This window comes from Gorilla gorilla, chromosome 3 (assembly GCF_029281585.2).
Source record: "Gorilla gorilla gorilla isolate KB3781 chromosome 3, NHGRI_mGorGor1-v2.1_pri, whole genome shotgun sequence".
NCBI lineage: Eukaryota > Metazoa > Chordata > Mammalia > Primates > Hominidae > Gorilla > Gorilla gorilla.
Window position 1 is genome coordinate 95,716,222 of NC_073227.2, and position 72,089 is coordinate 95,788,310.

Consider the following 72,089-nt stretch of genomic DNA (forward strand, 5'->3'; position numbering starts at 1 on the left):
AAATACCAGCAAACTAAATTCAACAGCATATTAAACAGATCATTCACCATGATCAACTGGGATTTATCCCTGGGATGCAAGAATGGGCCAACATATGCAAATCAATAAATATAACATACCATATTAACAAGAGTGCAGCACAAAAACCATTTGATCATTTCAATAGACGCAGAAAAAGCATTTGAAAAATTCAACAGCATTTCACAGTAAAAACACTCAACAAATTAGGCATACAGGGAACGTACCTCAACACAATTAAGGCCATAGATGAAACACCCACAGCTAACCTCATACTTAATAGTGAAAACCTGACAGCTATTTTTTTTTTTTGAGATGGAGTCTAGCTCTGTCACCCGGGCTAGAGTGCAATGGAGCAATCCTGGCTCACTGCAAGCTCCACCTCCCAGGTTCCGGCGATTCTCCTGCCTCAGCCTCCTGAGTAGCTAGCATTACAGGCACCCGCCACCACACCAGGCTAATTTTTGTATTTTTAGTAGAGACAGGATTTCACCAAGTTGGCCAGGATGGTCTCGACCTCCTGACCTCATGATCCGCCCACCTCGGCCTCCCAAAGTGCTGGGATTACAGGCGTGAGCCACAATGTCTGGCCCTAAAATTAGTAGCATTTATTTACACTGACAATGAACTATTGAAAAAGTAAGAAATCAATCTAATTCTCAATAGCATCAAAAAATACTTCGGAGTAAATTGAATCAAATAAGTGAAAGATCTGTATACTGAAAACTATAAAACACTGATGAAAGAAATAGTAGACAACACAAATAGATGTAAAGGTATCCTGTGTTCCTGGATTGGAAGAATATTGTTGTATTAGTCCTTTCTTGCATTGCTATAAAGAAATACCTGAAAATGGTTAATTTATAAAGAAAAAAGGTTTAATTGTCTCATGGTTCTGCAGGTTGTACAGGAAATATGATGCTGGCATCTGCTTCTTGGGAGACCTCAGGAAACTTCCAATCATAGCAGGAAGTGAAGGGGAGGCAAGCACATCTTACATGGCTAGCGCAGAAGGAGGGTGGGGAGGTGCCACACACTTTTAAATGACCAGATCTCATGAGAGGTCTATCACAAGCACCAAAAGGGGAAATCCACCCCCATGATCCAATCACCTCCCACCAGGCCCAACCTCCACATTGAGGATTACAATAGAACATGAGATTTTGGTGGGGACACAGATCCGAACCATAGACATTGTTAAAATGTCCATACTAGCCAAAACAATCTACAGGTTCAATCCAATCCCTGTAGTATGACAGGTCCCCCACAAGGTTGCTTAAGGGTGTATGTCCACTGCCCAAATCCTGAAGGCTGGGCGATGAGTCAACACCATGGTGTGCAGGCGAGGAGCACGTGTCCCTGAGAATCTAAATGTTCTAGAGAGTATCTGAGAACGTACCAAGAAAAACAGTCTTATTGCTCAAACACAATAGGCAAAGAGCCAGAAAATTAGCTTAAAAGCAGTTTAGAGATGGGAGGTGGCACAGAGCTCTAGTGGTGTCCTGTTGCCATCCAAGACTCTCCTGTAATTAAGTCCTAATAAACTCATCTGCTCCTCAAGCTGGACTTGTCCCAGTCATTCTTTGGTCTCTCGGCTCCTTACCACTTTGAGTTGGAATATTATAGTCCCAGGTTTTTCTCATAACAACCCCTATCAAAATTCCAATGTCATTTTTCACAAAAATAGAAATAACAATACCATAATTTGTATGGTACCAGAGAAGACCTGAATAGCCAAAGCAATCTTAAACATAAAGAACAAAGTTGGAGGCATCACACTACCTGACTTCAAAATCTATTATAAAACGATAGTAATCAAAACAGCATGATACTGGCATAAAAACAGATATGTTGACTAGTGGAACAGGAGAGCCCAGAAATAAACCAACACACCTATAGTCAATTGGCTTTCAATAAATATGCCAACACTACACAATGAAGCCAGTCTCTTCAATAAATGGTGTTGGTAAAACTGAATATACACATGCAGAAGAATGAAACTGGATCCTTATCTCACACCACATATAAAAAATCAACTCAAAATGGTTTAAAGACTTAAACATAAGACCTGAAACTATAAAACTACAAGAACAAAACACAGGGGAAATGCTCCACAACACTGGTATGGGCAAAGATTTCTTGGATATAACCCCAAGAACACAGACAACAAAAAATACATGGCACTGCATCAAACTAAAAAGCTTCTGTTCTGCATAGTGAAGCGAATGATAGAATGAAGAGACAGCCCATGAATTTGAAGAAAATATTTATAAATCATACATCTGATAAGGGGCTAATATCCAAAATACATAAGGTACTCAAGCCACTAATAAGAAAATGAACTCAATTAAAACATGGGCAAAGGATGTAAACAGATATTCCTAAAAAAGATACAAATGGCCAACAAATATATGAAAAGATGCTCATCATCACTAATCAGAAAAATGCAAATTAACACAAGGTATCACCTTACACCTGTTAGAATTACTATTATCAAAATGATAAAAGTGTTGACAGGGTGTGGAGAAAAGGGAACACTTGTGCACTGATGTTGGGAATGTAAATTAAAACAGCCAGTATTAAAATCAGCATGGAGACAGAAAACTAAAAATAGAATTACCATATGATCCAGCAATCCCACTTCTGGACATATAGCTAAAGGAACTGAAGTCAGTGTGTCAAAGAGGTATCTGTACCACCACGTTCACTGCAGCATTATTCACAACAGCTAAGATATGGAAGCAATCTTAATGTCCATCATCATATGAATGAAAACAAAATGTGGCATATATACTCAATGGAATACTATTCAGCCCTATAAAAGAAAGAAATCCTGTCACTTGTGACAGGAACCTGGAAGACATTATACTAAATGAAATAACCCAGGCACAAAAAGGTAAATACTATGTGATCTCAGCTATCTGTGCAATCTAAAAAAAGGTGAATTCATAGAAGTAGAATGGTAGTTACCAGAGGCTGGGAGAGAGAAGTGGATGGGAAAAGGGGAGATGCTGATCAAAGGGTACAAAATATCAGTTAGACAAGAGGAATAAACTTTACTGATCTATTACACAGAATGTTGAGTATAATAAATAATGCATTGTACATTTCAAAAATATTAAAAGACTAGATTTTAAGTGGTTTTTTTACCACAAAAAATGGTATGAGGCAATAAATTTATTACACTGATTTAATCATTCTACACTGTAAACATATATCAAAACATCACATTGTACTCCATATATATAATATATACAATCATCAATTAAAATTTTAATTACACAAAGGACAAAAGAAAAATAAAGTGGCATAGTTTTGAACAACTCCCATTTAAAATTAATTCATTTCAAATTAAACTATTCAACTAGTGAATACCTATTGCCAGGCACTTATAAAATAATGTTGGCTCTTTAGTACTTAGTAAATTTATTTTGATGCATGACCAAAATAAAAGGGAAATTTAACATGTGTATCATATGAAAATAGGTTTTAGTGAAGAAATAAAAACTGAGTTTGATTTTAAAATCCATGACACTATAAACAAACTACTACTTCAAACATAAGCTAAAGTTAATTCATACAGAGTTCTATGTACTGGTTAAGAAGACCCCAGAAACTAAGAAATGAACAACTTGATATACACTCATTTTTTTTTGATACATACATCTTTAATGATAAAAGAAGCTGAGATGCTATGCACCAAAAAATTCATAAGGGTATTGTTATTTTACTTTTTTCAAAAATAATACAAATAAACTATAGACACAAATTCTGTGGCAGGGCAACCTAACTTATTTCAGGGACAGATAATTCTAGTGTACTTAAGATCTGTCTAAGTATTTAACATTCCTGTAAGCATTATAAAAAAGAATAGGAAAAGAATGAAGTTGTCTGTTAAAATGTTAACAGTGGTTCTCTCTGAAAGAAGGGATTGTTCAGAGTTTTTTACCTTCTTTCTTATAGAGGTATAACCTATACTTATGAAGTCAGAGAAAGAAAAAATATTTAAGGGTAAAGTTATGTCTTTTAAGTTTTGCATACTGAATGGTAAGGGATGTAGATTTTATTCTGATTGTGAATGAGAATTGTTGAAGGATTTTAATCATCGAGTTGACGTGTCATGAACAAATACTTGAAGCAACCCTGGGTACCGAAGCCTAGAGACTTTGAGTACATTTGAAAATTGCTTTAAGTGCATGACTGGACAGCATAAACGAGTGATTGCATATGTACTCTGCATTATTTTGGACATGTTTGGATCCTAAGTTAAAGAAACAATCAGATTGTGAAATAAGACTTTCTAACTAGAGTCACCTAAAAAATGAAAGGTTAATCTATCAGATCATGAGCTCTTCAATGATATAGATGACTAGCTGTGAGGGGTATTTTAGCAAAATGGAAGTTTAGGTCAAAAGCAATGTGGTAAAAGTAGGTTTGGAGTCAGACTTGGATCTGATTCCCAACTCCAACATATAGTGTCTGTTATTTACCCCCAATGTGTCATTTTAACCTCTAAACCTCAGCTTTCTTGTCTATGAGGACAACACTTACCCCACAGAATCATTGTAGTAATTAATGCTAATGCATGACCCAGCACAGATGTTGAAAACAGAAGAGCCTTATTATTATATACTCACTCCTATTTAAAGATCCAATGATTCAATGATTAAAAACAATAACATGATTGGTTCGGCAGAATAATACCAAACATAAAAAGTAATACATCTGGACCAAGCACAGTGGCTCATGCCTGTAATCCTAGCCCTTGGAAGGGTGAGGTAGGAGAAATGCTTGAGCCCAGGAGTTCAAGACCAGCCTGGACTTTGTTTCTACAAAACAATTAAAAATTAGCTGGGCATGGTGGCACACATCTGTAGTCCCAGCTACTCAGGAGGCTGAGGTGGAAGGATCAGTTCAGCCCAGGAAGTCAAGGCTGCAGTGAGCTACGATCACTTCACTACACTCTAGCCTAAATGACAGAACAAAACCACTTCAAAAAAAAAGTATTAGATCTGGAAAACTAGTCTTTCCTTATCTGTATACTAATTGGTAATACCCAGGAACATCCTTTCCCAAATGAAGATCAGCACTGCTGCTCCGGCCAGGCCAAGGAAACAGATGAAGGGAAAGAACATAAGAAGAGGAATACAGAAGACAAGAAGGTGGGATAAAATAAAGATCTGAGTCCCAAACTGCTGCCTTTATCTAGGTGAATAAATTTCAACAAAAGAAGAAATAAATGTGCCAGAACTCTTAGGTTTTCTAGTTAAAAGGCTAACTTCCTTATTCAAAGAAGATTCAAATAGCTCAAAGTTGGAAATACAACTGGTGCTCAATAGGTACTTATCAACTGATAAATGTACATTTTACATCCTAGCCTAATGGTAAACCTATTACGGAGATAATAGTGTCAAAGTCGGCTGGATCATCAAACATATTTGTTAACTTTGTTCCTGAAGTAAGAGGTATATTTAATTCCACTACATGAGCCCAAAAAAGTATTATGAAATCAGAGATCTTGCCAGGAATATCCCATGCCCTTCCCACTCATCCATCCCCTATTTTCACACGCTTAGGGAAGAAATATTCTATTCATTTACAATAAGACATCCACTCCTTGCATAAAGAAAAATGAGTACATTGATCAAATATGATGAACACTAGAATGTACTGCTGTGAGGACAAGGACTTTTATCTTTATTGTTCACTGTTGTCTCTACAGCATCTAGAAACATATCTGCCACATAGCAGTTGCTCAATAAATACTTGCTAAATGAAGGAATGAATGACTCTTTGAAGAAATAATTTTGGGCAACCTAAAAAAAACTGTTTTCAATGTTGATGTTCTTATTAAGGCTTTGGAAGAGTCTTATTATTTTACATAATAATTTTCCCAACTACTTTTACGGAATACCTCAAAAGAAAGAAAATTTCTTTTACATTATAGAACTGATGATACTGCCCTAATTGAGCCAAACATAGAAAACTTTGGAAAAAACTTTCTATAAAACACTGTTTCAATATAATTTTATTAGCAGTTATTACATCAAAATTCACATTTAGAGGATCCAGAGGACTGTCTTAGAAAATTCTAAAGCATATTTAATTAGGTTTTAACAGTAAGGGAGAACTTAATATAACACAGCCCTTAAAAAGTCAAGACTACTACTGAAAATTAAGTGTAGTTCTATCAAGAACTAGAAATGAACTGCGTGCGTAGTGTCACTTAAAGCAAAGTTTCATGAAAATATAATACACTTCTATGAATGTATCAGTGGCAAACATCATTGGCTTCCAAAAAACTGACACTAAAGGAACTTCCAATCAAAACACAAGCACAGTGGCTTTCATTCAGTATAGAGCTATGATAAGTCTATCAAGAGACCCTGAATCCTTACGTACTTGTAATATGATCTTATGTTGTGACACTAGTACAAAACACATCAACTCTAATGCATAGATGACGACACATGATAACACGATACCAAGGAAAGCCTTTTTCTATATCAGAAAATGCCAAGTTCTCCAGTACTGCGTAGGCTCGTCATTGCTGATCCAGTGAAATTCTACGTCCTCCAGCTTGAGCAGTATTATAGGATTCACAAATCTTACATTTCATGCCTAATATATGAAACTGAACAGTGGATCGTCCATTACAGTCATTGCAGAGAATCTGAAAAGAGATTAATTCAAATTAAGTATTTTAAACCTTATAAATACAAGTAGCATTGTCTGCTCATAATCCCTTGAAAATCATATTAAAGATGTGAAAATACATATATAAGTCTAAAAATTTCCAAAAGTTGAAATTTCTTCTTATTTTTTCACTGAAAACTCTAAAAAGCTATTAAGGTGGCTCTGAATTCAGAAAATGAAAAGGCAGATTTGAGCAAAAAAAAAGCTTATTTTAAAATAGTTTCCAAATATTAAATAGTATAAATAGTACAAGCAAGAAAATTAACCTAGGCATAATCAGATGAATACCTGATACTTATAATTCAAAATAACACCATGATTTCATTATTTTTCAGTCAGAAATGTATCTCAATTAATAAAACCAAAATTTTTACACAAATAATATTTTTGCTTATTTTTTAGGTTTAGTATACTGTTCCCTGTCTTCTCTGCCTTAGGAATGAATTAAATTCCAAAAAGAGTGTTCCTAAAATTCAGTAAACAGAGAGGCTCTTCGCTCATCCCTACAATAATAATAAGATGCCGTTTAAGAATTAATTTCTTCTAGTGCTAAGAACCTGAAAAATAACAAAGGTGTTAACCTGAAAATCAATACATTACTATGCAAGAAAAGCACTAGTTTTTGAATAGTCACACTATAATAAGCAGAAAATTTCCAAATTTGCTCTAAATTATAATTTGGAAAATAATTATTTAAAAAATATGATCTAAATGGAGAAAGTGGATTAGTGGTTGCGTAGGCCTGGGGCGTTAGGGAATGACTGCTAATGGGTACGAGCGTTTCCTTTTTGGGATGATAAAAATGTTCTAAAATTGTGGTGATGTTTGCATAACTACATGAATATTTTAAAAAGCACCAAATTGTACAATTTAAATGAATGAACTGTATAATAGGTGAATTGTATCTTAATGAAGCCATTATTTCAAAAAATTATCTACATGGAACATAGCACACTTCGGCCTCTAGTCAATCACATGATTATCAGTTAGTATTCCAAAAGTGATTTTTCATTGCCCTAACAATTATCCACATGAATTATGAAACACTCCAGTGTAAATAAAACAAAAAATAATTTTCATTTGGCTTTGCTACGTGGTTTTTATCCTCGTATGCTGAAGTATCTGAAGATGTTCAGAAAATGTGTAATATAACCAAAAATTATCTAGCCAGAAAACTAGGCTTTCCCATTCTAATCTAAAACTCAATACCATGTATGGCTGAGAAGAGACAGCAACACATCTTAATTAAAGGAAAAAAGATGATCACTCTCCATAAGCCAAAAGGCACAGAAACAACCTTTTATGCTTTAGGTTGCAAGCTAATTGCAACCAAATAAAGAAAGTCAAGACCCTCTGAATCTATTCTGGTTCAGGGCTGCCTGATTCACAAACTGTTTCTCAATTAAGTTCTGTTAAATTTAATTTGTGTAAGGTTTTGCTTCAAACAGCTGGCATCAGAAGTGGGATTTGAAGTACAGCTTTCAGTGACCGCCAGGAGCACCAAGGGGACCCAGTAAGGTACCGTTAGGCCCTTTGTGTCCACTGCTCTCTTGCAGCCATTAGGAATCATGGTAAGTTCTCAGATTCTAAAGCTCTGCGCATTTGTGTTTTGAGCTATCCAAGTTTTTTTGAACACATTTTCTATCTGAACTGAATTCAGAAGTCGCAACAAAAACTGGACTGGGTCCAGGATCCAACTGCCTTGGATCTAGCTAAAGACCTCTTATGCCTGACTGAGTCGGGCAGAAGCACAGTAAGTGGCAAAACAGCAGGGGGTGGGGGTGCAAATTTTGGCTTTTGGAAATTCACAGGGTTTTTTGTGTCCTGCCCTCTTCAATTCTTCTTCTTGCACGTTTAAGTAGGGAAAAATCACTGGTTAAGTTTACCAAGGAAATATGAGAGCCAAAGCCAAGATTCAAGGTGAAAATGGGATCCTTAATTTCTGAAGAACTGAGCAATCTACCTTCTGGCTCTGCCTACATTTACAAGTGTAAGTATTAGGCCCCAGAAGCAGCACTTTTTAAACATTTTATAGAAGGATAAAATGCCATTTGCTTATAGAAATGGCAAAACCTTACTAAAGGTAATTTAAAATTATAATGGAACGTCCCAAATGAACACTTAAAACTACACTTTAAGAAGTGCATTTGATGATGGCCATAAGCTGTTAAAAACCAAACCAAAAAAAAAAAGTGCATTTGAAAATGAGGGCTCCCAAATTAGACTCATCTAAGAATGCCTATTGAGTGAAGCTTCTAAAAATATTTCAATATTTTTATTGCCTTAAAAAAAAAGATGTTTTAAAAGGCAAATAAAAAGCTTAACTAACTGATAAGACAAATTAAATCTACTAGGCTTTTGGCTTAGTTACTATACTGCCCTGAAGGCTAAAAGAAAGCTAGCCTGGATAAAATGTTTATAAAATATAGGCCCTTAGGTAAAGCTGACTTGCCTCTTTTTCAGATCTATCCATACTGTGCCCAGGCATGGACATGGACACTAAGATACTTCTGTTTAATTTCTGAGTAAACTGCAAACAATAAAAAAGAACGCTTTCTTTCCCCTACCGTCTTAGTGGGCTCCACCCTGAACTCAGTAATTTTAGCTAAGAAACAGTAGTTAAATTTTTAAAAACCATCTATGGAACTAAAGTATACCTTTCTGGCATTCAACTGGCTATACTGAAGGCTATCCTGAAACCCTTTTGGTAAAATCAATTTATATCTATAAAGGAAATTTCCATTTGTAAAGGTGTCTGTGTACATTAGGAACTCTTATCACTATTTTAAATTTATATAGTAAGTCATACCTTTGTTTAAGGTGACTGGCCATCTTGTCTTAACTTTTACTCACACCATTTTTTCCTTGGTTTGAGCAAATGATGGTACAATATTTACGTCTAAAGTCTTAGCTGTGTGCTTTTGAGATATACATTTTCTACCTTGTTTGACCTAAGAATTGGCCCTTTAGAAATGCATATTTAGGGCTGCCTAGCTAACAATTGCTTAGGGCAATGAAACAGGTTAATTGGTAAACTGATAGTCTGAATGGTGAATAGAAAAACTATTTAAAAGCCAGCAAATGAGAATCCTTTAGGAAAGCTCTAAGATCTGCTTCTGTCTGTGTCTGTATTCCTATAGGTGTTATGTGTATGTGATAACATTTGGTAAATAAAGCCAGTTTTTATATTGTTAGTAAATAGGAATGGCTTCAGAGGTGTCTGTTGAATATAATTCAACACTTGCTTGATTTGACTGTGAGCTTGTTTTGGGTTTTGAACCTCTAGATTCTCAAGTCTGGCTAGGTGAGACCTGGGTACATGTTCTCAGTGCCTAGATCTGTAGCTACAAAGCAGAATCAAGCCCACTAGAGCTTCTTCTTCCGTCTTAGCTTTGCCTCCTGGCTATTCTAGGAGGGGTTCCATCCTCCAAGCATCATCTTTACAGCTCTGTCTTCTGTTCAAAGCTCTGTAAGTGGTACGTAAATTCAGGACTCAGACAGGCTCTGCCCTTCATAGCCCTCCTGGTTGACATATGACTACTTGAGACTCAAGATGACTGAGAAAACATTCGGGAGGGTACATCTGTGTCCTAATTTCAAATTTTTTTCAGTAATTTAAAATCTTATAGTCATATGTTTAAGTAAATAATCATAAAACTTTTAAGTCATTTATAAGTTAAAATGCTAAAACATTAATTATAAGTTTAAGTTTATATACTTTGGCATCTTATTTTTATATAGTATAGAAAAGCTAAATATATTTAGATATCTTAATAAATAATAATTTAAGGAAACATCCTTCCAAAAAATTAAAATGCCTTCCATCTATAAATACTGATATAAAACAGTTCAAAATTACTTCCTAGGGTTTTCACTGGAAATTAGGATTACTAAGAGTTAAAACTGTAGTTAATATATGTAATTAAAACTACTAGATGTAAGAAAAACAATTCCCTATATGGAGTGTAAAAACAAGCAAGATATACTTTTGGTAACACAAGTTGCAAAGGCATGTGTTTAAAAAAATTCAGCTTTAGGAGGCCAAGGCGGGTAGATCACAAGGTCAGGAGTTTGAGACCAGCCTGGCCAATACAGTGAAACCCCGTCTCTACTAAAAGTACAAAAATTAGCCAGGCGTAGTGGTGTGCGCTTGTAGTCCCAGCTACTCGGGAGGCTGAGGCAGAAGAATTGCTTAAACCCTGGAGGCAGAGGTTGCAGTGAGCCAAGATTGCTCCACTGCACTCCAGCCTGGGTGACAGAGAAAGACTCCGTCTAAAAAAAAAAATTCTGGTCTAGTTTGAAGTTACTTAACGGTTGTTTCAAATTGAAGGAATAAAAAAGTGTAGATTAAAATACAGAACGTTCAAAAGAATTTTAAAAGTTTATAAGGGAATATAAAAGATTTATGGAAATCTTACGTGGTAAAAAACTGACAGATTGGATGGATTTGTTTACAAGGTTTTATTAAAATTAGCTTTAGTCCTAACAATACAAAAGTAAAATCTGGTTTTCTCTCTTGAACAAAGATTTCACGTAGTATTAATAAGACAGTTAAATATTTTTGTTTACTTTTTGGGTAAATTTCAAACAATAAAAAGAGGAGACAAGGGGAAACAGATTTTGTCTCACGCTGTCTCAGGACTTTTGATTGTTTAGAAAACTGAGTTTCAAAGAGTAAAGGTTTTTGCTTTTTAAAACCTGTTAATTCTCACATTGGCTATATAAATGACTATATAAATATATATATTTATATATTAATATATATATTGATATACATATATTATATATTATATATATATTCATATATATAAATGTGATCCTATTTTGGTCAAGTATTTTAAATCTTCGACACACTTGACAAGCTTCCCAAAATCAAATTTCAACTTCAAAATTAAGTCTTTTTTTTTTACCTCTAACTTTGGCATGCTACAAAGGGCCCCTGCAGTATTCAAAAGAGAAAAAAAGGATTATTTGATCTGTTAAATTACATAGGAAGCACTGTCAAATAAGAAATGATATTTAACCTTTGTGTTATATTTTTATTAAGATTTATTCCAAAATTATATGAGATTCTAAAATTCTTTATGTCGGGGTATGTGCTATCAGTCTTAATTATGGTTACTGTGTTATTACAGGCCACAGAAATAACCAAATTTCCTTGTCAATCATGTCTTTAACTATAACCATTTTAAGTTGTTTCCACAGTTAACTGCTTAATTCTGATGCAGTTTCTCTGAAAACTAGACAAGCAAGCAAAATCCTACAGTACTGTGTCTTCAAGGAGGTTCATGAAAGGATGAAAAGGACCCTGACAAACTCTCTTAAATACAGACTTCTGACAACTTTAGGACTTGGACTGGATAACAATTCCTAGAACTCTAATGGAGAGACTGACTGGTTTATAAAACCGCCAACCCAAGCAGGATAAAAATTGATTGAATACCAAGAAAATACTTTGCCAGATTTTCACACTAAAGCAGCCAGTACTGAAATTGTTTAGATTTCAATCAACTCCACAATCCAAGTCAAATTACCTATAATAACCCTTCAGTTATCAGTGGTAGGCACCTAACCTGGTATTTAAGAGGACACAAATCCAGTGTTAAGCATGGACTCATGGGGAACCTGGACAGCCACCTGGTCCTTCCTAAATCCTTAAAGCTTCCATTATTAAAAGTTCTGCATTCCAGCCAGGCAAGGTGGCTCACACCTATAATCCCAGCACTTTGGGAGACCGAGGCGGGTGGATCACGAGGTCAGGAGTTCGAGACCAGCCTGGCCAACATGGTGAAACACCGACTCTACTAAAAATACAAAAATTAGCCAGGCGTGGTGGTGGGCACCTGTAATCCCAGCTACTCGGGAGGCTGAGGCAGGAGAATCGCTTGAACCCTGGAGGCAGAGGTTGCAGTGAGCCGAGATTGTGCCACTGCACTCCAGCCTGCACAAGAGCAAGACTCTGTCTAAAACAAACAAACAAAAAAAAGTCTGCATTCCATGGCTCATCATGGAAAAGATAAAATATTCCAAATTTTACATGTATATATAAAATTTATATATATTGCTAAATTGCTAAAATAATTTATGACCAATGTTTGCTTTGTCGAAACCATAATCCTGGGAAGACAATCAAAACTTCAAGTACATTTCTGCTACCTGATGGGCCATTTAAGTATTTATAGAGGGATTACATTCAATTGTCATTTTGAGTGCATGTTTTCTGGTTGTATAGAAGGTATCCCATGCAAGAGGGTTAACTCTATTACAGTACCTAAAAGGTTACTATAAAATGTGTTTCTCTCATGGGACACTCCTAGAGAAATCTCCAGTGACAGAGGTACTTATTTCACTGGACAAGTTGTAAAATAGTTACATAAGATATTACAGATACAATAGCATTAGGCAAAACTAACTGAATTGACTGGATTGCCTTGGTCAAAGATATTGCAGATTGATATTGCGGATTGATGGTAATCAGATCCCCTTGGAGTGGAAAACGTAAGTTGACCCCTTACAAAATAATCACTGGAAGGCCTGTATACCTAATAATAAATAGAACCTCATGTATCTTCCACTACCAAACTCTGATATGACTAAATGCCACAAGGCTTTTATGCATTATGCCAAAGTATATTTTCACCAAGTAAAGAAAATTTTGATGGTCCAATGACTAAGAACAATCAAACCCTTCACAATCTAGAATCTGGAGATTGGGTCTCTGAGAACAACATCAGAGAAAGACTGCCTTTCCCACCTACACTAAAGCTTCTGGACTTTGAACTTTAGGTTCATTATCTCACAATTCAGAAGGGACCCTCCACACTCTTGGAAGTGGACACCCATGAGAGACCTTAAGACAAAGTTAACCAGGAAAGTTTCTCCCCAGAAGCAAGCAGCATTTTAGTGTGGACAGTTTTTTCCCAAGATCATGAATCAAGACTTCTCTGTAATTATGACTCTTATCTCTCAATTTGTTCCTTGCTTATGATTCTGTGAACAACAGAAGTGAAAAAGGGGTCTCCTGTGTGCACTCCATAAAAATAAGTCTAAGATGGAATAAAAAGGGTAATAAACACTAAAAACCAAAATGTAATCTCAAAAATCAGCAAATATGTTCTCCTAAAATGTAAAATAATTAAAAATAAAATGTACTTAAAAAGTCCCACCAGTGATCCAACCCTAGTCAGTTATATTACTGACTGACTCTGGCAAATAATATGTAAACAATTCAGAATAAAGTTTTTGCCTGCCATCTAGTGTTGGGAAAAACTACATAAAGGTATTCTTAAGACTTTTTTTTCCTGATCTGAGCTACTTAACTAAAATTTAAAAATCATTTTGTGCTTTCCATTAATCATCACATTAGCATCTGTGTCAAACCAGTATATATATATATATATATTTTTTTTTTGGCAAATTCAAGCAGGAGGGCAAAAATAAGAGTGCCAACAAGGAATCTACAAAGTTTTAAGTATTGATTCTACTCACATCCACAGTCATGTTCTGATATTCTGATGGCATAGGAGTCTGTGCTACTTCATCATCCAGCTGTCTCCAATACCTGGTCATATCTAAAGCAGAGTGCATACATAATGGACATCTGTAGCCTCTGAAAGAGACAGAAAGGTTATTTTCCAAATATTAAACAAAGAATATATTAATTCAGGTACACAAGAAGATGCAAGCTAACTGCCACATGAACCATTCAAAACAGGCATTTTCCTCTATTTCAAGATAATCTCTTAGGAACCTGGGAACTTTCACACTATAAAACTTTTAAATTAATTCCTGTATACTTATTTAAAACTAAGTCTTTTTCCTCAGTACTCTAAAATGGAGAGGAATTAGTCCATATTCTTTGTAGAATACACTTCATATATTTTTATAAACTAATTAAGCTACTCCTTATCTAAACAACCTTAATTTCTTAATACACTCATGTAAAGAGACTGTATTTGTTTAAAATTATTCAGACATTATTTCCTTTCTAAAAATTTGAAAAAAAGAATGCTCTCTCTAGCTCTTCACATTTTTGCTCATCAATATGTAGGACCAAAATACAGTCTTCTCTTTTCAATTATTTTCATCTAATTTTAATATCTTTTCCATTAATAAAGTCTTAGCTTTAATGATCACTTCACCTACTTTCTTTTAGTTTACTATACTTGGCCAATATAACAACCTAACAAATTTTTGGCAATATTTTTCAGCATTTTTACAACACTATAACTGCATCTGGCAAAAACTGCACTTCCTGGTATATATGGCCAGAAAAAAAAGAGGTAACTACCTCAAATTGTGGGAGGAGACAAGATTTAAGAGAAACATATGGCAAAAGTGTAGTTCTATATCCAAGACACCTTGTCCTGTTTTAACAATATTCATCTACCCTACCCATTTCAATATAAATATTGCCATGCCCAATATAGTAAAAGTAACAATGTTTGTCCACCTCCCCACACCACACACACAAAAAAATCAAACATCTTACAATTATTTTTAAAATCCCAAACACTCACTCTTTCAACATTTCTTCATAACACGTTCTGAAAGAAAATATAAGATTATTTTAGTAAAACAAAAACTGTCTCCACTATTTTCAAACATCATTGAGAAAAAGATGTTACTTTACCTATGTAAAAGATGTCCACATGGCAAGACATGAGCAACAACACGGGATGTGTGAATGTCCTGTAAATGAAATAAATGTTAGTGCTTGTAACATCCAAGTATTTTAAATTCAAGAGCTGAGACTTCCAAAGTAAAAAATATTTTAAGCCTACCTCCAAACATATTGGACAATTCTGTCGAGACACATTTTCAATACACTGTTTAAAAGAGAAATTCACATTAACAAAAGCTTAACTAGATTAAAATGTCAGGTATAACAATATTAATAATAAAAATTAACAAAACCAACTTACTAAAAATAATAGCTAACATTAATATATGCTTTTTATATGTCAGGAGAGTTTTTTAATAGTTATTTAAATCACACACTATTTCAGGCTTGGCATATTATCTGATACAATGAAAATGTCAATAAACATTATTGAGATTATCTTCATTTCACAAATAAGGAAAGTGACTTAGGAATTCAAGACACTTACCCAAGATCCAAAGATAATAAGATTTGGAACCTTTGCATATTATGTATGTTTTACTCCAAAGCCAGTGACCTAAATTAGTAAGCTCAACTTACTAATAATATTGGTAATAATAGTTCATATTATTGAAATTTACTACATACCATGTTCAGCACAGTACCTGTATAAGATCAATTAAATCTCACAATCCTAGATGAAATAGGCTATGATTGTTATTCCATTTTACAGTTAAAGCAGTGGAGGCCTAGAGAGGCTAAGTAACTTCCAAAGTCACACATTAATAAGAGGCAGAATTAAACTGGAGCTCCAGCAGGCTAACTTCAGAGCCAGAGTTCTTAATTTGACAAGATGTAATGTCTGATTAAATCCAAGGAGGTAAGGGAAAGCACTGTGCCATGGAAGACTCCCAAGTTTTTAACAGAAGCACTTAATAGATGGCAGGACCACTTAGTAATATAGACAATAAAAGATAACTGAAAAACAACATAACAAAAAAACCATAACAAAAAAATAGATGTAAGTTTTTGAAAGATGACAGTATAGTGGGGAGAAAAACCCTCAAAATAATAAGCTTAATAGTAAGTTTAAAAATCTAGACTGTAATCCTAGCTCTGCTATTTACCAGCCCTTGAGATTTTGGACTAGCCACCACTTTAGTCTTAACGTTTCTTATTTATAAAATAAAATTAATACATATTTCATTTGATTCTAAAGTGCACCTCACACATACATTTTAACATCCCCACAATTACAACATATCTGATCATCAATGGCATCTCTGAGTTGATGGAATGTAAATGCTGAGGTGAGGATGCAATGAATTAGTGTGTGCACACACACTACACATGCTTTGGAAACCAGAACATCATAGAAATGTAATCTATAAGATACTATTGACTCCTGGCTATCTCCATTAGCATAGCTTGCCATCACCCCAAACTCAAGTTTAAAAACCAAACTCAATCTTTTATCTTCAAAAAATTTACAATCTACTAATCAAGTACCTTAAGCTGGGGCTGAAAATCTTCAGAGTCATCTTTACTCTGCCTCATTCTTTTTCCTTAATACCATTACCGCATCATATATGTTCATTATTCATCTCAATTTTCCTCACCACTTTACTATTTAGGCCAAGTTCTAGCTAATATTATATTTCTGCAATAACTTCTTATTCTTATCTTCTACCGAACCTACTATACTGCTAAGTAAATGATTTCAAACAGTCTCTTTCCAATTAATGTTTATCTGTCTCTCTCTCTCTCTCTCAACAGCTACAATGTTGCTACTTACACTGTTCTCCCTTATCTGGAATTTCCTATACTTGAACAAGTACGATTTACACTTCACTTTACACCAATCCTCCATTCTCTTAATTAAATTCTTACAGTAGATAGAATCAGCACTATAATGTAATACTTTATTAGATTTTTTTTTAAATAATGAAAAAGGGCCTGGGATTGTGACATAACTCCTACATCCAGATTTAAAATATGTATGTCTTAATTATAAAAAGAAATAGTAAAATATTTTCTGAATTTTCTTAGAATGTTGTGCTAATTAGGTTACACCATTCAGTATTTCTCCTGTTTTAAAGTTATTCTTAAAAGCAGTACCAATGGTAAGAATCCATAAACTAACTTGGAAGTTGCCAACATTATGCTAGTAAGTGATATAAGCATTCTTACACTACAGAGAAGAAAAGGAACTGTAGGTCAGATATTCTGAGGTACATATTTTAAAATATCTACTTGTTAATACTGCTTTTCAAAAAAGCAATATAGTTGCACTTGGAAATACATGAAAATTAGCATGCTTCCAAAACATATTAGAAGTTAAGCTTGTTGCAAAAACACTGTAATATTTTAAAAATTATACAAACTAAATTATATACCTTGTGTCTTCCTTGAAGATTCATAGCTAGGCATAAGTTACATTTCAAACAATGGAAAAAATCTTCCTTTGGACCAATCCTAGCAAAACACATGAAAGCCAAAAGATTAGATTATTTTTTACTACAGTCATGATTTGTTCATTATGTAAAACACAAGTTTAGTCTCTGTAAAAAAAATTTCCAGCCACAATGGAGAATATGGGATAAATCCCTATCTCCCCAACATCCCTCTCCAAATGTAAGCACTATACACAGAGTGGTATCTACCCTTCTAGGGCTTTTTTTTCTTTTTCTATAAAATTGCAAAAAGAGAGAAACACAGACACACACACACACTTCGGGTTTGATTTCTTATATTAATGGATTCTTTCTACAGATGCCATTCTGCAACTTTTTTTCACTTGATATATTCTGAGGATTTTATGTCTGTCTACACAGAACCACTTCATTCTTCTTAATAGCTACATTAATGGCATGGATGTATACTAATTTTTTTAAATATTCCCTCAGAAAGATCATAATTTATGATCTTTAGTTGCTACAATGATACAGTAAACATCCTTGTCCAGACATCACTTAGTTCACATGTTGATTATTTTTTACGAGATTCCTAGAAGTGAAACTACTGAGTCAGAAGATGTTGCAACATTAATTGTGATACTGCCAAACTGACCTCCAAATAGACAGTACCAATTTATACTTCCACCAACACTGCATGAGAGTAACCATGTTCCCCACACTTTGGGTAACATGGTTACTTGTATTATAGACAAATGAAAGATGTCATTTTAATTTGCATTTCACAAATAATGAGACAGGGACTGTACATTAATGTTTATGAACTACTTGGATTTCTCTGTGGATTGTCTGTTCATATGTTCTGTCCATTTTTCTACTGAAGTATTTGTTTTTAACCAATTTACTGGTAAAAAATATATCATGAATATTAGTTTTTTATTTATATAATGAATATCAATGTTTTCATTTGCATGTATATTTATATACCAATATCAATTTTTTATTTGCATATTTTATATTTACTTTTCTGGTCTGTGATTTCTCTTAACTTTGTCATATAGCCATTTTTAATTACTATGTAGTAAAAAGTCATCAATATTTTCCTGTATAGCTTATGCTTTCTGCCTCTTGTTTAGGAAACTTTTGTAACCTATAGATCATAAACAGACTCTCCTATGTATACTTCTAGTACTTACAGCTTTTCATTTTTATATTCTTCTTTAATCCATTTGAAATTTGCTATATATGGCAAAGGTTAGATTGCTACTTGTCCCTAAATTTCTATTCTCCACTTCTTCTACAATGATAGGGTATTTAGCTAGGCACTGAGCTATTCAGAACTGTCCTGAATAAAGACTATTTTCCAACATACCTGGACGTTGGGAACAGAAGAGATACATGAAAATTCTGCATTGTGCCCTCAAGAGGAAAAATATGCCTTCCCTTCACCTAACTGTAGCCTTTCTACAGACCAGAATATAAGGCATTTTAGACTACAGAGACAAGAAAATATCTTATGGGTGACAAGGCAAAAAACAAGAAGAGCCTGAGTTCCTGTTTAGCTACACAACTCAGATTTATTTCCATGAGAAATGAACTTCTGCCTTTCTTGAACCACCATTACTTTGGGTTTCTGTCACAAGATGCTAAATCCATACTCTAATGAATACAGTTTGAAGAGTCAATTTTTGGTTTCCGAATGGATAATCAATTATCTTAATACTACCCTTTCCTGATTTGAAATGTCACTTTTGCCATAAATTCATATGTATAAATATTTGTCTGTGTATATACACACACACATATTTATCTATTCGTCTATTCCTGCACAAACAGCAAACTATTTGAATTACTATAGCTTTATCATGTTTTGATATGTGGAATGGCAATCCACTCTTCGTTGTCCTTCCTTCAAAATTTACTCAGCTATTGTGAATTTTCTCTTACAAATGAACTTTAGAATAGGCTGTCAAACTCCATAAGTAAAATTCTGCAGGGACGTTTCCACTACTGCCAAAGACAGAATAACGGAGATCAGACCTACCCTCCCATCTGAAAAAATAATGACAAAAGACAGAATATATGAAACAGCAGTTTCACTGAACATCAGGCAACAACACAGAGTGATCTGTGAGAGACAAGAAACAAAGTAAGTGAGCCCTAAAATTGCTCATTTATTGCCTAGAGAGTTTTGAGGCCAGGACAGGTTAGAAGAACTAAGGGTGAGCTAGGAAGACATCATGATTGAAATGATGAGCTGAGACACTCTAGAGAAACCAAGACAGATTCATAGGACAGAGCACCAGATAGGAGAGCTGTACAGATAGGAGAGCTGTACCTCTGAAATATTTAGTAGGATACCCATCAGCACATGGATGTAAGAAAACTACCCAAAGCCAGGGAAACAACCTTCTAAAGAATGAGAAGAACAGTACTACTCACACATGGCTAGAACAGTGCCTGATCCCATCAAACAGACTGGGGAAACTCAATTCGCAGGCTCCGGGTGGAGTATTCAGAAGGATATTGCCTCAACAGTGGAGAACAGCCCTGGGATAAGCCCTTCTGTAGATCTACCTAACAAATTAGAAAAGTAAATCCCAGAAAGTCTAAACTGTTTCCAAGTAACTTAACTGCAACCCAAAACAAAGCTCAAGAAGATTTATAGGAATACAAAAATACCCAGCACTAAACATGATAAAAAGAAAAATCACATCTGATATCCAACCCACAATAACCAGGCAACAAAGAGGCAGAAAAACACAACCTAAAATGAGAATAATAATCAATCAATCAACCCAGAACAGACACAGATGTTAGAATTAATACAGGGCATTAAAAGTTATTATAACTGTATACCATTACATTAAAAAAGTATTAAATATGAAAAATATGTTTAAAGACCCAGATCAAACTTCTAGACATAAAAACTACAATGTCTGAGATTTAAAAATACATGATGAAACTAATGGCAAGTTTGATATTGCTAACAAAAAGGTTAGTCAACTTGAAGGCACAGTAACAGTAACTATCTGAAATGAAATAGGAAGAAAAGGGAATTTTTTTAAAACGACAGAGCATGAGTAAGCTGTGAGACAACTTCAGGCAACCTAACATACATGTGTTCAGTTGAGCCTAACGCTGCCTCCTACATATTTTAAGATCGTCCTAAAAGGCTTTGCTGTACATAGTTAACTGTAACCTAACTGGATGTGTTTACCTACAGTAACCTACTCTAGTACCAATCAATCACCAAGTTTCATCCAATCACAGGCAGTCCTCTGTTCAAACTGTGTTTAAATAAGGCAAATGCTGAGCTGTAACCAATCCAGCTGTTTCCATACCTTACTCATTTTCTGTCTGTCACTTTCCTTTGTCTGTCCATAAATCCTCTCTGACCACATGGCAGAGCGAAGGTTGGTCTGAACCTATTATCATTTTGGAGCTACCCACCTTGCAAATCATTCTTTGCTCAATTAAACTCTGTTAAGTTTAATTTAAACTCTGTTAAGTTTAATTTGTCTTAAGTTTTTCTTTTAACACATGCAATTGGAGATCCCTAAGGTAGGAAGCAAGGGAAGAGGAGGACCAAAAAAACATCTGAAATAGTAATAGCCAAAACTTTCCTGAAATTAATGAAAAAAACTATAAACCAATGGATTCAAAAAGCTCAACAAACCCTAAGCACAAGCAACATGAAGAAAACTATACAATAGAACGTCATAATCTAATTATCAAAACCAGAGACAAAGAAAAAAAAATCTTAAAAGCAGCCATTTTGAAAGAAAGAAAAGAAGACGTGCACAGAAGAAAAATAAAGATGACTGGATTACCCCCGGGACAGACTTCGCAAACTCAAAATTGGTAAAAGGAGAGAAATAATAAACAGCAGAGCAGAAAAAAATGAGAGTGAGACTGAAAACACAATACAAAAGACCAATAAAACAAAAGCTGGTGTTTTTGAAAAGATAAAATCAAAAAAAATGTAATAGACTACAAAAAAAAAAAACCAGAAACAAAAGAGAAGACATAAGAACTCAGACCACAGAAATAAAAAGATAGATACTATTACGAACAACTATTTAACCACAAATTGGAAAACCTAGAATAGATAAATTCCTGGACACATCCAACCTTCTGAGATTAAACCACGAAAAAACCTCAATAAGCCAGTAACAAGTAATGAGACTGAAGCCATGACAAAAAGTTTCACATCAAAGAAAAGCCCACAATCTGATGGCTTCACTGCTGAATTATAGCAAACATTTAAAGAAAGGAAGGAAGAGAAAGAAAAGAAATCCTAAAATTTATATGGAGCCACAAAAGACCCTGACTAGTCAAAGCAATCCTGAGCGGAAAAAAAAAAAAAAACATAACTGGAGAGGCTTCACACTACCTAACTTCAAAATATACTACAAAGCTATTGTAATCAAATCAGCATGGTACTGGCATAAAAAGAGACAAATAGACCAATTATGCAGAACAGAGAACCCACATATAAATGTATGCATTTACAGCTAACTCATACTCAAGAAAGGTGCTAAAAATGTAAAACAGAAAAAGGACAATCTCTTCAATAAATGGTGCAGAAGAAAACAGGATACCATATGCAGAAGCATGAAACTAGATGCTTATCTCTCACCGTACACAGAAATCAAATCAAAATGGATTAAAGACTTAAACCTAAGACCTAAACTATAAAACTAATGAAAGAAAACACTGGGGAAACTCTCCAGGACACTGATCTTGGCAAAGATTTTTTTGTGTAAGATCTCAAAAGCACGCACAACTGAAACAAAAACAGACGGAATTACATCAAGCTAAAAAGCTTCTGCACAGCACAGGGAAACAAATAAGTGAAGAGACAACCCACAGAATGAGAGAAACTATTTGCAAACTATCCACCTGACAAGGAATTAATAACCAAAATATATAAAGAGCTCAGACAACTTAATAACAAAAAAAAATGATTTAAAAATAGTCCAAAGACCTGTACAGTAATTTCTCAAAAGACAAACAAATGGCCAACAGGTATGTGAGAAAATACTCAACATCACTAATCATCAGACAAACAGAAATCAAAACCACAATGAGGTATCATCACATCCCAGTTAGAATGGCTTATATCATAAAAGACAGGGAATAACAGATGCTGGTGAGGATATAGAGAAAGTGGAAACCTTGTATACTACTTGTAGAAATATAAATTAATACAGCCACTGTGGCAATCTGTATGGAGAGTCCTCAAAAAGACTAAACATAGAGCTACTATATGATCCAGCAAGTCCACTAAAAGTACATATCTAAGGGGAAATCAGTACATCAAAGGGTATCTGCACTTCCATGTTTACTGCAGCACTATTCACAATAGCCGAAATATGGAATCAACCTTAGTGTCCATCAGTGGATGAATGTATAAAGAAAATATGGTATATGTACACTACGGAGTATTACTCAGCCATTAAAAAGAATGAAATCCTGTAATTTACAGCAACATGGATAGAATGGAGGTCATTATGTTAAGCGAAACAAGCCAACCACAGAAAGACAAATATCACATGTTCTCAATCATATGTGGGAGCTAAAAACAGGATGTCATGAAGACAGAGAGTAGGCTGGAAGACACCAGAAGCCTACAAGGGTAGGGAGGATGGGGCAGGGGAGGGGATGAAGAAAAGTTGATTAATGGATACAAATATACACTTAGAAGAAATAAGCCCTGGTGTTTGATAGATCAGTAGGGTGACTACAGTTTACATTAATTGATTATACATTTCAAACTAGCTAAAAGAGAATTAATTCAAATGTTTCTAGCATAAATATTTAAGCCTGGGCAACATGGGGAAACCCCATCTCCACAAAAAATTAGCTGGGCATGGTGGCACATTCCTATAGTCCCAGCTACCCAGGAGGCTGAGCTGGGAGGATCACATAAACCTGGGAGGTCAAGGCTGCAGTGAGTCATGATTGTGCGATTGCACTCCAGCCTGGGCAACAGAGCAAGACCCTTTCTCAAAAAACAATAAATATTGAAGGTAATGGATAACCCAATTAGCCTGATTTGATTACATGAATGCAATGAATTACCACATGTAGTCCAAAAATATGTACATCTAATACATGTCAATACAAATAAGGATAATCAGAACACAGCAACCACTTCTGCTATGCGACTCTGTCTTATAATAAGCTCTCGTGCTTATTTAATAACAATGAGAAACTGGTTACTTCCTCACTTTTTAAAAAGCTTATTCTTGTACATTACAGTAAGGATATATGTTCATTACCAAAAAATTAAGACCAGATGTTTGCCCGTATTTACCGAAAACTGAAACCCCATCTTTAGGGCACATCAGTCTTTGAGAAATATAGCCACAGTCCAGAGATTATCTATAATAAAGCTATTTTAAAACATAAATCAGGAATAATACACTATTAAACTCTGTAAGAAGCACTTGATTTGCTTACAGTGATTCTTGCCTAAGGATGAACAGCAATTTTTCAAGCCCACATCTCCAGATGAGAGTCAGATATATCTTAGATGAAGCAATAGGGTCAAGAGTAGAAATTCAGTAGGAGAGCTATACCAAGAAGACCTGTTCATCCTTGCCTTATAAATTTATTTAATGAACTAAAAGCAATGATAAACTTTCATGATATACCTAAGACAAAAATGTTTAATTCCCAAAAAAGACTTGGTGCAAAAGACTATCAAGAATGTGCAGCTCCAAAAAGACTGATTTTCAAACAAAAATACAGGAATTAATACATTCAAATAACATGATTTTTTAAAAAGTTATCATGAAAGGATAGTTTTCAACTCTAACCAGTTTCTCAAATATATACTTATAATTTTTATACATACTATATACAATAAAATATGTATATATTTTTAGACAGAGTTTTGCTCTTGTTGCCCAGGCTGGAGTGCAATGGCACGATTTTGGCTCACTGCAACCTCCGCCCACGGGTTCAAGCAATTCTCCTGCCTCAGCCCCCCGAATAGCTGGAATTACAGACATATACCACCATGCCTGGCTAATTTTGTACTTTTAGTAGAGACAGGGTTTCTCCATGTTGGTCAGGCTGGTCTCAAACTCCCAACCTCAGGTGATCTGCCCGCCTTGGCCTCCCAAAGTGCTAGGATTAGAGGCGTGAGCCACTGCGCCCAGCTCTTTTAATATTTTTATTATCTAAAAAACAATAGTCATTATTGATGATCATATGTCATTTGACTAAAGACAGTATTTGTCAAACTTAATAGATTTTGCTTCCAATATCTTTTGGCAGATTTTTTAAAAATCAAAAGAACTCAAAAATCCTCAAGGGTAGTTTTTCAGTATGCCATATGCACTCATTAAAAGCAACTGCAGAAAATAAACATTTCAAATATTTTTGAACAATGACAAAAGATAAAATGCCTCCTAAAATGCCTACTTGAAGTGAACATAATTATTTGTCTATAACGTGAGTCACATAATATTACAATACCCAATAACATAAAACAACTTTTCTATTTGAAAATTCTGTTATTCTACACATTAAACATCTCCTAATTATGTTCCACTGAACATGAAAAGAATTCTATAATCAAATACTGTTATTAGAAACTCAATATACTTGGATATTTGCACTGTACAATTAACAAGTTAAAAGTTCTGAAAAGGCTCGGTGCGGTGGCTCACGCCTATAATCCCAGCACTTTGGGAGGCCAAGGTGGGAGGATCACCTGAGGTAGGCAGTTCGAGACCAGCCTGACCAACATGGAGAAACCCCATCTCCACTAAAAACACAAAATTAGCCGGGCATGGTGGCGCATGCCTGTAATGCCAGCTACTCGGGAGGCTGAGGCAGGACTTGAACTCAGGAGGCAGAGGTTGCGGTGAGCCAAGACAGTGCCATTGTACTCCAGCCTGGGCAACAAGAGCGAAACTCTGTCTCAAAAAAAAAAAGTTCTGAGAAGGGATTTTGATTAAATTCAGCATTTAACAAAGCTTTTATGACTGCAAAAGCCTTTTTATACAATATTCACTCTGTACCCAGGTCTAGTTCTTTTTTTAATCAATTCTGTTTTAAAGATGAATATTTTGTGACATTTATTCTTTCTTTAGAAATCTTCCAAAGAAGGCCAGCTGCAGTGGCTCACACCTGTAATCCCAGCACTTCGGGAGGCCAAAGCGGGTGGATCACGAGGTCAGGAGATCGAGACCATGCTGGCTAACATGGTGAAACCCAGTCTCTACCAAAAATACAAAAAATTAGCCAGGCGTGGTGGCGGGCGCCTGTAGTCCCACTTACTTGGGAGGCTGAGGCAGGAGGATGGCATGAACCCAGGAGGCGGAGCTTGCAGTGAGCCAAGATCGCGCCACTGCACTCCAGCCTGGGCGCCAGAGTGAGACTCCATCTCAAAAAAAAAGAGAAAAGAAATCTTCTAAAGAAGAAAATCTACTTTTTCTTTAATAGAATAAACCCATTCTATTCTGTTTGCAATTATCATATGGGTCCATTGAACCCTTTCATAAATCTGATACATTATGGAATCTTAATCTTATTTTTCCTAATTTTGGTATTTCAGCATCCTAGGAATCCTTTCACATTAATTATCAATCGTTCCCAACTATCCTAACAAAAAGACTAAAATGCAAAGCATGGTAGAAAGCCCTTTCATGTAGAAACATGAAAGAATGACATGAAATAATCACTAATGCATAATCCTTCGGTTTTCTTTCTGTACTGCTCAAAGTATTACATCATCTTTCCAGAAGGCATTAAAGAGTCCGCAGATACCTTCTTTGTAGTTTTCCTTGAACACAGTTGAGAAATCAGAATTTTTCATTTTTCACAAATAGAAAAAAAAAAAGACAGGAAAATTTAGACAAAATAGAAAATAAACGCAAAAAGGCAGATAACCATTCTAGACTGAAGGTTCTCCACCTAGGCAATATTTACATTTTGAACCAGATAATACTTTGTAGCAGGAAAGCGTCTTGCACATTATCGGATGTTTAGTAGCATCCCTGGTCTCTATCCAGTAGATGTCATTAGCATCCACTACCCCTCACTCCCTGGTTACAACAGCTGAAAATGTCTCCAGGCATTGCCAGATATCACCTGGGAAAAAACTCTCCCCAGTTGAGAACCAGTGCTCTGGACTCTAATTATAATGATGGTGAAATCAATCCTATAAGCAATAAATCAGATTATGATTTTCAGATGATGTACCATATGAATGGTCTCACTGAAAAAAAGGAATGAACAATATATTTCTAAGGACAAAAAGAAAATATGCTGGCCGGACACAGTGGCTCACATCTGTAATTCCAGCATTTTGGGAGGCTGAGGTGGGCGGATCACGAGGTCAGGAGATCAAGACCATCCTGGCTAACAAAGTGAAACCTCATCTCTACTAAAAATACAAAAATTAGCCGGCTGTGGTGGCGAGTGCCTGTAATCCCAGCTACTAGGGAGGCTGAGGCAGAATTGCTTGAACCCAAGAGGCGGAGGTTGCAGTGAGCCGAGATCACGCCACTGCACTCCAGCCTGGGTGACAGAGCGGGACTCCGTCTCAAAAAAAAATTAATTTAAAAAAAAAAGAAAATATGGTATCCTCACTTAGTCATTTATTAGGAAGGACTTCAAATTACATTATTTCATGATAAAAACCTGGACATCCTTTAAGAATGTGTGATAATATTCTTCCATCTTTTATGACGTTTGTACACCAAAATTTACTTAATATGGTTCATAAGTGGACAAACGTTGAAGGCAGGTACATATGTTAAAGTACTTAGAAGGAAACAGATGATGTAAAAACGAAAAAAATTCATTAAAATGTTTTGCAATTACAGAGCATGCAATTATGAAGAAAGGTCGTCTTTTCTTCAACCAAATTACGACTCTCAAAGTTCTCAAATGTATTTGAATTTGGTAATATGTGTACAGAAGTAATGATAAGCCAAGACTTATCAGTGGTGTATTTGAGATCTGGAATTAGTATTGCATTTTGATGATACAAATACAAGAAGAACCAGAAGTAATTACAAGCTAGAACCTATTAGAAATGTATCTAAAATCTAGTATCAATTATTTACACGATGCACATGTGCCAGATTCAAGCATGACAACTGACAAGTAAATACAGTTGACCCTTGAACAACATAAATTTGAAGTACACAGGTCTACTTATAAGCAGATTTTCTTCTACCTCTGCCACCCCTGAGATAGCAAAGCCAATCTCTCTTCTTCCTCCCTCTTTTCAGCCTACTCAACATGAAGAAGGATGAAGACCTTTATGATGATCCATTTCCACTTAATGAACAGTTAACATATTTTCTCCTTATGATTGTCCTAATATTTTTCTCTAGTTTATCCTAAGAATATAGTATATAATACATATAACATACAAAATATGTATTAATTGGCTATTTGTGTTATTGATAAGACTTCCAGTGAGTAGCAGGCTATTAGTAGTTAAGTTGTGGGTAGTTGAAAGTTATACTCAGATTTTCAACTGAGCTGGCAGTTGGTGCCCTTAACCCCCAACATTGTTCATGGGTCAAAAGCAGTTACAAAGGACACTGATATATCTGAGCACACATTATCTTCAACTTGGAATACATGGAATTAAAATTTGGGTTTGCAGTGTTCAAATTCTTAGTAAAATTTCCAGTGAAGTTAATTTTCACTATCCTTTATTCTTTCGTCTGCACATTATTCACAAAAGGGCTTTTTAAAATATTTTTTAAAGTAAAAAGAATCCATTATACTTAAATGGTAAATGGTGATGACTAATTTTTCTAGTATATTCAGGGTTATCATAATACTGAAAACACTGCCAAAGATATACTGCCTACACATTACTGTGCACCTACTGTATATACGGCAGTGGTCACCAACCTTTCTGGCACCAGGGACTGGTTTCATGGAAGACAATTTTTCCATGGACCGAGGTTGGGGGATGGTTTCGGGATGAAACTGTTCCACCTCAGATAATCAGGTATTAGATTCTCATAAGGAGTACACAACCTAGATCCCTTGAATGCACAGTTCACAATAGGGTTTGTGCTCCTATGAGAATCTAATGCTACTACTGATGTGACAGGAGGCAGAGCTCAGACAGTAATGGTCAATCACCCACCACTCACCCTGCACTGGGCAGCTCAGTTCCTAACAGGCCATGCACCAGAATCCGCACCCCAAGCACTGGGGACCCTGATATAAGGCACCCCCAGGTATAGAAATTTAAAATATGAAAATACCGTGATCTCATGAAGTTTAATATTTACCATGTAGCATGAGATGTGTACTTTGCAGTAACAATAACTTGAATGTCAATAAATCAACCAATAAAAGAGGGTATGATTTTCTTGGTTGTGTGTGGTAATTAGAAGCTATGTGTAGATATGATATCAAAATAACACTACAAAAGTGAAAATGAATTAGTTAATCAAATAGGATGAATCTTAGAAACAGAGCTCAGTAAAAAAACAAAAAGAAAAAAAGGCCATATATATGATTTTTAAAATAAGCAAAATGAAACATATATTGTAACTTCTACTTCCACAATGACGAAATAGCTTCTATAGGACTAAAACTCCTACTGAGAACTAGAAAAACTCAATTTAAAGAAAACAAACAAGCTGTTTAAAAGTAGTAAAGAGCAACTGAGTGCTTGCAGGGCAACGATCTCAGAGAGAAAGGAAATATACTGAGACAAAGTCAATAGTCTCTACTTCTTTCTTCCTTGAGAGATTTTTAGACCCTAAACTGTGCTGTGACAAGCTAAGAAACTAAACAGAGAGCAACAGGTAAGAGCCTAAGAAACTAAGTAAACCCTCTGAAAGTACTCCTATGCTAGGGGGCCAAAATTTGGAGTCCAGATTCCACCACAAAAGAGATGGGCCTGGTAAACGACCCTAGCTTTAAGTCAAGATCTCCAAGGGACTATGTCCTAGGAGCATAAGAATAAAGGGAGGGAAAAAAAAAAAAATAGAACAGACATACAAAAAAAAAACACAAAAATTAGACTCTAATTATATCAATGCTAAATTGGATTAAGGTTATCCATCCCTACATTAACTGCCTTCTGAAAGAAAATTAAATTCTCTCTGAAAAAAAAATAGCATCGAGAGCTTCATAAATTTTTACATATTATGTCCAACAATCAACTAAAAAAAAAATCAAGCATGTCAAAAGGCAGAACCAAACACCAAGGGAGAAAAAACAGAAAACAAAACTTACCCATAGATAATCAAGATACTGGAGTTATTAGGCACAGTCCTTTAAATTATCTGTGATCAATACATTCAAAGAAAAAAAAGGTAAAGAATTTCACCTGACAACTAGAAAATAACAAGAATGAAGATAAAATATAAATTTTATAACTTAAATAAATAGATAACTTGGTAGGCTTAAAAGCAGATTCAACGCAGCAGAAGAGAGACCTGGAAGTTAATCTGTGGAAAGTATCCAATTTAAGCATAAAGAAAATCAAAGTAGGAGAAATACAGGAAAAAAAAAAGAGATATGGGATGTAGTAAAAAGATCTATGGGATGGAGTCTCAGAAGAGGTGGGAAAACGGTACAGAAACATTATCTGAAGAGAAACTGGCCAAAAATATTTCAAAATTGACAGAAGACATCAAGCCACAGATTCAAGAAATGCTACAAACCCCAAGCCAGATAAATATTACACTCAATCAAACCTGGACACACGGAAAAAATACTAACAACCAATGACTTAAAAAACAGCGAGAGGAGGATAAAAGACATTTTAACTTCAAAGAAGCAATAATAATCCTGAGAAGTGATATTTTTAAACAGAAACCATGGAATCAGAATATCTTTAAAGTGTTGGGAGGTCAGGGGAACCAATACCTGTAAACTTAGAATTCTACACCCAGCAAAAATATTCAAAAATGGAGGCAAAAAAAGACATTTTTCAGAGACAAAAAAAACAAAAAACAAAAAAAAAACTGAGAGAATGTATCATCAGCAGGACCTCACTAAAAGAAACACTAAAGACAATTCTTTAAGCAGAAGAAAAGTAACTCCAAAGATAATGCTGGAGACCTACAGGAAAGAAGGGCAATAGAAACGGTAAATATATAACAACAATAGCATATAAAGACTCTTAGTGTTTAAGGTCCTAATATTGTCCAAGAAGTGATAAACATATTATTCTAGTAAGCCAATGATGTATGTTATAATTTCTAGGATAACCACTAAGAAAATAATTGAAAAATGTATAACTAACAAGCCTATAGAGAATAAAAGCAAATAGGAAAGCAACAGATTAATCCAAAGAAGACAAGAAAGGAGAGGAAAAAAGACAAATACTAAGGCAATAGAAACTACCAAAACTGTAGATTGAAACACGAACATATCCTAACTACCTTAATAAAAAACGAACTACATACTCCAATTAAAAGACAGTTTTATCAAACTGGATTGAAAAATTAAAACTCAACTATATGCTGTTTTACAAGACACATGACTTAAATGTAAGTATACAAAAATGTCTAAATGGAAAAGGATATACATGCAAAAACTCATCGAAAGAAAGCTGATATAGATACAGTAGAGCCTAGGGCAGGAAACATTACTAAAGATAAAAAGACACATTATATAATAATAAATGGGTCAATCATACAGGAAAATGTAATAATTTTACGTATGTGACCGCTGAAAGACATGGCCTTAAAACATACAAAACAAAACACAAAAGAGCATATACTATATGATTCCATTTATTAAAAACTTCCAAAAGTCAGCATACTGGTTACCTTTGGGGAAGTGTATTAATTTGGAGGGGGCACACAGGAAGCTATGAAGGTGCTATGAATGTTGTGTTTCTTGATCTGGGTAGTGGTTACAAAGGCATGTTCATTTGTTAAAATTCATAAAATCATTTGCTTATAATTTCTGTATCTTTTGGTAGGTTGGTTATCCTTCCTTAAAAACAAACTATATTTTAAAAAAACAAAAAAACAAAAAAAAAGCAAGAAAGTGATTTAAAATATTCAAGACAGTGATTATCTCCAGCAGGGACAAGAAGAAAGGACTGAACACGGAACACCTTGAGCTTTGACAGTATTGGTAACATTCCTTTCCTAAACTCGGTGGCTTATTCACTGTACTGTACTTTAGACACACTTTACATACATGCTTTAATATACATCTAAAATACTCGAGATTTTTAAGAAAGAAAATAATTCCTTATACACCGACATGTCAACAGTAGCTTGTCTGTGGTTAGGCTCTGGTTATTTTATTTTTATTATTTCTACTTTTCTGTTTTTTCCAATTTTTATAAAATCACCTGTATTTCTTGATAATTTTTTAAATACTAATTTTTACAAAGGAAAAATTTATCCCAATTCTCTACCTCAGTTGCCCATAAAACACTTTATATAAAACATATTTTATATTCCAAAGGTAAAATTCTAAATAGCTATACAATAATTGATGGGTAAATTAAATTATTAACAAATTATGAATAAACTTTTTAGAATGGATATGTTCTATAGCTTGATTGTGCTGATAGTAAAAGAGATATCGGTATTTATCAAAACTCATTGAATTGGACACTTAAAATGAATGTATCTTATCAGATGTAAATTACACCTTAATAAAGTTGATTTTAAAAACTATTATTGCATATACATTAAAAGCAATTAGATAAGAACGCTTTACATACAGTACCTACAAATTCCACAGTTTTCACAGTGATACTGCTTCTTATCTTTGTCAAACAAATGGCATATATCGCAATAATATTCTCCAAACAATGTGCTACATTCTTCACAAGTCTGTTGGGCCTAAAAAAGACACATAATTAAAAACTGCAATAAACTAAACATTTTGAGTTACCATTTGAATATCTAGAACTTATGTTCAACTATATGCAGTTTATTTTTATAAGTTTTGAAACACCTAAACCAAAGATATTGCTTATTCTAGAAGTTAAAGAAATCTTATTTATGATACTTTTGATTAAATTTTTTCAAACCACCTTAATACAGCTTTTAAAAAGAAAATAGAAATGTCATAAAATCTTACATGTTGAATTTTTTCACAGTTTATGCACTGCACTTCCTTCACTTTAAAGCGATCTAGTTGATGATCTTCATTGTTATCATGACACAAGCGGCAAGTATAAAGCTTGTCACAGCAAGGTGCCTAACCCCCATGGAGAAAAAAGAGATATAGTAAGAAGCAAAAGAAACTAAGTGTGCAATACAAAAAGAAAATTTCTTCCTCCTCCTCCTGGATGGAACTGAAAGATTACACCCAATAGATCAGTTGCTAAACTGATCCTAAACATAACATTTCACTAGTTTCTTGGCATATTTTAGGTTAATTCTTCCCTTCAACATCACTACGTCTGTATGAAGTTGAACACAACTTTAAAACAAAAGAATTATGAAGGAAATCCCTAGACTGAAACACTAATCCCACAACACCTGATATGCTTTGGCTGTGTTCCCACCCAAATCTCAACTTGAAATGTATCTCCCAGAATTCCCACCTGTTGTGGGAGGGACTCAGAAGGAGGTAACTGAATCATGGGGGCCAGACTCTCCCGTGCCATTCTCGTGATAATGAATAAAATCTCATGAGATCTGATGGGTTTATCAGGAGTTTCCACTTTTACTTCTTCCTCATTTTCTATTGCCACCACCATGTAAGAAGTGCCTTTTGTCTCCCGCCATGATTCTCAGGCCTCCCCAGCCATGTGGAACTGTAAGTCCAATTAAACCTCTTTTTCTTCCCAGTCTTGGGTATGTCTTTATCAGCAGTGTGAAAACAGACTAATATAACACCCCAATTTCATTCTGAGCCTAAAGAGCAAACAGGCAACCTCTTCTTAGACATTTCCAGATAAATTCATTTACATTAAAAATAATAAAGATTATATTCTTATTTTGCTAGCTTTTATTAATCATCAACCTCATATCTAATATTGCACAAAATGCAACAAATGTAAGAGACAGCCCTTGTTTTCAAGCACAGCAAAGACTGCCAGTTGTCCACCAAAATCTATCCTCTCCTTCCTGGGCACAGTTGTTCAGCTATATCAGACAGATGGCCATATGCCCTAAAACATGACAAAATGATACAACAGAAAAATCTCATCCCTGGAGTGACCATGTGGAGCAAAGCCTCATCACCAACCTGCATCACTCACCTTGGAATTGTTAAATGGAAAGAAATAAAACCTTTATTCTTTAATCTACATCACTGTTGGGTTTTTTCATTACAGCAACTTTACCATTACAAGTATATCAAGAGATTTCCAGGCCAGTGACTTTCCAATACACTGTGACCTTGCAGATCCACTCATTTCTGAAGGCTTCCTATGCCTTGACTTACCATAACGTAGTTCATTCCTTAAAGATTTTAACACTTAACTGGCTTCCTTTTTCTGCAACTCTCAGTTCCTTGACTTTGTCATTTCCAATAACCTTGTCCTCCAACCCACTATTCTCATAGTTATACCGCAGAACAGCAGTTCTCAAATGGTTTGGTCTCAGGATCCCTTCACACTTTTTAAAATTACTGAGAATCCCGAAGAGCTTTGGTTTATGTGGATTTTATCTATTGACATATACCACATCACAAATTAAAAAGGATAGGTTTTTAAAATATTACTTCTTTTTAAAAGTAACAAACTCATTACTTGTTAACATAAATAACATGTTTTAATGAAAAATAACTAAATTTTTCCCCCCAAACAGCTGAATTCTTCTATCTGCTTATGCATTCAAACAGTTGTGGCTGAAGTACAAAAAGAAACTCTGGCCTCACACAAATATGTACACTGGAAAAGAAAGGAGTATTTTAATAGCCTTTTTGGAGAATTATGGATATCATTCTCTGATATTACACTAGAACAACAACTCTTAAAGGGTAGTTGCAACATGAAATCTGAAATCGTATCAAGGAATACGACTGATACGATGCCTCTTTTCTTCCTTGGTTACATTCAAATCTATTGCTCTATCTTGCACTTCAAATGGATGTTTTACTCATGCATTGGTCATTTGGAGAATACCAGTTCAGTGAGTTATTTACATCTTCTAAATGTTCACACATTTAACATGCAATATCAAAAAATCATATTCGTTAAAAGTCTTTAGGTATTGAAGAAAATCTCACCAAAAAAAGTCTTTTAAAAAGCTTCCAACCTCACAAAAGCTAATAAAAGTTTTCCAAAATTCTAATTTTTGTGTAAAAGCTTGAATTTTATCACTGGCAACAAATACTGTCATTTTCATTTGTAGTGAGTCTCACTTTTCTCCTTTTTGAGAAAATGTCTGCCAACTACCCAAATGTGAATGACTACAATTTTTTCAAGTAAAAAATGCTGTTCCATGAAAAAAAGCAACTAGTTCACTTTACAATCCAATTGCACAAGAGCTTTCCCTCAAGACAACCCTCTAATTTCAGTTTGCAGAAGTGTTTGATCAAAACTTCCCATGTCATTGAACAGCATATTAAAAGATATATTCAAGGGTTGAGATTTGGTTAAAATTAACGATTTTACTGCTTTATCAACATTTTTAAGTGAAGCTGGCTTTTTAAAAAAACTATAGGTGTAGTATAGTTCAGTGCCACTGTCTTGATTCAAGCTAAGATACTAGCAATACTAAACAGTGCTTTTCCACCATCAATGCATGTGTCAACAGACTGAAAAAAAAAAAAAAAAAACAAATATCTTAGTGTTCATAGAAAGTAGTTTTGGCCTTGCAGAGCCCCTGAAAGGACTTCAGGAATCCCCAGGGTTCCATTCACCACACTTTGAAAACCAATGCTACAGAACAACGGCACCCCCTTTGCATCTCAATTCCAAGCATGAAATTCTCTAACCATTACCTCCTCCCTAACTTACTCCAAGCCTCCCCTTGCAACACCCTAGTTCCCTTCTCAGTTCCTCTACACTCATGGATAACAATCCCAACCCTGGTTAAATCCTATTTGACTTCTATCAGAAGCAGCTGAATATGGCTAGAGAAGAAGCATCACCGTCCTTGCTGGTTCATATGAAGTGGACACTTACTACCACGTTTCCCTAGTCAATTCTCTCATTCTTCCAGAGTCTAAGACCTAAGATTTAGATGATCATTTCACTTCTTCTCCTCTGGCTTTAAAACTCTAACAACTCTTCCTCCTTAACACTCTGCTGATGACCTTATTTCACTATAAAAACAGTAAACATACTTCCTGCTGACAGGCCTGAAAAGAACATCCTCCTATTATCTCTATTAACTTACTTGCAAATATACTTCATTCTCTGCCTTCCCTTAGGAAGAACTGACAGTCTATGTTTCTAAGGCCAACTCCTTCACTTGTGCACTGGATTTCATCCCCTTTGGCTACTCAGGGACAATGCCCGTACAGTTTTCTCACTCTCTCCTGCATTATAAAACGTTCTCACGCTATTGTATCATTTCCTAGAATATACAAACATGCTGTAATACTTCCTCTCTTAAAGAGGAAAAAATATGGCGCCAGATCTCCCAGCAACCACATCTTTTTTTTGCTCCCCTTTACAGCTAAACCCCAAGAATAGCCTATAAGTGCTATTTTCAATTCCACTCCTCCCATTCTTTCCTAAATTCACTCTAATCCTAATCTCTCCACTAAAACTCCTCTTGTCAAGATCACCAGTGACCTCTTCCTTGCCAAATCCAAAGGGCAATTCTCAGTTATCTTACTCAAACAGCTGCATTTGACCCAGCTGACCACATCCTCCTTGAAATACTTCACTTGGCCTCTGGTATTTAAGAGAGAGAGAGCGGGGGAAGGCAAAAACTGTTTGACACCTAGGGCGAAGTATCTCAGTGCTATGATACACAGATCTAATTGTGTGGTTTATGGGGGGCGCCAAGATGTTAAATTCCGTTTTAGACCTCAAGTTTGAAAGAATAATAATACATCTCAGTAGAAATTGAATCATAAGGATAGCATTCAATTTCCTTACACAACACTTGGTGGATGACCAACATTTTTAAGGAGCTTCATTCACTTCAGTGGAGCAATGTTCGTCAAGCCATGACCTATAGAAAAGAGTTTAGGATGCACGTACAGGCCTGAGACTTGAACTTGCTTCTAATAATGAGTCAGTGACCAGCAAGGCTGACTTGTGAAGTGAAAGAACAAAAAATAATAATACTCAGATTGACGATGATAGTAATAGTCATGGTGGTATATATTTACTACTCATTTACTTCAGGGAATGCACCCTGTTAAACACTATACACGCCCTTTAGTATACAATCGTCATACACTTTTATGAAACAGGCGCTATCATCTCCATTTTACATACGGGGTAGAGAGGAGCTAGCTAAAATCAGTTATTAAAGAGGAGAGCTAAGATTTGGGGATAGGGTGGTTGAGGTTCCAAAGCTCAAGTTTTCTAAGCAAAATTTTTGTACTGTTTCTTGCAAGGAAAATCAGGAAACTTCAATTGAATACGTGCCAATTTAAAAAAAACACAGATTAAGAAGTTCTCTCAAAGTAACAATACATGCTTATTAGGCACTTTCCTATATATAATTTCCTATTTAATGGCAATTACATGATAGTCTTCTTTTTTGGGACACACGTTTTCTCCTACGTCTGAACATATGCACTGCCTTTAAAATGAAGCTGGCAGGCTATAAAACTTTACCACAGGAGCTGAAATCGTATTCGGGTTCTCCACTTGCTTATTTCCATTATCTCCACTTCCATTATTTCATCACACACCTGAACGGAAAACCCCAGTACAGGCCCGGGGCTGCCTCAGTCTACTTCGGCAGCAAAAGACGAATAAGCCCACTGGCAAAGACACCACTGTGCAAGCCTAATCACTTCCCAAGAAGGGTTTTGCTTTAAAGGTACGAAGCAGGTAGGAAAGGTGGGGCTTATCGCCTTGCCAAAAACGTTCTCCTCAAGAAGAACCCAGTTCCAGGTGGAAAAGGTATCCTGAAAATCAGGTTAACCTCAAACTTAAATCCAAGCCTAACCGCCTGCCCAGCCCGCCCCAGCCCAACCTGACGGAAGCTTGTCAGGGAAGAGTCCGTAGAAGGCGTCACCTTTAGGAGACATCCTCTGTCATAGTGCTCGCAGCCCCGCTGACCTCGCTCTTGACCGCTGGCGCCATCTTCCCGGGCCGTCGCCGCCATCTCCTCCACCTCCCCTCACATTCCACCGATCCTTCCCCCAGGATAAAAACCACGCCCAGAGAAGCTGCGCCTCTCTAGCACACCCCTCCCAGCCCCAGCGGCCACCAGCGACAATATGGCTCCTAAGCACGTGACGCGGGGCAGACGGATTTCCGGTTCCCGGGGCTACGAGGCGGAAGCGAAGGTAGACGCAGTCTCCGTCGTTGACGTTAGTCGCAGTCTTCGCTGCTAACGGTAATAACTCTTAGGTTGCCTGTTTTCCCCCAATCGCTACCCGCCCAAATCTCAGGTCGTAGTTCGGCGCGAGGTTGGCGGCAGCGGCGCGGAGACGCTGGTTGGCCCCAGAGGAAAGGACGCTCACTGGGCGCATCGTTACCTGTGACGGGTCCTCCCTCTCTCCCTCCGGTGGCGGGGAGCCTGGAGAAAGGGGCGGAGCTCGGCCCGGGCCCTGGGCTCAGCGGGTCCCGCGCGCTGCTCTTGGACGCCAGGGCACTCGCTGGCACCTCGAAGTGCTTCTTGCTTCCTCCCTTTCCCGTTTACTTGCTGTTCTTTCAAAATATGTACTGACATTCACTATTGCCAGTCACCAGCTAAACCGTGAGGGCAAAAAGTAAGGAAAAATAGACACACTCCACCATGACCTCATGGAACTAACAAGACTAGTGGAGGAGGAAGACATTAATAAGAGCAATCACTGCAATAAATGTAAGATTACAACCTGGAGAAGTGCTAGGAAGAAGTGTGTGTCCTGTGAGAGCTAATATTAGAGCAGCTCTGACAATCTGAGTGTCAGTCAGGGAAGGCTTCCCTGGGGAAGCGATGCAAGCCGAGGGCTGAAAGATGGGTAGGAGTTAGTGTGCAAAAGGCTTTGTGGCACAAAGAACATGGTACCTGTCAGAAGGTGGAAGGGAAATGTACAAGCCAACAAAATTGAAATCAGACTCGGGGTACATAGCTAAATGTGTTTCTCCTTATTAAAGAGTCAAGGCCCTGGAAAATGATGTAAGCAAAGCTGCAGGTGTTAGAAGAAGATATTTGTCTTTAGCTTTCTATCCTGATTTTGTGTTTCCTAAAACACCGGGAAAGGGAAAATATTCCCCTTCAGCTTTCCGGTTACTAACTCTTAACATTCTAATTTTCTTTCAGTTTTGTTATGAGTTGCTGAAATGGTGAAATGCTGCTCCGCCATTGGATGTGCTTCTCGCTGCTTGCCAAATTCGAAGTTAAAAGGACTGACATTTCACGTGTAAGATTTTGCTGTAGTTAAGCCAAATACTTTGGCCATGTTATAAAAAGCAAAAGACAGTTCTACTTAAGTCTTCAATTTTGAACTTTAGTTCCCGAGTCCTTTTTAAATAACCTTTTTGTTAAATTTGAAGTGACAATGTGATACCTTTACATGTTTATAATTTAGTTTAAAAGTTTTAAGATATCAGAGACTTTAAGATATCAGAGACTGGTTTACAAAAAATACCATAAGGCTAACTTTTGCTAATATTATTACTTTGTATTTTATCACACCGCCAAAGAAATTCAATGTTGTTTACATGTAGTTTACAATCTGAATGAAGGAGCTTTGCTCGAATATATTGCCCTCTCTATTTAGAAGTAGATCAAGCATAGGTTAGAGAGAAAAAATACAAATTACAAGTTAAGACCAAGGGATATTTAGCTGTGTTGCAAATAAATCAAAATGATTTTAGTTTCATATTTTAGCCATTCTCTTGACAGCCATGAAGGAGTAAGTGAAGGAGTAATAAGATTTAATAGTTGTTCACTTGTTAAAGGTTTATTTTGCTGCTTTTGTGCCAGGCACTGTCCTATGTGTTAGAGAAAGATCTCCTAGCTATTTTGTTAGATATAATAAATCAAAACTGAGCATATATATCCTACCTCATTTTAGAAAAATTTGAACCAGCTTGAAAATTGAGTAAGATATGGCTATTGGGCCTTCATATCTCTCAAAATAGCTCTGATCTCCAGAACTCCACACTGCAGCTATTCTCTGCATTCATTCACTAAGCATCTGTAGACCTGCTATGTATTAAATGCTGTACTAAGCAATTTTCTGGTGCTGACAGAAGAATGGAATTACAAGGGGCCCTTTTTATCGAGGGTAAATTCTGGATATCATTTCAGATAGGAAAAGGCCCAAGTGATAATTCTTTTATCATCTATAGATGAATAAATACCTTCAATTGTGGATCTTACTATAAGATGCTAAATATCCATTGAAACTTTTCTTCCTTATAATGTGAGAAAAATTGAAATGAGGGCCATATATCTGCAGCATGATTGGCAGAAAATCTGAATATTAAAATGGAAAGTAACAAAAGCATGAATTATGGTTTCATAAATATTATAATTCTCAAGACTAATAAACTAGTTAACGAATCAATTTAGTCAGTTGTATAAGGCAGCTTTAATTCAATTATATAGCAATAGTATTTGATTTTAAAATATTTTTTGTATTTTTTTTCTAGATTCCCCACAGATGAAAACATCAAAAGGAAATGGGTATTAGCAATGAAAAGACTTGATGTGAATGCAGCCGGCATTTGGGAGCCTAAAAAAGGAGACGTGTTGTGTTCGAGGCACTTTAAGAAGACAGATTTTGACAGAAGTGCTCCAAATATTAAACTGAAACCTGGAGTCATACCTTCTATCTTTGATTCTCCATATCACCTACAGGTTTGTTTATGAGATACTGTTTACTATCATTGCTCACTTTTTTTTTTTTTTTTTTTTTTGAGATAGAGTCTCGCTCTGTCACCAAGGCTGGAGTGCAGTGGCGCGATCTCAGCTCACTGCAATCTCTGCCTCCGGGGTTTAAGCAGTTCTCTGCCTCAGCCTCCCGAGAAGCTGGGATTACAGGCGCCTGCCACCACACCTGGCTAATTTTTGTATTTTTAGGAGAGATGGGGTTTCACCATCTTGGCCAGGCTGGTCTTGAACTCCTGACCTCGTGATCCACCCTCCTCGGCGTCCCAAAGTGCTGGGATTACAGGCATGAGCCACCGCGCCTGGCCATTGCTCACTTTTTATGATACTATTGAAGAACCTTCACCACTCTTGCTAACATTTTTATTGTTTGCTTATTCATTTGAAGTCTGTTCTTGAAGTTTTAAATTTGTAGACTGCATCTTCAACTTTTGTAATGTGTAGTAGGAGTATTTTACCAGTAACCACTCATAAATATTTGTATATTACTAAGGTTTGATGAAATGGACTGACTTTAGGAATTAGCATAACTGAAGATTTTTGTCTAAAAATGGAAGTTAACATAAGAAGGTTGAACTGATGTTCCAAGTTGGCAGTCCTTAACACTGGGGCAGAAGTCAGGAGTAGAACCACTAACAGGACTAAAGTACTTGTAAGAGCCACATACATGCAAGCGTAAAGTCTAGATAGGATCAAAAGGAAGAAAACCAAAAAAGAGATCTAAGAGCAGGAGAAGAAAAGGTCAGGAAAAGAAAGAACAGTCAAATAAGTAAACGCTAATTGAATTCCGTGTTTTTTCTGGGTAATATTCCCATGGGTTGGCTGCCTCACCTTCAGTATCTCTCTTGACTTTATATACCAGAAAGTGAATTTCTAGAACCTATAGACATTGATTGATTGATTCCAATGTGGAAAATTCAGGGAGAGCCTCCATTGAAAGGGATCTCCTTCCTGGCAGCTAAAAACAAGAGAAGTAGCCAAAAGCGTACCCGCTCCCATGCAGTCCTGGTCACTTTCTGCAGTTGGTCATATTGTAGAACCTGAGTGATCAGGTAGAGAATGCCTCACTTTCTTCGGTGCTAATAAATATACGGTATCTTGGGAAAGTTGGTCTAGGGCTTTTGTTTTTTTTCCTACCACCAAGGTGTCATCTAGCCGTAATGTTAAGGGGACCTTAAGAAATATGGGCATAATAAATCAAATAAACCATAAGTTACTAACTTTCAAAAACTATTGATTTTCTTATAACAAATAAATTTTTCATTTTAGAAAATAAGATTATAGGAGCAAAAATAAAATAATCACATAATCCATAGATAATACTGTGAACACTTTGATCTGTATCTTTGTAATTATCCGTAAATATGCATCTATACTTATATAGATAATCTTCTGGATTATCTATATAAGTATATAGATAATATACTATATAAAAATTACACTGTATACCTTCTCCTTTATTTGCTTTATTGGGTTTTTTAAAATAGTGTGTACTATGTGCCAGGCACTATTCCAAGTACTTTACATGTCTATTAACTCAGTCCTTGAAAGAACCATGTCAGGTAAATACTATTATTATTTTCATTTTATCACTTGAGAAAACTGAGCCCAGAGAACTAGAATGCCCTTCCCAGGGTCACACCTCTATTAAATGGCAGAGGCTAGATTTGATCCCAGGCATTTTGACTTCAGAGTCTACTATTAACTACTACTCTCCATGACATTAAATATTTTCCTACACCGTAGCTTTCAAACTTTGGTCTACATAAGGATTATCCAGTGAGTTTGTTTAAAATACAGAATCCTACATCTTCCAGAGAATTAGATTCAGTAAATTGGAGTGTACTTTCTAAAAAAGCATCCCAATCTGTTTGTGCTGCAGATCTATGGATCACATGTTTAAGAGAAACCTATGTAGAACATCACTTTTTTTTAACTAAACTTTATGTTGAAGTAAAATATATTTGTGGAAGAGTGCTTGTAAGTGTACAAATCAATGAGTTTTCACAAAGTGGGTACACTCATGTCACTCCCCTCAGACCAAGATATAAAACATTACAAGTGCCCCAGAAGCCTCCCTCACATGCTTTCCCAGTCACTACTGTCTTGACTTTATCACTGTCAATTATATACATGGAGTCCTGTCTACAGTATGTACTCTGGCTTCTTTAGCTCAACATCTTGTATGATTCATCCACATTGTAGCATGAGATACTGGTCCATTAATTTTCTTTGCTGTATAGTATTGCATTGTACAATTTCTTCATTCTACTATTGATAAATATTTGGGTGGTTTTTCACACTGGGATTATTATAAATTGTGCAGCTCTGAACATTTTGGGGCACGTCTTTTTTTTTTTTTTTTTAATTATACTTTAAGTTTTAGGGTACATGTGCACATTGTGCAGGTTAGTTACATATGTATACATGTGCCATGCTGGTGTGCTGCACCCAGTAACTCGTCATCTAGCATTAGGTGTATCTCCCAATGCTATCCTTCCCCCCTGCCCCCACCCCACCACAGTCCCCAGAGTGTGATATTCCCCTTCCTGTGTCCATGTGATCTCATTGTTCATTTCCCACCTGTGAGTGAGAATATGCGGTGTTTGGTTTTTTGTTCTTGCAATAGTTTACTGAGAATGATGATTTCCAATTTCATCCATGTCCCTACAAAGGACATGAACTCATCATTTTTTATGGCTGCATAGTATTCCATGGTGTATATGTGCCACATTTTCTTAATCCAGTCTATCATTGTTGGACATTTGGCTTGGTTCCAAGTCTTTGCTATTGTGAATAGTGCCGCAATAAACATACGTGTGCATGTGTCTTTATAGCAGCATGATTTATAGTCCTTTGGGTATATACCCAGTAATGGGATGGCAGGGTCAAATGGTATTTCTAGTTCTAGATCCCTGAGGAATCGCCACACTGACTTCCACAATGGTTGAACTAGTTTACAGTCCCACCAACAGTGTCAAAGTGTTCCTGTTTCTCCACATCCTCTCCAGCACCTGTTGTTTCCTGACTTTTTAATGATCGCCATTCTAACTGGTGTGAGATGGTATCTCATTGTGGTTTTGATTTGCATTTCTCTGATGGCCAGTGATGATGAGCATTTTTTCATGTGTTTTTTGGCTGCATAAATGTCTTCTTTTGAGAAGTGTCTGTTCATGTCCTTTGCCCACTTTTTGATGGGGTTGTTTGTTTTTTTCTTGTAAATTTGTTTGAGTTCATTGTAGATTCTGGATATTAGCCCTTTGTCAGATGAGTAGGTTGCGAAAATTTTCTCCCATTTTGTAGGTTGCCGGGGCACGTCTTTTGGTCCATTTATGTACACATTTCTATAGGGTATATATACGCTTCAATTAGAAGTGGGAATTACTGGTGATGTGGATGTTCAGCTTGGATACATATTGCCATAGCTTTCCAAAGTACTTTTGCAAATGTATAGTCTTACCATCAGCATATAAGAATTCCTTTGGTTCCATATCCTTGATAGTAGTTGGTGGTGTCAATTATATAGACGATTTTTTACTGACCATATAGTAGTTGATCCTACATATGAACAATAATAGGTGTAATCAGTCTTCAATATTGTGTATAGGCTGTCATCTTTCCTTATTTTAAACAGGACTAAAATGAACATTATTGTAGCTGGCTTATATCCTTATTTCCTTGAACTAAATTCTGCAAATAAAATTGTTGGATCAAAGACTATATACACTTTTTAAAGATTTGCTTTCGATAAAGATCATCCAAAGCCTCATTAGAAAGCTTGCACCAATCTATCCCCCTACTAGCTATGTGTAAGAATGTCTACCTACCCTAATCCTTGGTATAAGTTGTGTTTGTAAACTTTGCTAAAATTGATAGGCAAAATGTTATCTTATTGTTTTAATGTATCTATGAACACTCGTGCGTGTCTATGTTTTTTCATGTGTTTATTGGATATTTGTATTCTTTTGTGAGTTACTTATTCATGTCCTCTTCTATTATCTTTTTCTATGCTGTTTTGTAAAAACACTGGATATCGAGGATAGGAATCATTTAACTGCCATCTACATTGCAGTTCCTTTTTTTTCTCCCCTTTCTCCCACATTCCTTCCCAGTTACTTTTTATTGTTTGTCTTCAGTTCTAGTTATGGCATGGGTTTCTTTTTTTTTGAAATTCAGGTTTTTTTCAATGTAGTCAATTCTGTATTTTCTTGTGTTATATGACGTTAGCCTTCCTCACTTTAAAATTATATAAATATTCTTTATATTTTTTCTACCTCCTCATGGTTTTCATTTTTACATAAAATTTCAGTACATGGAATTTCATTGTGGTTTATTATGTATAAAGGATACAACTGCTTTTCTTAATTAGTTGATTTTTACATGGTTTGTGGCCTCACTCTACTTATTTAGAATGCCACCTTTATCCTAAAGGCATCTATCTACTTGATGATCTATTTCTAGGTTTTTCTGTCTAGTCCTAACAAAAGAACACACTATTTTAATTATTGTTACTGTATATTATATTTTTAATACCTTGTAGGGTGTTTCCTTTTTAGGAAAATTTGTGTTTTCAGATAAACTTAGAGTTGATTTCAGAAAGTTCTTTTAAAATTATCTGGGTGGAATTTGCTGACTTTTAAAAGCAATTTCCATGAAAAGAAATGTGGTATTAACTTCACTATACAAAGTTAAGAAGGAATAAAAATTTAAGAAAGAACAAAAGTATCTCACTTGATGATTATTATTAACTACTCTTAACAGGGGAAAAGAGAAAAACTTCATTGTAGAAAAAACTTCACCCTCAAAACCGTTCCAGCCACTAACTACAATCACCATCTTGTTGGTGCTTCCTCATGTATTGAAGAATTCCAATCCCAGTTCATTTTTGTAAGTAAATTACTTGCTGAGCTCATGTTAATTCTTTTAAGATGAATATGTCCTCTCCATTACAATCAAATTTTTCAGAATCCTAGCAAAATCTAGGGGTTAATATGTAATATCTACAAATAATATTGCTTCCTAGAGTCATTGTAATTTTTATATATGCAACAGCAGAATAGAGGTAGTTAATCCTTTGGTTACATATGTAGTTCATTGAAGAAAGCTTTTGCAAGGATATTTCTACCAAGGAAGTAATTCTTCCCTCTAACTGCTATAATTTCCATATGAAATATGTAATAAAAAATAGCTATTTAAGTTTTCTCAGTCATACCCATACAGAGTATTCAAGCTTGCATTTATTTATTCATCTCATTGCTTATTCATGTTAGAGGCAGGCATGGAATCTAGATCTCTTTTACTATCTTGATTAATATAGCTTTATAATAATTTTTTCTATTTTTGTGGGTACATACTAGGTATGTATATTTATAGGATACATGAGATTTATTTAGGTATACAATGCATGATAATCACATTAGGGTAAATAGGGTATCCATCACATTAAGCATTTATCTTTTATGTTACAAAAAATCCAATTATACTTTTAGTTATTTTTAAATATACAACAAATTATTGTTGGCTATCGTCACCCCATTGTACTATCAAATACTAGATCTTAGTCTGTCTAACTATATTTCTGTACCCATTAACCATCCCCACCTCCCCCCAATCCTACTACCTTTCCCAACCTCTCGTAACCATCATTTTACTGTCCTATCCCTGTGGGTTCAATTGTTTTGATTTTTAGATCCTGCAAATAAGTGAGAATATGTAATGTTTGTCTTTCTTTGCCTGGCTTATTTCACTTAACATAATGTTCTCCATTTCTATCTGTGTTGTTACAAATGTCTAAATCTCATTTTTTTAATGGCTTAATAGTACTCCATGGTGTTTAAGCACCACATTTTCTTTATCCATTCATCTGTTGATGGACACTTAGGTTTTTTCCAAATATCGGCTATTGTGAACAGTCTGCAACAAACATGGGAGTGCAGATATCCCTTTGATGTACTGGTTTCCTTTCTTTGGAAAGGAAAGGGTGTATACCACACCCAGCAGTGGGATTGCTGGATCATACAGTAGCTCTATTTTAGTTTTTTGAGGAACTTCCAAACTGTTCTCCATAGTGGTTGTACTAATTTCCCCCGACAGTGCACAGGGTTCCTTTTTCTCCACATCCTTGCCAGCATTTGTTGTTGCCTGTTTTAGGTATAAAAGCCATTTTAACTGGCATGAGATATTTTCTCATTGTAGATTTGATTTGCGTTTCTCTGATGATCAGTGATAATGCGTACCTTTTCATATGCCTGTTTGCCATTCCTATGTCTTCTTTTGAAAAAATGTGTATTCAGATGTTTTGCCCAGTGTTTAATCGAATTTTTAGATTTCTTTCCTGTTGAGTGTTTTGAGCCCCTTATATATTCTGGTTATCAATCCGTTGTCAGATGGATAGTTGGCAAACATTTTGTCCCATTCTGTGGGTTGTCTCTTCACTTTGTTGATTGTTTCCTTTGCTGTGCAGAAGCTTTTTAACTTGATGTGATCCCATTTGTCCGTTTTGCTTTGGTTGCCTGTGCTTGTGGGATATTACTCAAGAAATCTTTAGGCCGGGTGTGATGGCTCATGCCTGTAATCCCAACACTTTGGGAGGCCAAGGTGGATAGATTGCTTGAGCTCAGGAGTTCGAGACCAGCCTGGGAAACATGGTGAAACCCCATCTTTACCAAAAATACAAAAAAATTAGCTGGGGGTGGTGGCATATGCCTATCCAGCTGCTCAGGAGGCTGAGTGGGAGGATCGCTTGAGCCCTGGAGATCAAGGCTGCAGTGAGCTTGATCGCATCCACTGTACTCCAGCCTGGGCAACAAAGTGAGAACCTGTCTAAAAAAAAAAAAAAAAAGAAAAAAGAAAAGAGATCTTAGCCCAGACCAATGTCCTGGAGAGTTTCCCCAATGTTTTCTTGTAGTCATTTCATAGTTTGAGGTCTTAGATTTAATTCTTTAATCCATTTTGATTTGATTTTTGTATATTGTAAGAAGTAGGGGTCTAGTTTAGTTTTTCTGCATATGGATATCCAGTTTTACCAGCACCGTTTATTGAAGAGACTGTCTTTTCCCCAGTTTATGTTCTTGGCACCTTTGTCAAAAGTGAGTTCGCTGTAGGTGTGTGGATTTGTTTCTGAGTTCTCTTTTCTGTTCCATTGGTCTGTGTGTTTGTGTTTAAGTTTATGGCATCTTTAACTTATCACAGGCTATGTTAAAGTGGTATTACTCCCCTTTATATACAAAAATCTTATAGTTGTATACTTTCGTTTTTCCTTTCTCAATCTTTGTGCTATTGCTGTCATGCATTTCACTTTTACATATGCTATAGACTCCACACCATTATTGTTATTATTTTTGCTTAAACAGTAAATTATTCTTTAAAGAGATTTAGATAATAAGAAAAAAATTGATATTATCCATATAGGTGCCATTTCCAGGGCTTTTCATTCCTTTGTGTCAGTCCATATTTCCACCTGTTATCATTTTGCCTACAGGACTTACTTTAACATTTCTTATAGTGCAACTATGCTGGTGATGAATTCTTTTAGTATTTCTGTTGCTTAAAAAGTTTAATCTTCACTTTTGAAAGATATTTTCACTAGGTAATCAAATTCTAGGTTAACAGTTTTGGGGGCGGGGGCAGTTGTTTTTGGTACTTTTTAAGACGTTGCCCTGCTGTATTCTTACATGCACCATTTCTAATGAAAAATTTAATTAATGTCATACTCACCTTTATTCTCTGTACCTAATACTTCTTTTTTTCTTTGCTTTTAAGAATTTTTCTCTTTTTTTAAATTTTTTATTTATTTATTTATTTTTGGAGACAGGGTTTCCCTCTGTCACCCATGCTAGAGTGCAGTGGCACACTCACAACTCACTGCAGCCTCAACCTCCCAGGCTCAAGCAATCCCTCCACCTCAGCCTCCTGAGTAGCTGGGACTTACAGGCATGTGCCACCATGCCAAGCTAATTTTTGTTTGTTTTTGTAGAGACCAGATTTCTCCATGTTGCCCAGGCTGGTCTCAAACTCCTAAGCTCAGGCGATCCCCCTGCCTCGGCCTCCCAAAGTGCTGGGCCAGGTGTGAGCCACCGTGCTGGACAATAATTTTTGTTTTTTTCTACTGCTTTTGCCTAATCTGATGATGATATGCCTTGGTTTCATTTTCTTCATATTTCTTGTAATTAAGATTTGTTGAGCTTTTTTATTTAGCAGTTTATACTTTTTATCAAACTTGGAAAAATTTTGGCCATGATTTCTTCAAATATTTCTTTCTATCCCAATTTTTCCCCTCCTTCAGGAATTCTAATTATGTGTATATTAGGCTGTCTGAAATTGTGCAACATGTTGCTGATGCTTTATTTTTTTTCTATCTCCTTTTCTCTCTGTAGTCCATACTGGATAGTTCCTGTTGCTGTAACTTTACATTCACGAAATCTTTTCTTCTTCAAAAAATACACTGCCATTCTCTCCAGTGTATTTTTTTACCTCACACATCAGTTATCTGTAGATATTCTATTAGAGTCTTTTTTATATATTTTATGTACTTAACTTTTTGAATATATAGAATACAATTTTAATAACTTTCTTAATTGTCTGCTAATTCTAACATTTGTGTCAGTTCCGGCTTGGTTTCCATTGATTGATTTATCTCTTATTATAACTAATGTTTTCCTGCTTATTTGCATGCCTGGTAAATTTTGCATGCCATGAATTTTGGGTTTTAATTTGCCAGATGCTAGATATTTTTGTATCATGTTTTCTTGAGCATTGTTCTGGAATACAGTTAGTTAGAAACTGTTCGACCCTTTCAGATTTTACTTTGTTTGACAAGACTGTTTTGCATACTTAGTGTCCATGAATCTTGACATTTTCAAGTCTGGCTAGTGGGAATAGTGGCTATGCCCTGTGAGCACAGGGCACTCCTAATCTCTGGTTGTTCTTTCCTCAGCCTTGAGTAGTTTCCTCATGTGCATGTGCTGATCTTACTCCATGGAATACTCAAAGGGGAGCCTCTGAAGATCTTGAGTTTTTTCTGTGCAGCTCTCACCTGTCTAGTACTTTGTCCTGTGAACTGTAGCTACTTTGGTCTCCCTGGATGTTTTGCACTACCTCCTCAGCTCAGTCTGCTAAGCTCTGCCTGGGTTTCCCTTCCTTGCCCTGAAGCCGAGAAACTCTCAGGCAGTTAGCTGGAGCAGTCTTAGGTCTCACCTCTTTGTTTCCCATCTGTCCACAATAGCTGCTGTCCTTGCCAAATATCCATTATCTTAAGAGCTATTTTTTTCTGTCTTTTAGCCTTGTGTTGGTTCTTGGAGGTAGGGGTCAGTCCAGTCTCTGTTACTTCATCTTGGCTGGAAATAAAAGTCTTCTTTACTAATTTTAATATTAAATAATAGCTTTTCAAAATTATTTTATAGTACCTTTATAAGCTATGTCAGTGTTATTTTCCCTATTCTCAAATGAAAAAAGAATAAAAGCATACCCAGCAAATTTAAGCAAAACCATAATAAACACCAAGAGGAGTTGTCTCTTGAAAATTCCAAGACCAGAGTCCTCTCTAAATCCCCAACACCGAGCCTGAGAACCTGCTGCAGTACTCCTTTCCTGTCATACCTTATCAAATGCAATAGCCATCCAATAAAGTAACCCAGTTAAAAACTTAATTTAAATTTGTTTGATAGGTAAAAATTAAACTTAGCAGCACCACATTGAATGAACAAAAGCTGTAGAGTCATTGCAAGTGTCATGCTATTCATAGAGATAAGTGCTTCCCATCCATAATATTCTGCAGTCTTCGTGTATGCCTGGCCTTAGTAAAAGGAGGGATGCCCTTAGCACCCTAAATATTGCTTCTACCCCCATCTTCTTCCTGTGTTCCTTAAACCTCTAACTATCACCAACTTAAAAATGTTCTCCAGGCATTGTAAATGAAGAAACAGCTTAGACCTAGTTATAAGCTTTTATCCAACTACATATCTGTCTGATTTAATAACTTGGTGTTTATGTTTTTAGGAACATAGCTACAGTGTAATGGACAGTCCAAAGAAACTTAAGCATAAATTAGATCATGTGATCGGCGAGCTAGAGGATACAAAGGAAAGTCTACGGAATGTTTTAGACCGAGAAAAACGTTTTCAGAAATCATTGAGGAAGACAATCAGGGAATTAAAGGATGAATGTCTGATCAGCCAAGAAACAGCAAATAGACTGGACGCTTTCTGTTGGGACTGTTGTCAGGAGAGCATAGAACAGGACTGTATTTCATGAAATAATTTCATGTTACGTTCTACCTAAAATTGTCATTGGTACAAATTTTTATAAAATCTCATTTACCATCACTAAATAATATCCATCATTTAAAGTGCTGCTTTGGATTCTCTGGAGCATTATGCATTATAGTTGTTATCCAAAGACTTTTTTGAAAATATGCAGAAATTTGTGGTAATTATGTATTTGTGTGACTTGTGACAATTATGTTTTATAGACCTACACTAGTGCCAGGTCACTATTGTAAGATGTTAAAATCTCAAGAAAATTCCACAGAGCTAAAGAAATGATGTCAAATTAGTCACATTAAGCTATAGTAGAAGGAATTGGACACTTCTCCAGATATTTGGCTTCAAAGGAGTACCTTTACTTACATGTGCTTTATGGTAAGTACATTGAATTTTACTTTAAATGCATTTTACTACAAAGCACAATTCATTTGTAATACATACCCATCTTGGATTCAATACAAGGTGCTTTAGCTATCAGTAGTACCAAAGGATCTTTTTACAAGGCTTCCTGTGGTATTGACTCTGAGAATAACACATAGTGAAGATCTGTGGGCTTTTAAAATTGTTCACAGCCAATTTAAGAAGACCCCTCATGAAGTCTCAGTTTTCAGTACAGTACATCATTCCTCCTCACTAGGAGCACTTTGATGTAAACCAGAATAGCTTTAAAAGACAAAAAGGGTCATAGATCTGATTTTTAAATGGTTGGTTGCTCTGACAGATCTGAACACTTGGCTTCATGACTATTTCGTCATAAAGGTATATGTTTAAAATCTGAATGCCAGTACTAGCTCTATACTTTTAATACTGCTTTGTATTTTATATGTAAAGTAGTATTGCTGACATTTTAAAAAAATACAAAATACAAAAGAAACCATTAGAAATTAATAACTGTGGCTCTTCCGGTTGAAATAGGAATTGGAGAGAAAGTATTAGAATATTTTAATTAGGGGAGTAGATTATTGTCCAAGGGCTTTTATTTAGAGAAATGGGTAATTAAAACAGCAGCTTTAGAATAGCTTCTTACTGAATATGCAAAATAATAATTCCTTGTTATTTCCTAATTGATCCAAGTCTCATAAATTTAGGTTTTGTCATAATTCCTTACCGAAAACAACTGAAATTAAGAGTCATAAATACTGTGGGTTAGAATAAAAACCATTTGTCAAAGCAACACTCTACTTAGAAGCACATGTACATACATGGACCTCATTCAGAAGTCCATGTTGTAGCAGTTAGAATTTGAGTATCAGCCATTTCATTGTAGTAACAAAAATTGAATTGCATTTTGTGCTCAGTTTTTTATTGTAATTTTATTTTTGTTACATTAATATTAGTTAAGATATGGTCATTTGAATTTTTTGTATTTAAGAATTTTCTGTTTTAATGCACGTTACACTTTTATGTAGGATTCCAAACCTTCCCTCTAAATGGGATTTAACCCACATCTGCGAGATCAGCGTTATGCTAAGAGGAAATCACTGAGGCCATATCTTTTTACAACCTGAAAAAAAAGTAGTAAAAAGGTAGTTAAAAAAAAAAAAGGCCGGGTGGTGGCTCATACCTGTAATCCTAGCACTTTGGGAGGCCAAGGCAGGCAGATCACTTGAGGTCAGGGGTTCAAAACCAGCCTGGCCAAGATGGTGAAACTCCATCTCTGCTAAAAATACAAAAAAAAATTAGCCGGGCATGGTGGCACGTGCCTGTAATCCCAGCTACTTGGGAGACTGAGGCAGGAGAATTGCTTGAACCCGGGAGGCGGAGATTGCAGTGAGCCAAGATCACGCCATCGCACTCCAGCCTGAGCAACAGAGCAAAACTCCATCTCAAAAAAAAAAAAAAAAAAACTACTTTCATTAATTACCCATTATTTATTTTAGTTACTTAATTTTGAGTTCATAAATGGCCACCCTAATGGAAAGTTTGGGTATGATCTTAGGTTTTATGGAGATGTTTTCAATAGAGATTATTTTTCCCTCACCCTATTTGTGAATATATAAATTAAAGTAAGACAATGGAGTAAGTAAGAGGGTAGATCCAAACACAGTATGTCTAAATTCTAGCACTCTACTGGCTGCTTAGAATACACCAAACCTGGAAGACCTTTTCAAGAGTAAAATCCCAGTCTGCCACTATCAAAATTGCCACAGTCACTTTCACTACTTGTGTTCATAGTAGACTCAGCACTTCTTTTTCACTGGACCTAGTATAACTGAGAAATAAATAACTGTGTGCAAAATATTGGTATCATTAAGGACCCAGAGCTGCCCATTTTCTCTTTGTTATAATAGGAAAGCAATTACTGATAGAAATGTGAGATTAAAAATAGGGTCCTCCCTGCTGCTCCAAACAAATGCCCAAACACAGTATGTATCTCAGTCCTCTGTTCCCAGAGATTCCAGCCTAGCCCAGGAAAGAACTGTCCTGTGTAAAGCAAAACCCAAGTCATCCCCCTCCAGAAATTTCTCTGGCAGCCAAGCCTGACCCTAAGGGTTCCACTTTGCTTTAAAAGCTAGGAGTGGCCTCTAGAGCCAGGAACACATTAATACAACAGTTCAACCTCAGCACCAAGTCAGGTACAAAGCGCTTGATACGTGGAATTTTTCTCTATATCAAGTTTAAATTTCTGGAAATAGACTTTGGTTGCTAATGACAATTACAATTATACCATAGTCTGTAATTTGAGAAAAGGTGAACTGTATTAAATATATATTTAGTTTTAATAAAAAGATAAAATTATTACAGAAATAATTGAGAGAGAGAAAATCTATTATTTATTTGAAAAATAAAACATTTTATCCAGTAATGTGTTATGTGGTTTTATACGTTGAGTTATTCAATAAAATGGGCAGAGAAAAACGAAGAGTACATACGTAGAGGTTTTGCTCTAATTTCTCCTCCACCAATAACTCTAATATGGGGTCTGCAAGGTTAGATGACCCACGTAGCAGGCCAGCTTTCAGCACAATATGGACCTATCATAGAGCCCTTTTCTGCATTGGCCCTCACTCAAAACTGTCAGATTTGATGTCACCCAGTATATAAAGGAGAGCAGCATTCCTAGGTGTGAAATATGCTGCCTTTAGAACCCAAAGAGGCCTGTCAGGCATTGTGCTTTCTTCTTCATAGTGGAACATACAGGTTGTAAATATAACTTGTCTCTTACTTTAGAGGGGATGTCTTAGCATGCCGCAGATCACTGGATACTTCTCCCCCAAAATTTTACTGATGTTATAGGCCCCTGAATTTCATAAGTTTTATCTTACCGTCTGGAGCACATGTGCTTTATCAAGGCCTCCAATTAACTAGTCCTCCCATTGGGTTAACATAATCCATCAGTAGAGTGAACTAAGTGATTTTCCATAGAATGTCTGTCTGATCTAGACTTCTTTCAATTATAACAGAAGCAAGATCATTAACATAACCTTGGGGACAAGACCATATATGTATACTGTCGTTTTTTCCATGTGAATGTGAGCTGTTTGTTTCTGATCCTTTAATAGGGATGGAAAACCATGCACCCAATGGTTGTATGGCATCTACCCATAGACATATTAATCTGCTTTAACAAAGATGCCACATCTGGCACAGCAGCTGTAATCAGGGCTACTCGTTGGTTGAATTGTCCTTAGTCCAACTGTCATCTTGCAGGGTCTGTCTAAATTTTGCAGGGGACAGAATGGTGAATTAAATGAAGAGAGATGGTGGAGGCCACCATTCATGTCTATGTTGTAGTCTGTAAAGGTAGCACCTCAGTGAGCCCCACAGAAAACTCTGAAACTGGGGTCGTACACAAAAATGAGTTAACATAGGCATGAAACTGCTATCCTTGGAAAGGCCTGCAAGGTTGCAAGGTTGGTTCTTGAGTGGCATCTGGAAATTTGGATTTGGGGAGGGCTTCCACCATTCCCTAACTGATAAGAGTAGCTCACTGTGCCAGACTGTTTGTACAGACAATGTGGTTTATGCAGAACACCCGGTTTCCTTCTGGGAGTCTGGATTTGAGAATCTGTTAGGTAAAGGGGGACTGTATGACCAGCCCCAAATAAAACTTTGAACATTGAATCTTTAATGAGCTTCCTTCCCTGGTAGACAACGTGTATTGTCACAGTTCAGCACTATAAGACTTAAATGTGTCCTGTGTGATTACACTGAGGAAGGACTCAGAAGCTACACCTGGTTTCCTCTAGACTTTGTACCATGTGCCTTTTCCCTTAGCTGATTGTGCTTCTTTGTATCCTTTTGCTATAATCATAGCCTTGAGTACAACTATATGCCGAATTCTGTGAGTCCTTCTAGTGAATCATGAAACTTGTGTGTGTGCTCTTGGGGACCTCAACACAGATGACCTTCCAAACTTGTCCTGCGTTAGGGCAAAGAAGCTATATTAATCCGTTTTCACACTGCTGATAAAGACATACCCGAGACTGAGCACTTTATAAAAGAAAGAAGTTTAATGGACTTATAGTTCCTCATGGCTGGGGAGGCCTCATAATCATGGCAGAAGGCAAGGAGGAGCAAGTCACATCTTACATGGATGACGGCAGGCGAAAAGAGCTTCTGCAGAGAAACTACCTTTTTTTTTTTTTTTTCAAATCATCGGCTCTCATGAGACCCATTCACTATCACCAGAACGGCATGGGAAAGACCCACCCCCATGATTCAGTCATCTCCCACTGGGTCTCTCCCCCTGGGTCCCTCCCACAACACATGGGAATTATGGGAGCTACAAGATGAGATGTGGGTGGGGACACAGAGCCAAACCGTGTCATTCCGCCCCAGCCCCTCCCAAATCTCATATCTTCACATTTCAAAACAAATCATGCCTTTCCAACAGTCCCCCAAAGTCTCAATTCATTTCAGCATTAACTCAAAAGTCCACAGCCCAAAGTCTCATCTGAGACAGGGCAATTCCCTTCCGCCTATGAGCCTGTAAAATCAAAAGCAAGTTAGTTACTTCCTAGATACAATGAGGTACAGGCATTAGGTAAATACAGCCATTCAAATGGGAGAAATTGGCCAAAACAAAGAGGCTACAGGCCCCATGCAAGTCTGAAGTCCAGCAGGGCAGGCAAATCTTAAGCTTCAAAATTATCTCCTTTGACTCCATGTCTCACATTCAGGTCATGCTAATGCAAGGCATAGGTTTCTATAGTCTTGGGCAGCTCCATCCCTGTGGCTTTGCAGGGTACAGCCTCCCTCCTGGCTGCCTTTATGGACGGGCATTGAATGTCTGTGACTTTTCCAGGCTCACAGTGCAAGCTATTGGTGGATCTATCATTCTAGGGTCTGGAGGACGGTGGTCCTCTTCTCACAGCTCCACTAGGCAGTGCCCAGTAGGGACTCCGTGTGGGGGTTCCAACCCCACATTTCCCTTCTGCACTGCCCTAGCAGAGGTTCTCCATGAGGACCCTGGCCCTACAACAAACTTCTGCCTGGGCATCCAGGCATTTCCATACATCTGAAATCTAGGCGGAGATACCCAAACCTCAGTTCTTGACTTCTGTGCACTCAAAGGCTCAACACCATATGGAAACTGCCAAGGCTTGAGACTTGCACCCTCTGAAGCCACGGCCCAAGGTCTGTGTTGGCTCCTTTCAGCCATGGCTGGAGTGGCTGGGACACAGGGCACCAAGTCCCTGGGCTGCACACAACACGGGGACCCTGGGCCTGGCCCACAAAACCATACTTTCCTCCTAGGCCTCCAGACCTGTGTTGGAAGGGGCTGCCTTGAAGATCGCTGACATGCCCTGGAGACATTTTCCCCATTGTCTTGGGGATTAACATTCAGCTCCTCATTACTTACGCAAGTTTCTGCAGCCGGCTTGAATTTCTCTTCAGAAAATGGGATTTTCTTTTCATTGCAAGTTGGGCTGCAAATTTTCTGAACTTTTATGCTCTCCTTTCCTTATAAAACTGAATGCCTTTAACAGTACCCAAGTCACCTCTTGAATGCTTTGCTGCTTAGAAATTGCTTCCACCAGATACCCTAAGTCATCTCTCTCAAGTACAAAGTTCCACAGATCTCTAGGGCAGGGGCAAAATGCTGCCAATTTCTTTACTAAAACATATCAAGAGTCACCTTTGCTCCAGTTCCCAACAAGTTCCTCATCTCCATCTGAGACCACCTCAGCCTGGATTTCATTGTCCATATTGTTATCAGCATTTTAGTCAAAGCCATTCAACAAGTCTCTAGGGAGTTCCAAACTTTCCCACACTTTCCTATCTTCTTCTGAGCCCTCTAAACTGTTCCAACCTCTGCCTGTTACCCAGTTCCAAAGTTGCTTCCACATTTTCAGGTATCTTTCCATCAGCACCCCACTCTCGGTACCAATTTGCTGTATTAGTCCATTTTCACAATGCTGATAAAGACATATCCGAGACTGGGCAATTTACGAAAGAAAGAAGTTAAATGGATTTACAGTTCCACATGGCTGGGGAGGCCTCCCAATCATGGTGGAAGGCAAGGAGGAGCAAGTAACATCTTACATGGATGGCAGCAGGCAAAAAGAGCTTGTGCAGAGAAACTCCTGTTGTTTTTTTTTTCCTTTTTTTCAAATTTTTTTTTATTATATTTTAAGTTCTAGGGTACATGTGCACAACATGCAGGTTCCTTACATATGTATACATGTGCCATGTTGGTGTGCTGCATTCATTAACTCGTCATTTACATTATGTATATATCCTAATGCTATCCCTCCCCCCTCCCCCCACCGCACAACAGGCCCCAGTGTGTGATGTTCCCCTTCCTGTGTCCAGGTGTTCTCATTGTTCAATTCCCACCTATGAGTGAGAACATGTAGTGTTTGGTTTTTTGTCCTTGCAATAGTTTGCTGAGAATGATGGTTTCCAGCTTCATCCATGTCCCTACAAAGGACATGAACTCATCCTTTTTCATGGCTGCATAGTATTCCGTGGTGTATATGTGCCACATTTTCTTAATCCAGTCTATCATTGTTGGACGTTTGGGTTGGTTCCAAGTCTTTGCTATTGTGAATAGTGCTGCAATAAACATACAATGGAACAGAACAGAGCCCTCAGAAATAATACCACACATCTACAACCATCTGATCTTTGACAAACCTGACAAAAACAAGAAATGGGGAAAGGATTCCCTATTTAACAAATGGTGCTGGGAAAACTGGCTAGTCATACGTAGAAAGCTGAAACTGGATCCCTTCCTTACACCTTATACAAAAATTAATTCAAGATGGATTAAAGACTTAAATATTAGACCTAAAACCATAAAAACCCTAGAAGAAAACCTAGGCAATACCATTCAGGACATAGGCATGGGCAAGGACTTCATGTCTAAATCACCAAAAGCAATGGCAACAGAAGCCAAAATTGACAAATGGGATCTAATGAAACTAAAGAGCTTCTGCACAGCAAAAGAAACTACCATCAGAGTGAACAGGCAACTTACAGAATGAGAGAAAATTTTTGCAATCTACTCATCTAACAAAGGGCTAATATCCAGAATCTACAAAGAACTCAAATAAATTTACAAGAAAAAAACAACCCCATCAACAAGTGGGCAAAAGATATGAATAGACACTTCTCAAAAGAAGACATTTATGCAGCCAACAGACACATGAAAAAAATGCTTATCATCACTGGCCATCAGAGAAATGCAAATCAAAACCACAATGAGATACCATCTCACACCAGTTAGAAGGGCGATCATTAAAAAGTCAGGAAACAACAGGTGCTGGAGAGGTTGTGGAGAAATAGGAACACTGTTGGTGGGACTGTCAACTAGTTCAACCATTGTGGAAGTCAGTGTGGTGATTCCTCAGGGATCTAGAACTAGAAATACCATTTGACCCAGCCATCCCATTACTGGGTATATACCCAAAGGATTATAAATCAGGCTGCTATAAAGACACATGCACACGTATGAGAAACTCCTGTTTTTTAAGAAACTATCAGATCTCATGAGACCCATTCACTATCATGAGAACAGCACAGGAAAGACCTGCCCCCATGGTTCATTCATCTCCAGCTGGGTCCCTCCCACAACACATGGGGAACTACAAGACGAAATTTGGGTGGGGACACAGAGCCAAACCATATCAGAAGCTATGCCTTTATACACTTGTATCACCAGTTATTTGATGAGGGCTGCCCCATGAAGAGGGCATGCCATCCAGCAAGGCAGTTCAACTGAAGCAATTTCTGAAGAAGGCTGAGGTCTGTCTTCAGGAGCACTCCCAGCAGCTGGAGGAATAAGTCCTTTGTTCCTGAAGGGAGTTCTGTACCTCAGAGTTCATCGTCTTTTTGAACTCCCTAGCACTCACTTCTCTCTATTCTGCTCTAACCCAGAGTTACTCTGTAATCTAATGCTCTCAGTAATGAAGAATTAGTGATATGTCAACCAACTTCAGAGTAAAACTGCTCTAACAGGTCCCTCTAGTTATGAAAAGATGCATTTCCCAAAGATCTGTTGTATGTTGGAGACTTCCTATGGTATTAACCATAGTTAATATAATATGTTAACTTACTATGGTGCTTACTTAGTACTAAGTACTAAGGTAATTTGTACCTTTTGCATTAGATTCAGCATAAACTGGGTAAAGATGGAAAATCAGACATGAGCTGGTATAATACCAGGCAGTCTGCAAAACTATCCAGACATCTAAAACAATACCTTTCTGTACATTGCAATCTACCTGGGTACCTACATCATAACTGACAAATTTCTCTGTCCTAGCTCCACTTCTATTGATTGTATACCCTTAACATCTCTCAGATACAGCCCCTTTCCCACTCAATCTCTAGGACCATTTCCTTGGTTTAAGCTGTTACTTGTTAACTTGATTACTGCAAGAAAGTCTTTGGTCTCCCTGTTTCCAGTCTATCTCCAGAGGGGTTTTTCTAAAATGCATATATCAATAATTATATTAAACACAAGTGATCTAAAAATCCCAATTAAAAGGCAGGGATTGTGAGACTGGATTAAAAAGCAAAACCCAGACTGGGCACAGTGGTTCACGCCTGTAATCCCAGCACTTTGGGAGGCTGAGGCAGGCAGATCACCTGAGGTCGGGAGTTCAAGACCAGCCTGACCAACAAGGAGAAACCCCATCTCTACTAAAAATACAAAATTAGCCGGGTGTGGTGGTGCATGCCTGTAATCCCAGCTACTCAGGAGGCTGAGGCAGGAAAATTGCTTGAACCTGGGAGGCGGAGGTTGCGGTGAGCTGAGATCACGCCATTGCACTGCAGCCTGGGCAACAAGAGCAAAACTCCATCTAAAAAAAAAGAGAGAGAGAAGCCCAATCATATGCTGGATACAGACAGTTACTTCATTTTTTAATTTATTTTATTTAGTTAGTTATTGAAACAGGGTCTCACTCTGTCTCCCAGACTGGTGCAGTGGCGTGATCACATCTCACTGCAACCTCCACCTCCTGGGCTCAAGCGATCCTCCCACCTCAGCCTGCCGAGTATCTGGGACTACAGGTGTGCACCACCGTGCCTAGCTAAGTTTTGTATTTTTTGTAGAGACAAGGTTTCACCATGTTGCCCAGGCTGGTCTTGAACTCCTGGGCTCACGCAATCTGCCCACCTCGGCCTCCCAAAGTGCTGGGATTACAGGTGTGAGCCACTGCACCTGGCCACAGCTAGTTTAAATACAAAGAATCCAGTAGGTTAAAGGATAGAAAAAGATATCCCTGTGATAACACTAATCAAAAGAAAGTTGGGGTAATAATAGACAAAATCGATTTCAGAGCAAAGTATATAAACAGGGAAAATGAGGGTTATTTCACAATGATGAAAGGGTCAATTAAGAGGATATACAGTCCTAATATTTATGCACCTAATTAGAAAGCTTAAAATTCATATGCAAATCTTGCAGAACTGCAAGAAGAAATAGATAAATTTATACAAGAGTTGTCAAAAAAAAATATGAGTATGGGCAGAGCTGAAAACAGTCCTGGAGGGAGAAGAACATGGTCTCAGAAGTCTAGGGGGGCACCAAAACTAACGGGGACTGTGAAAGAATAATGCCCCCTGCAAAGATGTCCAGGTCCTAATCCCTAGAACATGTGAATATCGCTAATATGGTTTGGCTCAGTGTCCCCACCCAAATCTCATATTGAATTGTACTCCCATAATTCCCATGTGTTGTGGGAGGGGCCCGGTGGGAGATAATTGAATCATGAGAGCGGTTTCCCCCATACTGTTCTCATGGTAGTGAATAAGTCTCAAAAGATCTGATGGTTTGATAAGGGGAAACCCATTTTGCTTGGCTCTCATTCTCTCTCTTTGCCTGCCACCATCCTCTTAAGATGCGACTTTCTTCTCCTTGCATTCTGCCATGATTGTGAGGCCTCCCCCGCCACGTGGAACTGTGAGTCCAATTAAACTACTTTCTTTGGTAAATTGCCCAGTCTCAGGTATGTCTCTATCAGCAGTGTGAAAATGGACTAATACGATCACGTTTCTTACATGGTGAAAGAGAGCTTGCAGATTTGATTAAATTAAGGATCTAAAATATGGAAAGATTATCCTGGATTCTCCACCTGAGTCCTTACAAGAGACAGGCAGGAGAATCAGAGTCCAAGGAGATGTGACTATGGAAGCAAAGGTTGTGGTAATGAATAGCCATGAGCTAAGGAATGTGGACAGCCTCTAGAAGCTGGAAAAGGGAAGGAAATGAATTCTCCCAGAGAGCATCCAGAGGGAATGCAGCCCTGCTGTCCCATTTTAGATTTTGGACCTCCAGAACAACTGTAAGATAATTTGTGTTGTGTTTTACTCCACTAAGTTTGTGGTAATTTGTTACAATGGCAATAGGAAACTAATACTAGGATAAGACAATATCAGAGAACCAAGCCAAGAAGTGGGAGCAACTGCAAAGTTAGTCAAATATAACAAGAGGCAAAGAGAGAATCTAAAGGAAAGACTGGTTCTAGCTTGTTATGATGAGCCAGGTAGGGCATGGCACATGAGTAGACAGCCCAGTTTGGGAGACAGCATTAAAAAATATCCTGAAACACTCAAAAAAGTTTCATATTCCTCTAGCAAGGGACTCTGGACATGCACATACAGTGCCCCAAAACAGGAAATTACGTACATGACCCAGATTGTAGGATTTGAGAGTCTCAAAAACAGATAAAGGTGAGCTGAACTAGGAAGCCGTGTGTTTCACAGCCTCAGTATTGTGAGAAAAAAAAAAAAACAGGAACATAAGAATGTCATTGGAGTGGGCCAGGGAAGCCTGGCTTGTGCCTGAGAAGATAAATTCTACTTGTAGAGGGCCTGATTCTCTGGCCAAAAGAAAAAATATTCTATCCCTAGGAAGATGAGAGGTATAATTGGCTCTTCCACTGGACTAATGGGAAGAGGGAAGCCAGGTTTCTAAAACCTAAAGGCAAGCCTGGGTAGCACCTGAGCCATTGATGCCTCTTGTTGACTACCTCTTCATAGGTCTCATTATTTTACTTTCACATCGCTGCCTCAAACTTCATTTAATATTTTAACAACTGTCACAGCTCCCTTTGGAGAACACGCTCAGGATAAACAACTGTCCCCCTGCTGCCACATCCCTCACCTTCCCGCTAGCTGTGCTTCTGATCATAGAATTGTGCCTGATGCAGAGCAGGAGCTGACAGAGATTGAAATGAAAGAAGAAAATGTTAAATTAGGACCAGGAAACCCAAGAGAAGAAGACCTACAATTTGTAATCTAAGAACCACATGAGGGTCCATGATGAGCACTAGTCACAGCAGTTGAGGAAGAAATGCTGAGAACCTAGCACATTCAACATTTCCACACATATTTTTCAGGAGCCAGGAACTGTATGCCAGGGAATATGCTAGGCATTGGAGAAACAACATAGATTCACTTCCTGTCTTCAAGGAGTTTACATGCTAGTATGAAGTTCCAAAAGCCATACTCCAAGGATACCAGGGAGCGCAGCCATATATCTCAAGACAATGGGTTCTTGAATTCAGCCTAATGCCTTTCTCCTCATTGTGCACTACTTTATTGGACAACACACATGGCTCAATAGATTTATAACACAGCATCTTACAGTTTAAGTGTTTGGGTCTATCATTTTATATCTATCTTCTCAGGTACATGAAGAAGTTTACAGACTAAGATGTTTAGTGTAATAACCCATCACATATACTGCTTTCGAAGCCCCATACACTAGTGTGAGAGAACAACAGGAATAAGGTGAAGACATTCACAACCTACAGGGACATACAAGTACATAACACAAATACAGATAAGTGGGCAATATAGCAGGGTCTGTGGCAATTAAAGGTACTGAAACTATGAAATTAATGGAGCTTCAGAATTACAAAATAGAACATAAGTCTGTCAGTGTGGGCACTTTGAAAGTGCTGTCCCAGAACCTGGATTCTGTAAGCACCTTCCTGGGATGTGACAGTAGGAGACCAAACCAGCTGGGTAGAACCAAACAGACTTGGGTTCAAGTCCCCAGCCTCCCACTTCATTATATATGGGAAGTGGGTCAACTTGCTGAACTTCTCTGAGCACTTACAAAGTAGACAATAGCACCTTACCCATTGGTGGTGAGAATTTTATTTAATTGTGTATAAAACATAGACCATACAATGAGCCATCCACATACTGTTTTTCTTTCTTCTTTAAATTCCATCCCATCCCAGAAACACAGGAAAAGGAAACAAGAACAGGAAGAAGAACAAAAACCAAGAAGAGAGAAATGCATTTCATAGGGAATGGCAAGTGGACAGGCAACAGTGGTCAGGTAGGCTGTTTGTGCCTTAAATAATCTTCCCTCTCTTGTGGCAGCTCAGAAGCAGGCAAGGAACATTGTATCACTGAAAGGGAAAATTTCAATCACCATCCTCCTCTTCATCCTCTCACTCCAATACTGACAAGCCATTTAATCTATCTTAGATATGTTTTGTTCATTCACCCATTCATTCAACTTTATAAAACATCTTGACAGTGTTACTTAGAATGTTCCCAGATCAGTGTATACAAATCAAGGCACTTGGAGCAGAATGTAGATCAACTACATCACAAAGCACACCATTTAGCTCAGTCATTTTTTTTTCAGTCAGAATTTTTTCTGAGCAAGACTTCCTTAGTAAATGAAATCATATGTTGATTTACATTCTGGAACAAGAGCTTTTTCTCATTCTGAACCAGTCAGAAAGAGTTCATAGGCTAGCTACTTTGTGTAGCAGTGTCTCAGAGTATCAAGTCACTTACTAAACATAATCCTTGAACTCACCTGAGCCATGTTCTGTGGTCAGTTAACAGCAGAGGAGTTCCTGACAGATTTGTGTCCAATAATAAACTTCTCAAATCCTTGTGGTACAGCTTGTGCAGTTGAAAGGTAATATCACATCCGAATTTGCAGATTTGGGCCTTGTGCTTTTTAAAACAGAAGAATTTTATTAAATAAAGAGTGAAGTGTATGTGCTATGCAGGATGCTAACCACAGATACTAGTGATTAGTACCTTATGGAGACAAGCATTCAGCTACAGACTTGCCAGTAAAATGTACTCAACATAAAATTTCAATAAAAATAAGGATACTGGTGCTTATTAAACAGGTAGATTTTATAACGGTATAAAATGTTGCCAGGCTACACAGCTGAAAGAAATTATCTTTGAAATCCTGAGGATGTAAAAACATTTTGGATTGTCACTCTTATTATAACACTTGTAGATGGGTCTTAAGAGTAGAGAATGTCTTGATTATTGAGATGTACAATTCAAGTTTCTATGGCCATCACCATCATCTGGACATATTTTGTTGAAAATCACGTGGGAAAATGGTGTAACCAGAAACAAGACATGGCTATCCAAAGGATCAAACTCACCAGGACATCATAAAGACTGGTAAATTTTAGGATGAAATGCAAATGTATTCTATATATTAAAACTAAAAACCATCTTAGTAAGTTATTTTTAAATGTACCTGATAGCAAAGGGACTCTGTATGTGCCACATGAGGGCTACGTGAGGACTGTTCATGAAAGCATAAAGTAGAAGGCAACTCAAATACCCATCAAGCAGTAAATGGATAAATAAAACCGTGGCATGCCCATGGAATGAAACAATAAGCACCAATTCAAAAAGACATCAATCAATATTATCGCCATGGGAAGACAAGACCTTAACATGGATAAAAACAATATAAAGCACAACTCAAAATAGTATCTCACTTATATAAAATGTTTTGAAACCCACCTACAAAACAATTTATAAGTGTGTGTGTGTGTGTGTGTGTGTGTGTGTGTGTGTAAGTATATAGAAAAAGAAAGAAAAGATATATGCAAACTGTTAAAGTGGTTACTTCTAGAGAGGGGGTTATATACTTCCTGGGAACAGAGAGAGAGAGTGCACATGAAAGAAAGAGAGATGAAGGGAGGGAGGAAAGGAGAATAAAAAAAGGAAAGAAGGGAGGAAAAGAAAATTATAATAGCAGCATTCTACAAACTTAAATCAAAACCAGCCGGGCACAGTGGCTCATGCCTGTAATCCAGCACTTTGGGAGGCCGAGGCAGGTGGATCACTTGAGGTCAGGAGTTCAAGACCAGCCTGGCCAACATGGCAAGACCTCATCTCTACTAAAAATACAAACATTAGCTGGGCATGGTAGCAGGCACCTGTAATCACAGCTACTCAGGAGGCTGAGGCAGGAGAATCGCTTGAGCGCGGAGGGGCGGAGGTTTCAGTGAGCCAAGATTGCACCGCTGTACTCCAGCCTGGGCAACAGAGCAAGACTGTCTCCAAAAAAAAAAAAAAGAAAATCAAAACCATTTCATCTCTGAAAAATGAGGTATTACTTGTTATCATTACCTTCATCATCCCCCTGGGACATTGGCTAAAGTTGGATGTAAGTCTTGAATTACTAGTATTTCCCGTGACACCTACATATTTCAAAGAAATCTCCCAAACCCCTGCCAGCCCGACTATTTGAGATTTAAGAAACCACTGTCTGGGTAGGTGTGTTTTAAAGATTTTAATTAGCTTGCCTGTGACTGGTCACCAGCAGAACCCTACAAATGACTGCCTCCATCCCTTGTTGAGAACCTCACAATACAGCTTTCCAACTGTACCTCAGAAAACTAAAGAACGTGACTTCAAAGTACTGATATCTGGGAAGTATTGCATGCTCTAATAGAGCTGATCGCAATTTTCGTAAATCCTCATATTTCTGCCTGTGTTTTGTTTCAGATATCCATGTTCAAGAGGAAATGTTTGTTCAAGGCAAAAAATTATTTCTCAGTAATCATCATAGCTAACATTTATAAGGTGCCAATCTTTATTCAAAGCACTTAAACTTTATTAACTCATTTAACTTCACAACAACCCTATAAGGTAGGTACTATTATTATTATTCTCATTTTACAGAAGAGGAAATTAAACAGAGAAAAGCTAGGTAATTTGCCCAAGGTTTCACAGCTGGTATAATGATGTCTTCATATCATTATATGAAGTCACGTTGTTGTTGGTTCTGATCTACAATGCAAGAGCCAGAGACTTTTGTTTTGCTTTGTTTTGTCTTTTTTTATTTATTCTGGAGACCCAGAGACTTTGATTCACTCATTGTTGAATTGTTGCTGAACATTCACAATGTCTTAAAGGCCAGACTTCAGTCACTCCATTCGGAAGCTCCAGTTGGGGCATTTAGAGGCTGAAGGATAAAATGTGAACTCATCTTGTGTCTGAAGCTGAGGAAAGCCCATAGTTACTCATTACCACAATCTGGATCTGTCTGATGCTACTGCCAAGCATAAACAGGGCAGATGCACACTCAGGATGAAGTCACCTTACCACATACACAGGCAAAACATTCAAATATCCACAGGTCTCACCAGCAAAGGAGTCTGTCTAGTCACCTGGTTTCTCTTCAGCTCTCAGGAAGAATGCATGGAATGATAAAAGATTGGTCCTGATCTCCGCTAATGCTTTACTCAACCACTGGAACTGACACAATTTTTTACTCTATGTCTACATCTCTAGTCTATAATCAAATACAAGAGCATAAAAAATTAATAGCTCTTCTTTCTCCATTTTAATACTAGGCTTAAGAATTTTCATTCTCTATGTGATTTGCTACTTTAGTATATTAGTAATATTTTAAAACCAGTTTTAGCAAACCACTTGTGGCATACTGTGTATGGCTTCAGGTACAGCTGGATCTAGGAGTTCAAATGATGTTTTCAGAATCTGGAGTCTCTCAACTCTGCTTTATCAAGCAGCCTCTCCCTTCATGTAGGTATGTTCCTCACAACTTCAAGTCCAAAGACAAAATGTGTACCTCCTTTCCAGTCATTCATATGACAGTCCCAGGACTAGTTCGGACTGAGTCTGATTGAAATGGCTTGAGTCAAATACTCAACCCTAAATAAATATCTGTGGCCATAGGAATGCTATGCTATGATTGGCAGGCATAGATTACAGCCGAGTCCTGGAACCAAGAGAGTAGAGAAATGATGGTTTTCCAGAGGGAACTCAGGGTTAAGTCATCAGAAGACCTGGGTAGGTACTGGGCTGGGCAAGCCAAAATAATGGCAGTGGAGCAGAGAGAAGAGAGTAGGCTGGCTCTGTAGTGGTAGAGCATAGCTGCAGAGTGAAGATTTTTTGTTAGTAAATCGCTTCGTGTACATTTGTTTACCAGAACAAGGGGAACAGCATAGAAGCATTCTAGCCTTGTTATGGCCATGATAGACAATATAGGCACTATGGGTCGCCCCCAGTAAATTACATTCTTGGAAGCTGACTCTTCTTAGCAGTGTCCCATCCACTCCCTCCCTGTGGACTATTGCTCTTCCCACTAGCCATGAGGTAGGTCCGTGTGCTTTTGACATTTCTCAGAGAGAATAAACCAAACATTTATATAGGGTGATTTTTTTAAACACTTTTTATAATGGAAAGTTCCAAACAAAAGTAGAGAGTATAATATACTCTAATGCATCCATCACCCAGCTTCAACAGTTACAAAACATGGACAGTCTTGTTTTATCCACACCCTCACTCTCTCCCCTCCTCTGATTATTTTGAAGCACATCCCAAACAACATATAATCTGTAGCTATTTCAGCATGTATCTCTAAAAGATAAGGACTTTATTTTTTAATTTTTGTTTGTTTTTTTAGAGACAGAGTCTCACTCCATCACCTAGGCTGGAGTGCAGTGGCGCAATCTCGGCTCATCACTCCGTCGCCCAGGCTGGAGTGCAGTGGCGCAATCTCGGCTCACTACAACCTCCGCCTCCCAAGTTCAAGTGATTCTCATGCTTCAGCCTCCTGATCAGCTGGGACTACAGGAGTGCACCACCATTCCCAGCTAATTTTTGTATTTTTTGGTAGAGACAGAGTTTCACCATGTTGGCCAGGCTGGTCTCAAACTTCTGGCTTCAAGTGATACCCCCCAACCTCGGCCTCCCAAAGTGCTAGGATTACAGGTGTGAGTCACCACCACCACATCTGGCCTAGGACTCTGTTTTTTTTTTTAGACAAAGGTATATATCACTGTTTCATCTAAAAACATTTAACAATAATCTCCCTCCAAACATTGTAATGGGTTGATATGTCTCTAAAGTCTCTTTTAATCTGTAGGTTCCCACTCCATTATTTATTTTACCTTGAAAAAAAAATTAACCAAGTGTTTTGCCCTACAGAACCTGGGTGAATTTTAAGGATACTATCACAGAGCTCTCACTGCAATAGGATGACAGCCAGAGTCTCAAGAGCACACCTACTATAGAAATTAAAATCAAGAATTCTGGAGCCAAATTGCCTGGGTTCATAGCATGGCTCTGCCACTTCTTAGCCACAGGACAACCTCTCTGTGCCTCAGTTTTCTCATCTCTAAAATGGCGATGACAATAGTAACTACCTCATTGGGTTGTTTTAAGAATTAAATGACTTAATGTATGTCCAATTCTTAGAACAGTGATGCTTAGGATACAGTAAAGGATAACATAGATGAGGAAATTGAGAGGCGGGGAAGCTGACTGGTCCAAGGTCCTGCAGCTAAACAATGGCAGGGCAGAGAGCAGAGTGCAGATTCACCCCACTGGTTTAATATTCTGTTTCAAACCATCGATGAATGCAGGCTCTTGTTGACGTGGGCATTACTCTGCCCCTCACCGGGATGTTACTGCCATTCTGTTGCTAAATCACCGGAATGAGGTTAGGAACCTTCTCCAGGCCTCAGGCTCCTGCTCTGCAAACTGAAGGAACTGGAGGTGTGGTTAAGGTGCCTGAACCCCCTTTTAGGAGAAATCCCAGCAGAAGATGCCAAAGCAAGCCTTGCAGGAAGTCATCTAGGCCACCTTCAAGTCAGTGCCAACCGCAGAATCTTTAGATCCCCCAAAAGAGCACCTGTCCCTTTGTGGTGCTTCTGACAAAGAACCCCAAGCAGCCCTAGACCTCCCTCAACCTGACTCAGGGGTGCCCACCACTCCCCATCCTCCCTGACACACATAATCCTGGCTGAGGCAGCCCAAATAGCAGCTTCCCCGGATTACTCACCGTGGCTCTGTGAGAAGAATGCCTCTCCCAGGCAGCGTCCGCAGTTGTGACCACAGATGGGAGACTAGCCTAACTGGACTTACCAGCAGCTCACCTTGGCTTCCTCAAGGCCCAGCAGCAGGACAGGACCTTTCTCTGAGCAGAACTTGAATGATAAAAGAAGCAGGTGAAGCTGATCCAGCCTCAGACAGACCTCCAGTGGGCCCTTGAGGGTGTGAGAGGCAGCTCTGCGGGCCCACCCTAGAACTGCATGTGGACAGCTAGAAAGCCTAGCCTTTCTGACATTGCTGGCCTAAGAGGTTTCATCTTTAGGGTTTTTTTCCTTCTCAGGCTGCTAGCTTCCATCTCACTTAATACAGAAGGATGGTCTCAATTTAAGCATCTGAAACAAATTACTTAGCAAAAACCATTTTCGTTGTATCCAAACCCAGTGTCTTCAGTTTGAGCTCCCTGAAATTCCACACACATGTTCAAACCACCAGGAAAGAGGGAAAGAGAGACTGAGAAGAGGGGGACTGAAGCAGGGAAGTCACTATGAGATTCTCCCCAAAATCCCGATGTTCAGCCTCTGGGTGAAGGACATTCCATCCTGAGACGGAGGGATTGCTCTCTTCACCAGCACCTTTCTGAAGTGTCTGTGTCCGAGGCAGTTCAGTGCTCACACAGCAGCCTGAAATTCTTAGTCTTCCCACACATCTCCAGTCAAGGAGCACTGGCCATGCCCCTTCATTGTCCATAAACACCCAAGCTCTTATTTAGAAGCAATTGATTTCTCAAATCTTTTCCTATGTGTTTATTCACTAAACCTGTCAAGCAACACATTTAAGCATGACAGAGAAAGAATATGGGCATGTGTTAGGATTCCCTAGAGAAACAGAACCAATAGGATGAGTATATGGAGAGGAGAGGTTTAGTTTAAGGAAGTGCCTCATGCAGTTACGGAGGCTGGCAAGTCCAAAATCTGCAGGGTAGGTCAGGCAGGCTGAAGACTCAGAGAAGAGCCTATACTGCAGTTCCAGTCCAAAAGCTGTCTGCTGCACAGTTCCCTCTTACTCAGGGAAGCTCAGTCTTTGATTCCATTCCAGCCTTCAGTTGATCAGATGAGGCCCACCCACATTACAGAGGGCCATCCATTTACTCAAAGCCCACTGATTTCAATATAAACGTCATCCCAAAACACCCTCCCAGAAACATCCAGAATAATGTTTGACCAACTATCTGGGTACTAAAGCCCAGCCAAGTTGGCACATCAAATTAATCATTGCAGGGTGTGAGCAGGAGAAAAAAGAAATGAGATTGCCCTGAGCCCAAATCCAGAAAGCAGGGCACAACCAAGAGAGCTAAAGACCCCTGGGTAAAGCCACCTCCTGCCCCCAAGTCCTTCCCGACGCAGACTTGCTGGACAACCAGGTGCGTGAACATGCAGGTACAGGCGCAGACCCTTCTCCTTTCCCTCCTCCTCCATGCCTTTCACAATTATTTGCTGAGTGTCACTGTGCCAAGCCCTGGGGCTAAAACTATCAAGATTTGGTTCTTCTGTACACTTAAAAGTGGTTAAAATGGTCAATTTTATGTTATGTATATTTTACCACAATTTAAAATAAATTTGAAAAAAAATTAAAAGACTCTGTTCTTGCCATCAAGGGTCCCAACGTCCAGAGAGGGAGGGCATACACAAAACACAATTTCAGTCTAAGTTCTCACTAACAGCGTTGATAGTAGTTTCTTGGAAACCGCGACTTTAAACGAAATAACTATAAAGAAACCAATTTTACCATAAGCTAATGGATAGAAACAGGAGTTAAGATTCTACTGCATATTTCTGGTCATAAAAATACTACCAAACCTTACTACATAAAGTAGTAAAACATCAGAGCCAAAACACTTCTAATATTAAACATTGAAATAAATGTGAGCTCTACATACACTTAAGAAAGATTAATAAAAACGAGTAAGTTATTTATTCACCCAATGATTCCAGTTCAGGATTACCGGTGGCCACAGCCTGTCCTGACAGCTCAGGGTTCAAGGTGAGAACCAGCCCTGGCCAGGACACTATCCCATTACAGGACATGCTCCTTTACACAGCAAGACTCACTCACACTGGGACCACGTGGACACGCCAGTTCACCTAACCTGCACAGCTGTGGAAAGTGGGAGGAAACCAGAGCACCCAGAGAAGACCCATGCAGACCTGGGGGGAACACTCAGACTCCACACACACAGCGGCCCGAGCCAGAAATCAACTTTTTTTTCCCCCTCATCAACTTTGTAACAAAATTTTGTTATTCAAGGGCCTGCTATATAGGAGGTCACAGGTGGTAAAACAGGGCAAGCCAGAGAATGCAGAGCCCATGTGGGTCAACAGAAACTGTGCCTTACCCACCGGCTCATCTGCTCACCTCGTCCTTTCTCCCCCAACAAAGCTCCTCTGGACACAAGGCTCCTGGAACACTGCCAACCAGGCCTTCATGCCCAGATGTGGAAATCTCACTTCCCCAGTGTTGACATTCCACAGCGCTCGCCCCTTATCCATCCTTCCACAGACGCTTTTTTTTTTTTTTCTTTGAGACAGGGTCTCTGTCACCCAGGCTGGAGTGTGATGGCACAATCATGGCTCACTGTAGCCTCGACCTCCACAGGCTCAAGCGATCCTCCCACCTCAGCCTCCCAAGTAGCTGAGACTACCAGCGCCACCACACCTAG

The 72,089-nt window shown here is 37.6% G+C and overlaps 2 protein-coding genes across 9 annotated transcripts; one reads left to right on the forward strand and one right to left on the reverse strand.

The window, feature by feature from the left end:
* Window positions 1-3,194: 3,194 nt before the first annotated feature.
* RCHY1 (ring finger and CHY zinc finger domain containing 1) lies at window positions 3,195-38,327 on the reverse strand. 4 transcript variants are annotated; one of them, XM_063705318.1, is made up of 9 exons: window positions 38,278-38,327; window positions 32,791-32,910; window positions 32,434-32,549; window positions 17,713-17,791; window positions 15,498-15,542; window positions 15,347-15,405; window positions 15,234-15,260; window positions 14,203-14,323; window positions 3,195-6,691 (listed from the first exon to the last, which is right to left on the reverse strand). In XM_063705318.1, the coding sequence occupies exons 4-9, from the start codon at window positions 17,734-17,736 to the stop codon at window positions 6,563-6,565; spliced, it is 405 nt and encodes a 134-aa protein (XP_063561388.1). In that variant the 5' UTR covers window positions 17,737-17,791; window positions 32,434-32,549; window positions 32,791-32,910; window positions 38,278-38,327; the 3' UTR covers window positions 3,195-6,562. The 4 variants fall into 4 exon arrangements, with proteins under 4 accessions (XP_063561388.1, XP_004038884.1, XP_055240475.1 ...); XM_004038836.5 differs by lacking the exon at window positions 38,278-38,327 and adding an exon at window positions 37,812-37,990; XM_055384500.1 differs by lacking the exon at window positions 38,278-38,327 and adding an exon at window positions 37,856-37,932.
* THAP6 (THAP domain containing 6) lies at window positions 37,561-53,690 on the forward strand. 5 transcript variants are annotated; one of them, XM_019025696.4, is made up of 5 exons: window positions 37,561-37,613; window positions 39,048-39,147; window positions 40,385-40,592; window positions 45,384-45,509; window positions 50,619-53,690. In XM_019025696.4, the coding sequence occupies exons 2-5, from the start codon at window positions 39,068-39,070 to the stop codon at window positions 50,871-50,873; spliced, it is 669 nt and encodes a 222-aa protein (XP_018881241.3). In that variant the 5' UTR covers window positions 37,561-37,613; window positions 39,048-39,067; the 3' UTR covers window positions 50,874-53,690. The 5 variants fall into 5 exon arrangements, with proteins under 5 accessions (XP_018881241.3, XP_004038887.3, XP_055240476.1 ...); XM_004038839.5 differs by lacking the exon at window positions 37,561-37,613 and adding an exon at window positions 37,986-38,135; XM_004038840.5 differs by lacking the exon at window positions 37,561-37,613 and adding an exon at window positions 38,110-38,606.
* Window positions 53,691-72,089: the final 18,399 nt, after the last annotated feature.

Bases quoted from the DNA above. Each gene is read 5' to 3' on its own strand.
- RCHY1 (XM_055384499.1), bottom strand. From the start codon at position 37,901: ATGGCGGCGACGGCCCGGGAAGATGGCGCCAGCGGTCAAGAGCGAGGT. The intron at 15,543-17,712 runs GTATATAATTTA...TCTTTTAAACAG, and splicing joins ATCTTCAAGGAAGACACAAG to TGTATTGAAAATGTGTCTCG. The intron at 14,324-15,233 runs GTGAGTGTTTGG...TGTCTCTTTCAG, and splicing joins TATGAAGAAATGTTGAAAGA to AGGCTACAGATGTCCATTAT.
- THAP6 (XM_019025696.4), top strand. From the start codon at position 39,068: ATGGTGAAATGCTGCTCCGCCATTGGATGTGCTTCTCGCTGCTTGCCA. The intron at 39,148-40,384 runs GTAAGATTTTGC...TTTTTTTTCTAG, and splicing joins AAAGGACTGACATTTCACGT to ATTCCCCACAGATGAAAACA. The intron at 40,593-45,383 runs GTTTGTTTATGA...TACTCTTAACAG, and splicing joins ATTCTCCATATCACCTACAG to GGGAAAAGAGAAAAACTTCA.